This window comes from Calypte anna, chromosome 11 (genome assembly GCF_003957555.1).
Source record: "Calypte anna isolate BGI_N300 chromosome 11, bCalAnn1_v1.p, whole genome shotgun sequence".
In the NCBI taxonomy this organism is placed as follows: Eukaryota; Metazoa; Chordata; class Aves; order Apodiformes; family Trochilidae; genus Calypte; species Calypte anna.
In genome coordinates, this window is record NC_044257.1 from 2,607,014 (window position 1) to 2,667,961 (window position 60,948).

The 60,948-nt window shown below is 52.2% G+C and overlaps 4 protein-coding genes across 7 annotated transcripts; 2 read left to right on the forward strand and 2 right to left on the reverse strand.

Moving 5' to 3' along the window:
- Window positions 1-6,281: 6,281 nt before the first annotated feature.
- CNGB1 (cyclic nucleotide gated channel subunit beta 1) lies at window positions 6,282-31,535 on the reverse strand. Its single transcript, XM_030457994.1, has 34 exons — window positions 31,325-31,535; window positions 30,634-30,691; window positions 30,133-30,190; window positions 29,876-30,017; window positions 29,615-29,657; window positions 29,426-29,504; window positions 29,255-29,336; window positions 28,815-28,854; window positions 28,394-28,544; window positions 28,213-28,288; window positions 27,990-28,026; window positions 24,898-25,072; window positions 24,294-24,304; window positions 23,746-23,810; window positions 22,647-22,651; window positions 21,940-22,051; window positions 20,714-20,948; window positions 19,292-19,430; window positions 18,472-18,540; window positions 17,248-17,405; window positions 16,911-17,090; window positions 16,099-16,307; window positions 15,219-15,269; window positions 15,022-15,108; window positions 14,614-14,678; window positions 12,651-12,773; window positions 11,253-11,394; window positions 10,862-11,021; window positions 10,561-10,658; window positions 10,394-10,477; window positions 9,884-10,002; window positions 9,151-9,297; window positions 8,585-8,780; window positions 6,282-6,494 (listed from the first exon to the last, which is right to left on the reverse strand). Exons 1-34 carry the CDS (start codon window positions 31,421-31,423, stop codon window positions 6,282-6,284), a joined length of 3,708 nt encoding a protein of 1,235 aa, XP_030313854.1. The 5' UTR covers window positions 31,424-31,535.
- A 6,436-nt stretch (window positions 31,536-37,971) lies between these two features.
- Window positions 37,972-46,874, reverse strand: ZNF319 (zinc finger protein 319). 2 transcript variants are annotated; one of them, XM_030457705.1, is made up of 2 exons: window positions 46,663-46,874; window positions 37,972-45,234 (listed from the first exon to the last, which is right to left on the reverse strand). In XM_030457705.1, exon 2 carries the CDS (start codon window positions 44,864-44,866, stop codon window positions 43,208-43,210), a length of 1,659 nt encoding a protein of 552 aa, XP_030313565.1. In that variant the 5' UTR covers window positions 44,867-45,234; window positions 46,663-46,874; the 3' UTR covers window positions 37,972-43,207. The 2 variants fall into 2 exon arrangements, with proteins under 2 accessions (XP_030313565.1, XP_030313564.1); XM_030457704.1 differs by having other exon boundaries at window positions 46,653-46,874.
- Window positions 46,875-47,462: 588 nt separating this feature from the next.
- On the forward strand, window positions 47,463-51,696 carry USB1 (U6 snRNA biogenesis phosphodiesterase 1). 3 transcript variants are annotated; one of them, XM_030457605.1, is made up of 7 exons: window positions 47,463-47,584; window positions 47,676-47,830; window positions 47,966-48,149; window positions 48,601-48,654; window positions 49,671-49,776; window positions 50,639-50,722; window positions 51,004-51,694. In XM_030457605.1, exons 1-7 carry the CDS (start codon window positions 47,481-47,483, stop codon window positions 51,106-51,108), a joined length of 792 nt encoding a protein of 263 aa, XP_030313465.1. In that variant the 5' UTR covers window positions 47,463-47,480; the 3' UTR covers window positions 51,109-51,694. The 3 variants fall into 3 exon arrangements, with proteins under 3 accessions (XP_030313465.1, XP_030313466.1, XP_030313467.1); XM_030457606.1 differs by having other exon boundaries at window positions 47,679-47,830; XM_030457607.1 differs by lacking the exon at window positions 49,671-49,776 and having other exon boundaries at window positions 51,004-51,696.
- A 1,439-nt stretch (window positions 51,697-53,135) lies between these two features.
- MMP15 (matrix metallopeptidase 15) lies at window positions 53,136-58,057 on the forward strand. Its single transcript, XM_030457604.1, is given in 11 exon segments — window positions 53,136-53,298; window positions 54,207-54,355; window positions 54,580-54,702; window positions 54,816-55,062; window positions 55,064-55,124; window positions 55,333-55,494; window positions 55,616-55,839; window positions 55,973-56,111; window positions 56,332-56,482; window positions 56,601-56,716; window positions 56,941-58,057. Coding segments are annotated over 11 exon segments (1,938 nt in total). The 5' UTR covers window positions 53,136-53,172; the 3' UTR covers window positions 57,381-58,057.
- Window positions 58,058-60,948: the final 2,891 nt, after the last annotated feature.

A 60,948-nucleotide genomic window follows, 5' to 3' on the forward strand; every position in this document is an offset into this window, starting at 1 on the left:
TTCTTTCCTCTTAAATCTTAACACACAAACAGATGTGCAGCCACCACTAAACCTCAGGCTGCCTCAAAATTGAAGAGTAATTTCCTCTTGCCATGTGAGTGCTTTCCAGACACCCTTCTGCCTCAGTAACCTTTAGAACTGAACACTGAAAATAAAGGATTTGTCCTCAAAGGAGGTTTAACACCCAGCCAGGCTGGCGGAAGCTGCAGACACAATCAGAGAAAACGTGGAATTCCAGCTTCCTGCTAAGATTTCCCAAGACAGAGCAGTGTGACACTGGGCAAAGCTCTTCTGGCAAAGAAGTTTCTTAATCTGTGCTCAACTAACATTTAACAGCCACACACTCCAGCTCAGGCCCCTGAGCCTGGTGCTGTGTGAAGACATCCACATTTTTATAAATATGCCTTAGAGATGAGTGGGGAGTGAAGGGTGAACCTGAGTCCTCTATGCTGGGAGATCTCTTGAGCAATCCCTCAAAAGTGGAAAAACAAGGAGACAGTAAGGAAAACCTGGCAGTGCAGGCAGAAAGAGCAGGCAAGAGGCTTTATACAGGCATGGAGAAAATGCCAGCTTGCTGCTTTTTTTTGTGCAAACCTTCTGGAGCTTTCTGCTGTATTTGAGGATCCCTGAGAGGTGTTGGGTGGACAAATAAGGATGAAATGGAGCAAGAAATGGTATATGAGGTGGGATCAAGGCATGGCCAGGGGGCTCAGCATCCCAGATCTGGTGGGAGTGGAGATATTGGCTATCATCACTTTGAGCCCACCAGACAAAATAGTGATGCTTAATTAACCTCGATTACAGAGCCTATGTGCAAACAACTGGGCACATTTTGTGAAAATTACTCCAATATGGAGACATTTTGCTGTTTTTCCTGTTGAGCCTTGGGATGCAGCCACAGCTCCGCTCACCCCAACCCCCAACCCACCACTGACCTGCAGGCCTGACAAGGCCATCCCTGCTCCCAAGCATATTTTTTTGGCCTCCTCCTCTTCTACGTGTGAGTCTCCTCTGTGGAGTGCCTGTCTGTGGGCAGTGGTTCCCCCAGTGTGGCAGCAGTCACCTCCTTGTGGTGGGCAGGGATGCTCTGGACATCCTGCATCGCGCTCCTCTGATGGTTCCCCATGCTCCAGCCCTGCACCCACTGTCCTGCCAGCACCCACAGGGTGTTCATGGCCCAGGAAGGTGCTGAGCTCTGAGTACTGGGCTGGCAGAGCCGTGATGGCATGGCTGATGGTGGCAGTGGCACTTGGGATGCTTCACTGCACTCTTCCATGCATGCTGTCATTCAGCTGCCAGGCTGGCACCAGGAAATCTTTGCCTTCTTGTCAAGTCTGTCCCAACCTCAGGAGTCCCTGGATGAAGCCCCCCACCCCCCTCCAGCAGGCCTCCTCTTCCCTCATTAGGGACCAGTAAATGCTTTTGAGAGGTTGGTCTGTCACCAGCAGTTGATGTGGAGGAGGGTGACAGAACCCCCCAGAGATGCTCCACTTGCTGCCAGCCTCCCCCAGGAGCCAAGGAAGAGAATGGCTTCCCCCACCTAACATGCCCTTCAGTGATGAATTTCTCAGCCCACACAAACCTGTGATGGCTTTGCTGCCTCCATGACTGGCAATGGAAGGAGCAATGTCCTCTCCACTCCTGTCTGCCAGTGCATTAAGAAAATGAGAGCTGATTAAAGTACATCCCCTCCCAAGTGCCACTGGTCCCTGGCAAATTGCTGACAAAAACCTATTTAGTGCATCTGCAGATGGGTGGACCTTCCTCCCACTGTAGACACCCAAATTTAGATGGTTTTGGGGCCACTCATGTCTGCTGCTCTGCACATCAGCTGCAACCCAAAAAAGTGGGTTAATTGCACAGAATGAGGGTCTTGGTTGGATTTTTATTTTTTTCCTGACCAACTGATAAAAGGGCTCAGGTCCTTGCACCCTGCTCTGTCACTGCACCCCAGGAGAGGTTGCAGGATGGGAAAGAAGGGGGTGGGATAGAACATGCATTCCTGCTTGTTCCACTCCACTGACCTGTGTCAGCCCCATGGAACCAAAACCCCTCCTGTTTCTTGGGGGAGTTGACCTGAAAAGCCCCATTTTCCTCCCATTTACCTCCACCTGCTGTCAACACTTTCTAGAAGGCTGCCAAGAACAGTAAAACTGAGGAGATTTGCAAAATACACAGTGGTCAAACACCAAGGCCTCAGCACCTGCTCTGGAGGGCCTCTGCCAAGGCACACAGATAGTATCAGGCTAATTTACAAATGGAAAACCACCCTAATTAGTGTTCAGGAAAGCACTTTAATGAGAAGCACATTGGAATAAAAAGTGAGAGCTCCATGAGGTCAAGTCATTCCTAAATGCTGGAAAAACAGGGAACAGGGCAGAGCCAACCTCTGCCCACCCGGGCTGCAGCACTATTTCCTCACTTAAAAAAGTTTCAGGTTATTAGTGAGGAATTTCTAAATCCCAATGCCAGGGCAGAGCCCCTGCACACAGCAAGCACTCAGCATGGCAGTGCTGGTGGTTGCCAGCTCAGCCTGGGCAGCGTTCCCCAGCCCTGGAAGGCATCTCCCCTCCTTTTGGGGGGGTCAAACACCATTCCCTGGCTGGAGTTTCCCCTGGGCAGGGAGCACAGGAGCTGTGTCAATGCCAGCAGCTGTGGCAGTGGTGAGTAACCATGGCAGCAGGGAGATTTTCACGTGGTATTGGTATTTCTGCTGCACAAAAGAGCCTCTGATCTCGAATGAGTAACTTGTCTGACTGATCTTCATTCCTCCAGTTACTGCGCAGATAGAGAAGCATGGCCCATGTGATGGCCACCCTGGGGTGAATTAAGACCATCCATGGGGGCACACACAGGCCAGGTGGTTCCAGGATGCAAAAAGAATCTCGAAAAGATCTCTCTTAAAAAGGGAGATTAAAAGTGCAGCATGAGCATCTGCAAAAGGTGCACAGCACATTGGGCTGTGTCATTCCCTGGATGTCACAGCCCAGAGTTGGTGGGCATGTCCCCTGCCTACCCTGCAGCATCCCCACAATCTCTCTTACCTAACTTCTGCAATTGTTTATAGTTTTCCCCCAGATTCCTTCTAATGTGTTGAAGAAATCAGTTTTTGTTCTTTTAACTGTTTGACTTCCAGCTCTTCTCATGCATCAAGTGACTTATAAAAGCAGAAAAAAAATGCATGAAATACTGTAGGTTTCTAGGCTTTGCTTCTTCATATGACTCAGACCCAAGTGGCTGAATACTGCTCAGAGTGCCTGAGGCCATGAATCAAAGTTGGAAAGTTTCATCCTAAAATAAAAATGGGTAAATGAAGAAAGAATGAGATAAAGAAATTTTTCATTCATCCCAAGCTAAAGCAGTGCTGTTAATAACTGCTGATGGGGACACCTGTCAGCCTGTGTACCTCTGTGTCACCCTTTCCCAAACTGTGGTCAGTTTTGTTGGGTTTTTTAACTGATTGCTAACTCTAGCTGGACTACTACTGCCTATGTGCTCGGGGCAGAGACAACCAGGCTCATGTTAGCTCCATTTTAGAGGAAGATAAGAGGGGTACAGGGGGATTCAATTGCAACAACGACTCAAAGCAGATCTACACAATGGAAAAAAATACAGGCAGAAAAAGTGGTTTACAAACTGTTCCTGGAATTAGAAGCATGTTCTGCTCTTTGAGGTGTCCAGGTTTCAAGGTTAAAGTGCTTAATTATACTTCAAGTTTTCCAATTAAACACCATCTAACTTGGGTTTCCATTTATCCTGCAATTTCTTTCTAAACCTGACTCTAACCCCCAAACCTGCGTAATAGTTTTTACTTTTGTTATAACCTTATCAGCAATTAACCTGTGATTGCACTTTAGCTTTTTAATAGATCACTCTGACTATAAATACAAAGAAGCTTCCTGCCCTGTTTCCATCCAGAGGTAAACAACTTCCGTGACAGCCAGGTGTCTGTGTGGGCTATTTTATTCCTCTTATCAGTTGATTTTTTTAATTGAAGACATTTGCCCTTTCTAATTTCATAGAGAACATTAAATCAGTATCACTTTGGTGAAAGATGTAACCACACAGGCCACATATATCTCTCAATTAGGAAGTGTATATATATATATATGTATACAAAATATTAAGAGTATATAAAAAGCCTCTTGTAAAGATGCTGCTTGTGATAGTGAAGTAAAAATGTCTAACACAGTCATACAGCCCCACCAACAAGCAAGCTCTGCTGCTTCCTTCAGTTGTTTTCTATTCCACTTACTTCACTCAAAAGCAGCACCAATTAAAACACTTTTGTGAGCAAACCTGTTTACTGTGATGGCTCTAGACCTCTGGGAAATCTGTTAATCAGGAATACCAACCCCGAGGACTGCAGTGCAGAATTACCTGGGCTGGCAATAAGCAGCTGCCTGGGGAGATCCCCCCAGTACTGAATTAATGCTATTAGAGGGTTCTTATTGGATTGGTCTGACACTTAAGCACATCAAAGTGTAATGAGTGACAACTAATAAGCAATGCAGTGAAGGAATGTAGAGTGTCACCAAATCCATCAGGAACATCACAAGTGCTGGAGAAGGACAAGTGCTAAGTGCAGGCTGCAAGAGGTTTAACAGGACCTGAGGTCAAGGCCCCCAGTGCAAACACAACCAAACCAGTCCATGGATTCCAAAATTCAGCAGAAAGTCCATTTGTGGCAATGCCCCAAAAAAGAGGCACAAAATGAGATACCCAGATACCTCCAGAACCTGCCTATTATTTCACATAGGTGGGAGCTCAACTCCCCCAGGCCCCAGTGGTAGGCACAGCCCTACCTTGACCTGAATTGTGACCTGGAGAATAATCTCTCTGAGGAACTAAAGCTGTAAACAGATCAGTGAGGAGAAGAACTTCAAATTGCCAGTGGTTCCAGAAATAGGTTACCAGTTAGGGATCCACCACCAGCTATTGCTGCCTGTCGAAAGCAAAGATCTTCACTGAGTATTAGCCGTTTAAATAAAGCTTTTTTCCCTCCTCCCAGTGATTAAAAAATTACAACAATTCTGCTACTGGTATTAGGTGACCTCTGAGTCTCTAAAAAGCTTATTGGAAAATAAGCTGAACCTCACATGGGGGATTCTAACAGCTCCACTGGTGCAGCAGTGATAAAAAAAATGGAAAACAATTGGAATTTTAAAATAAATCCACAGCGAATGAACAGTGATCTATGAGGTGTTTATTGCAAATATAGGAAATTCTGAAAGCAGTTACAGTGCACTATTTCTTGAAATGCTTTTTTCTAAACTGTATCACATTGTAACAGTAAGTTAGAACCCCAGTTTGACTTTTGCACATTTTCTAGTTTGATTAGATAAATATTTATACAGTGAAAAAAAAACCCCAAAACTTCCATGCCCTGCAGAAACCTTCTACCCAGCAGACAACACTTGCATATGGCTGAATACAAGAAATATGCAGGGAGGTTTATGAGGGTCCAGGTTCTTCCCTGCAATGTTAAGGGCTGTGGTGGCTTCAGACTCTCCTGTGGTATATTTGATCTAATCCAATTTGTTTAAAAAAGGGCAAGACAGGAACATCTCACCCTGAACGATTCTCCATCCCTAGAAGCTGCAAAGCAAATCTCTCCATAGCAGCCCCCAATGATGGGGATACCAGGGATGGCCAGCTGGCAGGAACACCTATTCCTAGCAGCAAATGCAGGGTGGTCCTGACATCACCAAGGGACATCCAAGCATCTTGCAGTCCATGCACACCACCAGGGACCTTGGTCTTCTCAGGACAGTGTGAGACAAGTAAGCACAGTCTGTATCCTTTTTGCATGAATCACTCTTCAGCTGCCAGCAATCTTCAGTCCAACAGAAATACTTCATTTTTTTTTTCCCTCTGATTGTTTCTGGCCAAGCTGCCAGAGGTGAATGGCTCTTCACACTTTATCTGAACACACAGTAACCATCCAGACCCATCAAAAGGAATTCCTTCAGGGGTCCATCTCTGTACAGCTGTCTTTCAAAGCAAGAGCACTGGGTTGAGACATACTGGGAATATTTATAAAGATGCTCAATACAAACCAGACCCCCAGAGCATGGAAATCTTGTGTGGCTCTGGGTCATATGGCAGAAAGTTTTATCAGCAGTGGATAAAAGTCTAGGCAGAAAAGAAAGGCAGATCCTACCCACAGCACATAGCAAAGCTCTACAAATGCTGTGTGGAAATCACTAATGACAAAACCTGCCCTACGCATTTCCTACTCCTGCCCCAGGACCTGCTTTTTTTTTTTTTTTTTTTTTTTTTCATTTCTGTTCTTTTTCTTCTTCTTTCTCTGAAATCTCAGCAGCAAGGATTTCATCATCCTCTCGTGCTGTAGGAATCACATGAATGGTGATTAAACTATCTGAAGATTCTGAGAACATTTCTTCTCCCAGGGGGGTGTATGCTTTGTGGGAGGTGATGGGCAGTCGTGGGTGCACTGGTGATTGTGGTAGAATTGGACTGAAGCTGGAATCCTGCCATAAAAAAAAAAAAAAAAAAAAAACAAACCAAAACAAAAACCTTAGCACCTTAGCAGAACCTTGCCCTCTACTCCCAGGCAGGTGTTTGGTGGAGTTTCACCGGGTTGGCATGGTGCAAAGACACCCTGGTAAGGAGGGCAGCTGGGCAACACAAGCAAGGCGCCTTGGGATTACTGCAGCATTCAGCACCTCCTGCACTGCCTTGTATTTTGCTCCTGAAGCATCTGGAGAGGTTGATCTTGGCAAAAACTTGGCAGAACTGGTGGTGTGGAGGAGCAGCCTTGGACAGTCCTGTCCTAAAACCTTCCTTAGAGAGGAGCCTCAGAAATGTCACTCATGGATGTGCCATGGAGAGGGATGTCCTCCTAATGGCATCTTGCCCACCTGTGAGTGGGGTGAGCTCCCAATGCACCATCCAGGCCTTGCTGCTCTGGGACAGAGCACACAGTGCCACTGCTCACTGCCCCCTTTCACTGGTTATTTATTAGCTTCAGGCACCACACTCTGTGGAGCTTTGTTGTGCTTTGTGAATGGCTGCAGAGCTGCAGCTCTGCTCTGCCTCTCCCTGGATATTTACCCAGGCTCAAGGCCACTCAGCTCCCTATCAGCTCTTTCCCTCCCAGCAAAACTGCACACTGGGAAGAGTATCAACAAGGTCTGCATGGGGAAATTCCTTTTTTTACAACTTCAGCAGAGACACTTGGAAAGAAAAAAAAAAAGGAAAGCAGCACCATTTTCTTCCTAGGAGCAGCTCTGCTCTGGAGACAGGCCAAGAGAGTGAAGGTAGATGTGCATGGAGAAGGCTCTGGGGAGACCTCACAGCACCCTCATACATGAAGGGGATACAGGAAAGATGGGGAGGGATGTTTAAAAAGGCATGGAGTGACAGGACAAGGGAGGAATATTTTCAAACTGAAAGGAGGGAAGTTTAGGTTAGACATTAGGAAGAAATTCTTCTCTTTGAGGATGGAGAGACATTGCTCCAGGCTGCCCAGAGAAGTTGTGGCTGCCCCAAGCCTCAAACTGTTTGAGCCCAGGTTGGATGGGGCTTGGAGCAACCTGGTCTAGTGGGAGGCAGATGAGCTTTAAGGTTCCTTCCAAGCCAAACCAGTCTGTGATTCTTTTTCCATAACAAAAACCAAGGGTGATTTCCCTGCATCAGGCTGGCAGGATGTCATGCCTGCTGCTGGTGGCCTCAGCCAACCCCTCCAGTAAAGCTTTGCAGATACTGTCTGGGCTGTGGATGCTGGATGTCAGCATCAGCCTCTGACCTGCCAGCACATTGGTTATTCCCCAGTGACTCTGTGTCTGCATCATGGAAGAGATGTTTGTCTGTGGCTATGGTAGAAACCAGACTCAGGATTAGCACAGCTGTGCAAAAAGTCAATGTGTTTCCCTTTTGTGTTACACAAGTTGGCCCCACTGAGGCCACACCTTGAATCCTGGGGTCAATTTTCTGGTCCCTCACAACTAGAAAGACATTAAGGAGCTGGAGCGTGTCCAGAGAAGGGCAACAAACCTGGGGAAGGGTCTGGAGCACAAATCTTCCAAGGAGTGGCAGAGGGAATTGGGGGTGTGAACACCTGGAGAAAAGAAGGCTGAGGGGAGACCTTACTCTCTACAGCTACCTGAAAGGAGATTGGTATGAGGAGGGGTTGGTCTCTTCTCCCAAGGAACAAGTGACAGGACAAGAGGAAATAGCTCCAAGTTGCTCAGGGGAGGTTTATGTTGGATATTATGAACAATTTCTTCCTGTAAAGGAGTTTCAGGCCCTGGCACAGGCTGCCCAAGACACTGGTAGAGTCCCCATGCCTAGAGGTGTTTAAAAGATGTGTAGATGTGGTGCTGAGGGACATGGTTTAGCACCAGAATCAGTAGAGTTGGATTAATGATTGAACTCTATGATCTCAAAGGCCTTTTCCACCCAGAACAATTCTGTGATTGTGAAAACAAACTGCTGTGGAACAATGACATTCTGCCAAGGCCATATGGAAGATGTTGGACCACGTTACACCATACCCCAATGACCTGAGCTCACTCCTTCAAGGCACCCAAGGGGCTGCACGTGATTGTCCCAGGCTGACCTGCATTGCCTGTGTGGTCTTCAGCTCCTTCAGCCTCCAGTGGAGCTGGGACAGGGGACCTCTGCCCCCCACCCTCCCTGTGACAGCCAGGGCAGCCTGGAAGAGTTTTGGGGTGTCAGCTTTCAGGGGAATGATCAGCGTGTCTCCAGGTGCTGCCTTCTCCTCCTTGGGTTTATTGGTGGTTTTCAGCATTTTCCTACAGCAAAGAAAGGAGAGATGGCTTCAGTACAAGATATATTAGTTGGGTTTGCAGAAAAAACAGATGTTAAAAGGACAGGGTTTTATACCCTAGGAAGAATAAAACAGCAAATCTAAGTAATGCTAAAAACTACAGTAACTATCTCAGTAGATTTTTAAACTAATTCACTTCGTCCACCCCAAGTTGCACCCACTTTTACAGCAGCTCCACCCCAGCTCCCCCCCAGGGACATGTCCCCAATGCTCAGTGCCTTTGGACAGAGTTGTCCCAAGGCTTCACGCAGAGAGAAATCTCCTCTGCAACCTTGAAACCTCTGATTTCGTTTTTTTCAGCCCCGCAGGCTGGAAAGCAGCAGCCAGCCACCCACTTGGCTTTTTTACGCAGCAGGTTCTGAGACTCAGGATAATGCACCAAAATCTCGTTCAGGTCCTTCTTATCTAAAATGAAAAGGTTGGCAAAGCCCTGGGCAACGACGTTGGCTGTTCGGCGATTTCCTCCTCCTGCTGCCAGCAAGCTGAGAGAGACAGAGCCACATGTGAGCACCACAGTTAACACACTCTGCACAACATTTGCCACTTAAAATCTGCCCTTTTACATCACGTTGGGCTTCCAGGGGACTCAGAGTTTAATTTTCACCCCTTATGAAATTTTCCAAGCTGAACTTGTAAAGAACGCTGGGAAAGGTCGGCACCGAACGCTACCGAAGTAATTATTAGCCCGTTTGAAGGTTTAAATATTGCATTTGGCACCCCCTAGTGTCTGCTGAGCGCTGGAAGGCAAATTGTCACCAGGTCACAAATCAGTACAGGACTTCCCATGCACCTGAAACGGGTAGGTTAAAGACTGGGGGCTGTTGCAGTGACAGATGCTTTCTTATTCGTTTCTCTCCATATACTGCTGCTTACTGTCATCAGCTCCCCAGGCAGCAAGCACCACGGTGACAAAAAAAAGCTGAAGAGATCCACGAAAAAACCCAGCTGTAATCAATTTGTGTAGCCGACACTGCCAGGGTTTGCCCCTCGGTCACAAGGCTGACTCAGGGTGCTGGTCTCCTGCCCTCCTTGCCCAGAGCCCTCAGCTCTATTTCCTCAGTTCCTCACCTTATTTCTCCAAACACGGATCCAGGTTTCAGAGTCACCAGCACGGTTTTGCCATCGGGTCCCCCGAGCACCTGCACTTGTCCTGCCTGGATGATGTACATCTCACGGCCAATTTCTCCCTGCAGTGGAGATGGGGGCTACTGGCAGTGCCCAGAAACAAGGTGACCTTAGGGATGCCCTAACCTGCCTTCTGCTGGGACCCTCCCTGACCACAACACCCTCCGCAGCCCCTCCCAAAGCTTTGTCCTGGTGGTGCTCATTCTCCAGCACTCTCATCTAAGAATCCCAAAGTCTTCTCCAGCTCTCCAGGCTCTTCCTGTTCCTCCTGAGGTTGATGGCTGCATCAGGAGAGGTCAGTCTCTGAACAAGACCAGCTGACACCAAGAACGTTTTTGAGCTGATTTTGGTCCCTATAGAGCATCTGGATGCCCAGGTGACAGGCCAGGCCTGGCTCTCTGCACTGCCCAGCTGTGACACTGGGGACCAGAAGGAACCCAAGCATCTCCTTACCTTCTTACACACATAGTCATTTGGCAGGTAGACCACTGATTTCAGACGCTTCAGCATGTCAAAGATCATCTGCCTGTCACAGCCCTGAGCCAAAACAGAGGCAAGAGTGCTGTGAGTCCATGTCACATGCTGGGCCTCATGGTCCAGGCCCATGACACACAGGGTACCTGGAAGAGGGCCACTTTGCTCACGATGTTGTAGTTCACTTCAATGGCAATGTCCAGCCTCATTTTGTCTGGCAGCTGCACCAGCAGCTCTGACTCATCTGTGAGAGGAAGCAGAAAACTTTCAGCATTTGATGCAGGAGCACATCCTCAGCATGGTGGGGGGGGAAAGCAGCAATAAGACACGCCGGGCACCCCGCCCAAATCTGTAGTGCTCAGTGACAATAATGCTTCATGTCTGCAAGGCAGCTGCACTACAACACAGACGGTGCAAGCACTGATTCTTGGAGTGTTTGGATCTTACCTAGCATGCCTTGAGAATGCCATGTGTACTCATACCACATTTTCACCCGGTTCTGAACAGTTTTGGGGATTTTGTAGAAGTTCATGTATTTAATGGTACTGTCCATGCAGCTCCGGTAGTAGGTTTGCCCTGCTGTAGCAGCACCAACCACATCTCTCATCTGAAAGGGAGGAAGAGGTGGAAGAGGTATTTTAATTATCCATCATGCACATTAAGCATTCTAGAGCACACATGCTGAGTCCTAACAGCATCTGCCAATTCCTTTTTGTCTTTCACCAAGGCCAAGCAGGTCCTTGCGTGGGGAAACAGAGCTGGAGATACAAACCTGTGGGCCAGCCCCTCTGCAACCTCACCTGCCTGAGGCTGGGAGCTCCCCATGACTCCCACTCACCTGCCCTATCATGACAGAGAAAGCAAAGACACCCGTGAAGTAGTTCAGCAGCTGGAAGATGATCTCAAACAGGGTCTTGGGGTCTGGCAGGCCCCCAATGGTGATGAGGGTCTTGACTGCCCAGTAGTAGCAGCGAATGTAGCTGTGAGGAAAAGATGAGGCAACTTTGAAGATGTTTCTGGCCTGAAGGCCTATTTCTCCCTTTGGTATTGGGCTCATATCCTCTGGCCATGGCAAGCCAGAGCCTGCTGAGAGTAATTACAGGTGATGAAGGGGCAATAAAGGGGCTGCAGACTCCCCACCACACCTGCAGGTTCTACTGGAGATGCTACAGGAACAGGGGGATGTAGGGACCTGCCAGGAACCTCTGCAGGGGATGCTCAGCTGCTCTGGTTCCTCCAATTTTCTGCTTCCTTTCAGCCCCACTACTAGGAACTAGCCTCATATTTTCAGCAACATTTAAACTTTCAGAAATAATCAGGGGAAAAAAGGGATATACATGACTCAGGATATGTCAAAGAAATTCTTGAGTCATTGGTCTTGGGCACTACCTTGGATCTAATATTTCCACCGGGATATAGGGACAGACAGACGTGTACATCACACAAAGTAACTACAGAGCAGCAACATTAACGTGGGGAGCTGAGTGCTCAGAGGGAAGACAAAACCCCAGACTAGGGCTGCCTGGGTGACAGTCATTTGCCCCTGCCTACACCCATACCTCATGATAAAGCTCTAATGCCCCTGCCTAGTCCTTATGTAGGAAACTAATTTACTGCATGGAGCTAAGTTGCTCAGTATTTTATTTTGCCCACATTACCAAGGCAGTTTTCAAGCTTGCAAGCCAAGTGCTCTCCCTGTGGCACCCATCACCCACAGCACAATGAACATTTAACAAAGAGCGTTAATCCTGTAGGGGTGGCTGCTGTCTTTGGGAATGAGGGTTGCTGGGCTGCTCCAAGGACCTGATGCCCAGCACATAAAACCTCATTTTGTGATGCTACATTTTGCAACATACTTAGGCTCAAGGCAGAGCCCATCTCCAAGCACAGCTTCAAGCAGCAGGTCTTCCCACCCTGGCAGGAAGTCAACATGGACAGAACCAGGGGTCACCCCCCTATTTCACTCAGCTAGAGAGTGTTTCCTTGTTTCCCCACATGAGGCTCCCAAGTTTTCAGCCTCTTCAGTCAATGACAGTCCTCCCTTGCAGCCCAGCTGTGGCCTCCTTGTCTTGTGTCTTGTCTGCACATCCCATCCCTCCTGTCCCCACCATTCTCCCTGGCTCCTTATCACCTCCTGGCACTCCCACTTACTACACCCAGATGCATCCCCACCTCTCTTCTTGCTTGAACTCATCAGCAAGGCAAGCTACATGAGGACCAAAGCTCTGGCTTGTACCTGTTTCCTTCCCCATCGTAGACCCAGGCAGTAGACCCTAGTCCTTCGTAAGCTGATGCCCAGTAATAGAGGCAGGAGTTCACATGCAAGCTGTACAGCAAGTAGGCAGTGGTCCGAATCACTCTGAAAAAAAAAAAAAAAAAAAGAAGAAAAAAAAGAAAAGAAATCAGGAGGGGAGGTGATCATGGAGCAGATTCTCCTGAAGGCTCTGCTAAGGCAAGCAGATAACAAGGGGGTGATTGGTGACAGCCAACAGGGCTTCACTATGGGCATGTCCTGCCTGCCTGATTTGGTGGCCTTTTATGATGGGGTCACAGCCCTGGTGGACAAAGGCAAAGCAACAGACATCATCTACCTGGACCTATGCAAAGCATTCCACAGTGTTCCACACCACATTCTGATCTCTAAACTGGAACACTATGGACTCAATGGATGGATTACTTGTTGGGAAAGGAACTGGCTGTCTGGTCACACCCAAAGAGTTGTGATCAGTGGCTCAGTGTCCGAATGGAGATGTGTGAGGAGTGGTGACCTCAAGGGCTGTTTAACAGCTTTGTCAGGGACATGGACAGTGGAATCGAATGCACCCTCCATTAACTTCTGTCTCAAAGATAATTAGGAATGTAAGTCTTGTTCTTAAAACAAGGCACTGCCAAGGCCAACTACGCACCAAAAGAATGTGAATATCTGCAAAAGGAGAACATTAAGATACCACAGCCAACAGATAAGGGGAAAATTATGGTTATGATCTGATATCGCCCTGTAACAATATAATGAACCAAATGAACAACATAATGACACCAAAGTGTGTAGCAAAGTCACCAGGCTGGAGGGAAGGGATGGATCCAGAGGGACCTGGGCAGGCTGGAAAAATGGACTTGTGCAAACTGCATGAAGTTCAGCAAGGCCAAGTGAAAGGTTCTGTAGCTGGGCTGAGGCAATCCCATGCACAAATCCATCTTAGGAGGAGAAAGGCTTGAGGGCACCCTGAGGAGAAGGGCTTGGGGGGGGGGTGATGGAGCAGAAGCTCAACATGAGCTGTCAGTGTGTGCTCAGCCCAGAAACCAACCATGTCCTGGGGGCATCAACAGAAGCACAGAGAGTGGTCAGGGGAGGGGATTCTCCCCCACTGCTCTGCTCAGACCTCCCCCTTCAGTGCTGGGTCCAGTTCTGGAGTCCCCAAGAGCAGAAGGACACAGAGCTCCTGGAAGGTGTCCAGAGCAGAGGCACTGAAATGCTCAGAGGGCTGAGCACCTCCCTGGGAAGCCAGGCTGAGGGATTGGGGTTGTTCAGCCTGGAGAAGAGGAGGCTCCCAGGTGAGCTCAGAGCAACTTTCCAATATCAGAAGGGGCTACAAGAAAGCTGGGGGAGGGCTTTGGACACGGGGGGGTAGGGAGAGGACAAGGGAAATGGGTTAAAACTTGAAGAGGGGAGATTGAGGTTGGACATTACAAAGAAATTCTTTAATTTGAGGGTGCTGAGCCCCTGGCACAGGTTGCCCAAGGAAGTTGTAGCTGCCCCATCCCTGGCAGTGTCCAAGTCCAGGTTGGATGGGGCTTGGAGCAACCTGGGCTGGTGGGAGGTGTCCCTGCCCATGCAGGGGGCTGGAACTTGATGGTCTTTAGCGTCCCTTCCAACCCAAAGCATTCTGTGATGATTTTGTGAAGCAGTGAGCTGAGTGCTGACCATGCAGGAGCCACAAAGCATTCAATTCAGCTTCACAAGTGGCAGAAAAAGCAGCTCATCTGCTGGTGGCACCTCTTCACCACCAGCATCCATGTCCCCATGGAGTTGAGGAGAGATGACCCAACCCAACCCAAGCCAGCTCCAGGACCTCCAGGTCCTGCCTGCATCAGCCAACACCCATGTCAGCTGCTCTGGGGAAGATGGATCAGACCCCTGGAATGGGGGGACACCAAGTGAACCACAGGAGCAAGCAACTTACCCTCCCCTCCTCCCTTACCTGTAGACATAGGCCCTGCTCAGGATGGCCTCCAGGCGGCTGTTGAACTCGAAGAAGGCCATGTACTGTGAGGAGAAGGAAAGCAACGTGCTCCAGCTTCCCCTGGCCCTCTTCCAGAGGGTAATATCCCCCAAAACAAAACAACCTTGCCCTCTGTCTCCTTCCTGCAGCCACCCCCAGGTTTGGCTCCATCTCTATGTACTCCTCTATTCAGGTATGAGCGTGGTTTAGGGTTGAAATGCAGTGTCTGACACACAGAGCCCTTGGGACAAGACTTGCCTCTCATTTAACAGTCCTCTTGGCATCCCGGATGAGCCTAGCAAGTCATCACTCACCCAAACCAGTGCAGGGCTCCTTTCACCTCTGCTACAACTGGTGTTCTGCCTGACTGTATCAGCTCCAACTCACCTTCAGACAGCGAGGAAAGCGCAGGAGGGGGTTGACACCCACTTTGAAGTAGAAGAAATCCAGGGGCAGTAGGCAGAGCACATCCATCTGCAACCGGCACAAAGAGACCCTTGTGAGGACTTGGGGTGTGCTGAGGTGGAGCTGCAGGGCCCACTTCAGGTTCAACATCCAGATTAATAAACAAAATTATGCCAAACCTTAAAGCGCTGTGACTGCAGGTAGTGCTCTTTCATGGCCTTTTTATCAGACTGGTTGGGAATTGGAGAGAGAGAGAGAGAGGAAGATTGGTCATTGCTCACAGAGAGGGAAGTTGTGGCTGTCCTTCTCTGCACCATAACAAGGAAGATGCTCTGCTTGTGCCCAAGGAAGGGAGCAGAGCAGGAGCAGCAGCAGGCCTGGCCATTTGCCATCTTCCCATTCTATCTCAGCACATTGCATTTGAGGTTGCATCCCAGAGAAAGCATATTGCAATGCCAGCACCACAAAAATCAGAGATCACAGGAGAAACCTCCCAGTGGGAACATTTACATGGACCATGGGAAGGCTGTACCCTCAAGGTTTCATTTTTCACAGCTTATTTAATTGGATATGGAAACATAATCAAGGCCTTTCATTATCTCTGGTGCATGATCTATGCATACTGATGGCAACTGCTTTCATCGTATCACTAATGCATTCTGCTTAGTTATACTCCCAAAAACTAAACTCAGAGTGTATTTTACCACCTGCTTGTGGTTGGCTTGTGGTTTACCACCCATGGGGCTGGCTGGTATGCACTGCATGGCACTGCTGGCAGGAACTCCTGTGGAGCAGAATCCTCCCAGCATCCCTCCCTAGCTCTAGGAACCATCATGGATCACACACTTCCTGGATGGGCTGGTGTTGAGGGGAACAGTGTATGTCTGACAGACAGAATGACTGCCAGCTTATCCACTACATGGCAGGAGAGATGCCTCAGTTCTCCAAGAGCAGACTCAGCCCTGATGGGCCCAGACCTCGTGGGAGAGCTTGGAGGGCTCCATGCAGAGCTGAGTGACAGGTATCCCCAGGGGAGGGATACAGGGAAATGATACTCACTATTATGTCTCCCCCCTGGACAAACTGCAGCCGGGTCTGAAAGATGAGGATGTCCAGCAGGTAGATGAGGTCACAGATGTAGTCCATGAGCAGCCAGAAGTGGATGTTTGTTGGTGTCTGGTAGGGGAAAGCCCAGCGAACAGGAATCAACCAGCAGTTCCAGTTCCAGGCCAGGACAACGAAGAAGAGCCACAGCACGTACATCAGGTCTGGACACAGGGAACCATACCGTTAGCTGGACACACGTTCCTCATCTGTGTGAATCACAGAGGGGCTGAAAATTCCCTGCCCTGCCCACAGTCTGAGGACACCCACAGCAGGTCTTTCAGTGACAGCATTTAATGGCAGTTGCTTTGGCTTTGTTCCCACAGTAGCAACTTTCTTGCTTTGTTTTTTCCTCTGTGAGACTGTGTCAAGCCAGGTGCTTGTTGCCAGTCCTTGGGCCCTTTGGATAGCAAAGGGAGGAGTTGGGTTCCTGTGGGGCGTCCACTACACAGAGGATACTTCTTTTGTGATTTTATTGTAATTTGGGGTGACCACACTGCAGGGACAGTACTTGCCCATTAAAACGCCTGCAAAGCAGAAGGCAACTGCCCCTTCCCTGTGTGCTTGTGCTCCTGTCACCCACAGAATGTATTTAGGAAAGCCTATGCCTTCCAGGGGAATTCAAAACTATTTTTTTTAGTAAGCCAACTAGGTCCTTGTTTAGTTGTCCTCCCTTCTCTTATCTACCCCTCCTTGCCTGCTCCCCTCCTTACTCCTTCCCCCACCCATTGCCCTCAGCCCAGGTGCTGCTGGGCTCCATCACTCACTGGTGAGGGGGTCAATGCTGCTGGGGAACTCGTAGTTCTTCAGCCGGTCCAGCCAGGGCTGGTACTTGAACGTGCAGCACAGCATCTCACAGCAGTGCTCATCCTCTGACAACTTGTGGCCCTCCAGCTCCCCTCCTGGGGGTGGCACTGGTGCTGCTGCCGGCACGGGCTTGGCAGGGGCTGGGAGAGGCCACACAGATATTTTAAAGGGCAGAAAATAATCTTATGGCAATTTACTTGAGGGTCTTTACGTTGTTCATAAAGCAGCCTTCTCCTGAAAACAACATCATGTCCGGGGACCCATCAGTTACACACTCCCAGCCACGTTCAGACTCACATGCTGCGGGGCTCTCATCGTCCGAGGTGACATCAGGGTCAGTCAGCTTCTCCTTCACCTTCTCAGTCCTCTCTCTGAAAAGCTTCACCAGCTCCTGCAGCCGGGTGTTTATGATGTTGCTGCTCAGGCTCGTGGCTGACCCAATGCGCTCTGACAGGCTGCAAGGAGATCACCAGGAAGACCATGCGGGTAGGAAAGCCCAAGGGCAGGTCCATGACCCATTTTTAAACCCATAGGATCCTGAGTTAGTATTTACCTGAATTTATCTGACTACTGTGTAACCAGGGGTCTAAGATCTGAGCTGGGACAGGGTATATTTGGCAGCATCCCCTTGGCAGTGGTCAGATGGTGGTGACCAGTTGTCCCTGTCCCATAACCAGAAGGCCACGTGTGAAGGTGGTTTCAGTAAAACCCCATCAAGCAGCACCAGCCTGAGCCTCACCCTTGCTCTGGGGAGTGCCAAGATCTCAGATTGGATTTCACTTGTTTGTGAGAAGATTTTGGAAGAACTGTGAGGTCAAAATGTGCACCAAGACCCTGAATTTAAAAACTATATAGTCTCTTTTCAGCCTCTTTATCAGAACCTTTATCAGAAAGGTTGGATTCAGACCAGGATGCTTTACCTAGTGTGACTGAGAAGCATCACTTTGAGGGAGGACAAAACCAAGCTCATTTACTGTAGCTCCTGGCTTGTTCATTGTGATAATTGATGTACTGATTTCTGTCCAGGGAGAAGGCAAAATCCTGCACTACGTGGAGGTGCAGACTCTCCCTAAGACTTTGCTTTCCAAGGCTGCACTCCAGGACTGCAGGGAAGCCAGGCCCTGGTGTGTTTGTTTGCTCTTTTCATGGAAAAAAGGTAACTTCTTCATAATGAGTAAAGAGAAGGTGCTACAGTTTAGGTAGATCAAAGGTACATCTTGTCTGTGCTTAAACCCAGTCTTAAGGAGACTGTTTCTGCCTGGATACACAAAAAAAGAGAGCAGCTTCTGCTCCAGGAAGCATCATGAGAATTCTTTTGGCGAGGGGTTTCATTACTTAGTACAGAGATAGACCCAGCTAGATGGGGACCCTATGGCTCCTCTCCCTTTCAGAACCCAGTATTTCCAGGATTGTTGCTTTTCCCACATGAACCATGGGCTCTGAAGCCCTAGAAGCTTGACAGATCTGGAGCCCGTGGCTCACACCACACACTTTTTCCTCTGGTCTCCATCCCAGCCCTGCAGCTCTTGGGGTTGGTCCTGGCTGCCTGTTCCTTCCTCCAGACCATCCACTGGGGCCAGCAGTTTCCTCCTGGCATGAACACAGCAGCCAAGGCTCAGCTTGTCCCTAACCCTCAACCAGCATATTTTCCTCCTCTTCTTCCTCCCAAGTTTCATGTTTCAACTTTCCTTCCTCCTACCAGAGTCAGTTTTATCCTAATTTTTTGCATAGCCTGAAATCAACAGGAGCAAACCACCCTGCTCCTTTGCTGCCAAAGCTCTACTCCTTCTGGGGCCTCTCTGGACCCATTTTGTTACCAATTTTGGGCACCTGGAAAGATGCAAAAAGGGTGGGTACTACTCTCTGTTCATTTCTAGGGCTGCATTGCCATAGATTTGCACTTTGAGGGACAGGATAGGAAAATGCAGTGCCAGGAAGGTAGCACAAGAAAGTGAAATGTGGAAAAGAAGGGCAGGTCCTGGGGACATGGCCTGGCTCTGAGATGACTCCATTGCACCATCAACCCCTGAGTCAAAGAGTGAATTGCAGAGCAGTGGATACCTAACATGGACCCTCCAGTGGCTGCTGGTACCTGTAAAGCCAAGAGCAAAGGGCAACAGCTGAGAGCAGTTCCAGGCTCCAGAGGAACACTGCAAGCACTGTCCTGGCAATGCCAAGGGCACTTCCTGTCCTGGGGGTGACATTGATGGCATCACCCCTGCTCACTGTTCAAACCCACCAGAAACGGGTGGCTCCATCTGGATGTGTAAATTTCCCTGTACTGGCACTGCCAGGGGGTGAGCCCCCTGGGAGCTGGGGCTGTTCCTGGGCAGAGCTGTACCTGGGGGATGCTGGCACTGAGCCAGGCACCACCCATCTGGAGGGAGCACCAGCGCTGGGCACGGGTAAGTGGGCACTGTCAATCTCCACAGCATCACCACTGCTCTCCTCAGCCTTGACGTCCTTGGTGAGGTAATGACCTGGCCAGTGGAGAAGAAAAATAACTGCAGGTGAGAGAGCTGCAAGGTGGGTGGACCCCAGACCCCATCACCCCAGCAGAGCTGCTCCCAAACACCATGCTCAAGTATTTGCCTTTTCTCTCCATTCCTTTCTCACCTTTTTCTCACAACTGTTTGAAGCACTGCTTTCTCTCTCTCTCTCTCTCTCTCTTTTTTCTTTTTTTTTTTACCCTATTTTTAACACTCTCAGAAGTGCCACCTGCTTCCCTTCTGTTACCCCAGCTTGCAAGGACTCCCCGTGAGCATTGGGTCCCTGTGGTTCAGGAGATGATGAGGATTACAAGCTGCAGGGACTTGGGATTTCCAGCTTCAAGACTGCCTCTCATAGTGTAGAAAACCTCCTTGGTCTTCTGAACATAAACATATGGATTGTGCAAGTTCCAAATGACAGCAATGTTTGCTTTTCATGTAGAATAAGGCATTATTTTAAAAAAGACTTAGGGCCTTTCTCCTTTGCAGAGATAATAACTGCTTCCAGCCATAAGCAGGAAGGTTGGATAAGGGTAAGGAGGAATGTCAGTTAAAGGGATGCCAATTGCCCAAGGGAAAAGCAGCCCTTGGGCTTCTCTTGGCTGGACCCCACGGCCCAGGGGGTGGGGAAGCATCATCCTGTCCATAGCTGTATTAACAAAACATGATGAGTTCTTGCAATATTTCTTCTAAGGGAGGTTTTCATTCATCCAAAAGACCCCACACATCCCCTCCTATCCTACACTGATGTGGGACTGGTGGGTTGATCAAATCACTGGGAAAAGGCCAGTTTGGATTGCAAAGATAAATTCACAATTGTGTGTAAGGAAAAGCAGCAGGATTTGGCTCGCTGGTTAATACCAAAGCAAAGCCACTGAACCATAATTTTTACTTCTGGGTTAAAAGGCAGAAAACCACGAACAGCAAAGCTCCATCTTACTGTCCTCCCAGTAAAAGTGGGTTGCAGGAACACCAAGGAGAAAGCTGCGTGGGGTGGGTAATGAACTTGCCCACAAGTCCTTCAGGAGAGGTTTTGTCCCAGCAGGTGAACACACACAGTGTGTCATTTACAGCTACTGCAAACACTCTCCTGTGGATAGCTAGGAAGGCACAAAGCAATGGGGCCAAGGCAGAAAAACATGAGTTTTGGTACACTGTGGTGCAATATGAAGCTTTTTTTCCTCCAAAAGGCAACAAAAAGCAACTACTGCAGTAACAACCCCTTGCCTCTTCAAGCTGTGCAAGCCCAGGATCTCAGCCACTCTCTCTAATACCTAGGGGAGATTGCTCCTCTGTGCAAAAACTAGGGTTGGAAACTCCCGGGTTTGTCTGGCTGGTGAGAGGGACAGGCATGCAGGAGGCAGCAGTGACTTGGCAGCTGGAGAGCCTGGGGAGGTGCTGGGATGTGCCATGGCCCGTAGGGAAGGTGGCCCCTCCATCCATCAGCTCCTCCTTCACCAGCCGCTCTGCCTCCGCGTCTCGGGTTTGCTTGGCCATGCTGCTAGGTGCCTACTTGCTTCAAGCAAAGGACAAGGCATCTGAAGCTGCAATAAAACAGAAGGATTTGAGAAGGGATGGTTGTGTCAGCTCAGAGCAATGCACAGGGCTGATGGCTGCCATCACTCACAGCTGGTGCTGGACAATCTAGCAGGTCTGGACAATCAGCTCTTGTGCAGCTCCTTGATATTGGGAGGGGGGTTGTGTCATTGACCACCTGCCTTTCCCTACCAACCCATTACCTCCTGAAAGGTTATCTTAAAATACACTTTACACCAATGGTCACGTCCCAAATTGAGCAGAGTGGTAAAGAAAATCCTTTTTATCCCCCCTACGTTATTCAGCTGAAGGAGACACCCCTCACATTTGTTGCTTGTTACTTTCACATCTTGTTGCTTAATCACAAGACCAAGGACTGGGTAAGGCATAGCCTTCCAGTGTGGGCTCCAGCTACTGACATTTTTTGTCCTGTTCTTACAGGATGCTGTAAGCCAGCTTTCTATGGAAACATTGGAAACAGCTCCAACTGCTACAGCCAGCCCAGGTTGCAGATGTTGTGTTTCTGGTCCTGGACCATTGCATCCCCTGCTTGGTTCACCCCAATGTCACATTACATGGCTGTATGTTCTACCTTCAGCATGGATTTCAGCAGCTTCAGATGTCTCCTCTTCCACCTTCAAATGAAAAAAAAGCCATTTTAAGGAGAAAATTCCCAGCTACAACAGAGAAAGAGCAGGCTAGCAGCTGGATGACCACAGTTTGGGTGGCCAATGTCCCATAACCACCTGCCAGCCTCTAGGATTGTAGTTCAGGGCCAGTATTTGAGGGTGAAAACATCCCTTCTGCCATGTACAGCTGGACTCTCAGGCTCAGAGGCAGAGACATCTCAGTGGGCTACATTTCCAGTGCCCGTCCTGGTTGCTGTGTACCCTCAGACTGTTCTGAAACCCCAGAGTGTCCTGCACAGTGCAGACCTGAGCTCAGGTAGGGAGTGATGCTGTACCTGGAAAAAAGCACCTTCAAAGTCACTTATCTTATCTTCTTCCAGCTGCTCAAACCTGGGAGCCTCCTCTGCAAAGTGGGCCTCATCCCCAGCCTCAGTGATGAGGTAAGGCCTGCAGGCACAGAAAAAACAGACATGCACCTGATTTTGCCCTCTAAGGTTGGGCACATTGGGGACATCACATCAAGTATACTTCTCCTGCATAACAATTGTTTGCATAATTAAAATTTACCTGAAGATAAAAAATGCAGAGCCTGCTTTTGCAGGTTCTCAAGCAGCCACCATCTCAGCCCCCATTTGCCTCTGCAAGAAACTCCCAGGACACATAATCCTTTACAACCCAAAAATAAAAATGCCTCAAAATGTTCTGTGCACTCATATCCTGGTTTTCTCCTTCCCAGTGAGCGATGCAAAGTGGGTACTGGGGATAATGAAAAATTCTAAGATGGCAAAATGCATGAAAATTGAAAAAACATCTTTCTGCACCTCTGGTGGGACCATACAGACATACACACATCAGATCTATGCAACAAGCAGTGACCAGTCCTTCTCTTTTTTTCCCCCATGTCTTGAAAATCTGTAATTTTCTGAGCTTTCCTTTTAATTATTTGTAATAATTTCTTCCCTCATTACCATTTTTTTAAGTCAGATTCCCTTCCAATGCAGCTGCAAGGCTTTTCATCCTGATCTCCAGCAGCCACTAGTACCTCTCCTTTTCCACAAACAGAAACACACTGAAGGGTGAAGCAGCACATCCTGCACCCAACAACTGAAGCTCAAGTTTCTTTAGTGGAGCTCCAGGAACAGATTTTGAAGAAATAAAAATATCTGAGTTTAACACTGAACAATGCTGAGTTTTCAGCATCTTCCTGAAAATTCAGCTACTTCACAGGAATTCACAGAGATTAAGCCTGTAGCACTAGGTAATAAATCTGTTACTGTTGATCTCACCTGAAATCAGAGCAAAGCACTAAACTAAGTGGAAAGATTTTTCTAAATACCATCTAGACCAACATCCCTACCTGCAACAGCTGACAGCAACTGGGCTATTTCCCACAACAAGAAAAAATGTAAAATTGTACCTACTTGTATTAAGTAGCATTTGAAGGTACAGCTCATAATTCTGTCTTTACATTCATCTCTGTAATGCTCCATATAATTCTGACTGCCCTGAATTAATTAATATGATTTTTAAATAATAGGGACCTTCTCCATGAGCTTGGTGCTTCTGCTTGGCTGAGCCATCAGACCATGCAGGAGGGGGTTGGCCAAGGGCTGCGATTGCTACTGGCAGCAGTGGTGGAGACGGAGCCTCTGTCACCAGGAGACACTCCCCTGTCACCGAGTGCTGCGTCAGCAGCAAGCCCTGGCGTGAGCCGGTTTGTGAACGCATCCCCCCCGACAGCATCCACCTCCTGACAGCATCCCCCTCCTGACTGCTTCCCCCTCCCGACAGCATCCTCCTCCCGACAGCATCCCTTTCCCGACAGCATCCCCTTCCTGACTGCTTTCCTCTCCCGAAAGCATCCTCCTCCCTGACTGCTTTCCTCTCCCGACAGCATCCTCCTCCCGACAGCATCCCTCTCCCGACAGCATCCCCCTCCCCACTGCTTCCCCCTCCCGACAGCATCCCCCTCCCCACTGCTTCCCCCTCCCTACTGCTGCCCTCCTCAGCCACCCACTCCACCAGGAGCAGCTGCTCCCCTGCAGCTGTTTCAGCCTCTGCAGGGTGTGATCACAGCTAACACAACAGCCACCTTCATGCTCATTTCCAACAAAGCCATAAAAGCAACAGGAAGAGCTCACCCCAGACTCCTCCACCTTTTCCTCCTCCTCCCTTTTCTCCTCCTCCCCTTTCTCCTCCTCCTTGCCTGCGCTCAGGCAGTGCAAACAGCCTGGTGCTCATTAGGTGACACCCAGAAAGCCTGCCTGAGTCTCATTGCCCATCTCCACAACCTTCTGGCCAGAGATTCTCTCCCTGCATCCCTCAGCCAACATCTCTGAGGCACAGCAGGAGCACTGATTCACAGCACACTAAAACCTGTGGCCCCAGGTGGGTAAGAGAAAGAATGGGAAAAGGTCTAGGAATACAAAATCAGACTCTTTGAGCCTTCAGATTCTTCTTTCCCCTTGTGGCACAGGAAGAACATGTGCTTAGGGGGTTACTTGTTGCTGATTTTGACCCAAAATCAGCCCCCCAGCCCTGGGCCCCCTGTTAATGAATCCACCCTCCAGGCCAGGCTGTGCATGCTGCCCACAGCTTCTCATGCCCATACACTAAAGAAAAATACTTGGAAAATACTTTTGTAGCATATCCAGTGTTTTCTGGCTGATCAGAAGAGAGTTCTGCTCACCTAGCAGGGCTCTGAGCATAGAACAGTTAAGCATAGCCCAAGCTGGAGACAGGGATGGCTGCACTCACTCCCCTGCACAGGGCACAGGGAGAGTTTTGGGGTGGCTCCCAAACCCTTTGGCTATGTTCAGGAACACTTCCAACCCCTGTGCTGCAAGATAGCCCATTTTCAGTTCTGAAGGTATTGCCCAGTCCTCAGGAGGACTTCATCAGGGTCTTCTTTTGCAAGACCACCATTTCCTAACGTCATGGCAGCTGGATGAGCACTTGATGGGAATGGGGTCCAAACCCTTTTGCCTTAGGGCCAAAATCTACTTATGGGAAGCCTAAAGCAGAGCATGAAGCCTTCAGCAGGGCAGTGGGAAGCACTGTGCTCGTGGCTCTACCACTCAGCACCAGAAGGAAAGACCATTTGCTCAAACATGTTTTGGGTCCTTTTGGTGCCCCTCTCTTTGGAAACTGTCATCTCAGCTGCCCAGTGCCAGCTCCACCATCAGTGCTGGCAGTGAGGGATGCCCAGGGACATCATCTGCTACACGTGGCCACCTTGCTGGTGGCTGGAGAGTGTGTTGAGCTGCTCATCAACAGCACCTCCCTTCTCCTACCTGTTTTCTTCTTCTTCCTGAGGCTCCTCTTTTATGGGGGGAAGGGGATGAGCATCTGCCACCAGGTCAGCCATATGTCCCCAGGCCACCACCTTGCATGTGGCTTCATTAGCCCAGTCATGGATCTCTTCCAGGATGAGGGTGGTCTCCTTGGGCTCCCCAGGGACAACACGAACTGAAAGAGGAATGGGAGGTGGTGAAGTTCTCAGCCCATTTGCAGTAGGCTGGGGTAGGGCTGGGGCAGATCCCATAGAAGTGCTGCCCTGTGTGTGGCCCAAAGCACCTCTCAGCTTGCACAGACCTGTGTGGCCCCACTCCCCCAACTTGTGCTAGGTGCTTGCCTAGTACACTTTTGCTGAAAGGAAGAAGAAAATTCACCATTTTGTGTTAAGACTTATGAAAACTCTAAGCCTTTGCATACAGGTGCCTCTTGGCTTCTCTGTGAGCACAACTGACAACTCTGCCTGTCCCCAAGCCCCATTTTGCCTCTCCTTCAGGAAGAAGAACCCTAAAGCCTTTCCTCTAGCAAAACCTGAGAGAAACCTGGTGCTTGCCCAGCCCCAGGGCCCTGGTTTTGCAGCTTGAGACTCAAGTCAAACCCCAGGTTGCAGCACCCTGGGCTCCTGGTTGCCTTCACTCCTTGTACTCCCCCAGGCACAGCATGGGAAGCTTCCTGCATGCCTCCCAGTTTCCCAGCATCACCGGAGGGACTGGGGAGTCTGTCAGACCATCTGCAAAGCAAAGCAAAGCAAAGCACATGGGTCTGGCTACCACAGCCCTCTCTGTGTCCCAGGGGTACCCATCCTACCACAGCAGGTACGTGCCAGAGAAACAGGAGGAGGAAGCACATCCACATATTGTAAAACCAGTTTATTTTGAGACATGTCTGACAACAAAACTCAACGAAGTCCACATTCAGCTCCAGAAAGGCAGGAAACAAACCCACATGTGGCTCTGTGTCATATTTACACACCTCACAGTGCCTGTGCTGCCTTTAGCTTCCCCTGAGATCTCCATTAATTAAAATGTAAGACACTATTAAGAGAGATGGCTTTTAAAACACACTGTGACTTCTGGATACATTATAGGAAAAGGGGGCAAATACACTGTAGCCTGGTACCAGTGGAATTCCATATGAACACAGGAAGGGATCTCCAGTTGCTTGGCTCATGACGTATCATTATGTCTGCCCAGACAGCCCTGAGAGATGCAGTGAGGCAGTGGGAGACCTTGTCATGGCCTTTCAGTATCCAGTGGCTTTATACAAAAGATGGAGAAAGACATTTTACCAAGGATTGCAGTGACAGACCAAAGGGCAGTAGTTTTAAAGTGAACAAAGATAGATTTATATTGGCATAAGGAAGAAAGGTTGCATGGTAAGAGTGGTGAAACAGTGGACCAGGGAAATTGTAGCTGCCCTGTCAGTGAAGTGTTGAAGGCCTGGGTTGGATGGGGCTTTGAGCAACCTGAACAGGGAGATGTTCCTACCAATGGCAGTGGGGTTTAATCACATCAGCTTTGAAGGTGCCCCCAGCCCATTCCCTCACTCCAGGATCTGTAACAACAACCTGGCATGCAGGCACCTGCCTTGGCTCTGATCTGGGGTCAGCCAGAGATCCTTTCCCTGCCAGGACTCTCCGGCCACTGCCACCAGTGCTGCACCTGAAGAGCATCAGGACAGAGCAGCCACAGCTGTGGAGGAGGCTTTCTGCCTCTGAGGTGTCCTGAGAAATGTTTTCTCTACCCTCCTATAAATGGTGGCTCCCATCTCATGAACACCATTCTGCACAACCAATAGCTCCGATTCACAGAACCAAGAGGGAGCCAGGATGGGACAGCCCTGGGACTGGGGACACACAGCCAGCATTGGGTCCCTCTCTGCCCTGGCTGGGAAGGAGCTAGAGACCATTTTAAGATTCCCCTTTGCTTTTCCTCCCCAGCTGTGCTTTCTCTTTGGGCTGGTCTCATCTGCTTGCGGGAAGGGCTGGCCTGCCACTGTCTTCATTTTCCATTTGTTTCAGAAGCACTAAGCCCCTTTGCCCCCTGAAACAAAAGGAGAAGGAAAACATTAATAAGTGTGCTGGCAGTTTGGTGCCGGGGCAGATCTCTTGCTTGGATCTATGACTCTCTTTCTTAGGCAGATTGGTCCTTGAGATGCCTCAAGGCACCAAAGAGAGCTGCAGCACAGTCCACCCTATGCAACTGCCTGGCTTTGCCTCCTTCCAAGGTCCATGGGAGCACTCAGGTTTCCACCTTGTACAAATAAGCTGAGAAACTGCTTAGTCCCTGCAGGATTTCCCACTCTGAGATCCCACCAAGTGGCTGCTGGCTTAGCAGGAGTAACCTCCCCCTGGAAGGATGCACAGCTCCAGGTGCAGCTGCAGGTCCTTGCTGCCATCAGAGGCTCCTGTGGCCTGACCAGCCTCTCCATCCTAGGCCTGGAACCTGCCCAGGGCTGTGTGACACCTCCCCTGCCTGGTCCATCTCTAGAGGTGGCTGTGGCTCTCTGTCAGGCTGTTTTGCTTGGTACCCTGCAATATAGCTGGCAGGGGGAGCCGAGCCTGGCTGCCCTGTTGCCCTCTCATGTGCAGGCAGTGAGAGACCCTCCATTTTCCCCCAGAGACTCACATCTCACACCTCTGACTCCAGGATTGTTTTCCTTAAGTACTTCCCTAGGCATCTCACACCAGCCTCAGCAAATGCTCTCCAGCTTGGCAGCAAACATGCCAAACAAAGTGATGAAGGCAGTGGTTTGAATTCCTTCACAAGCCTTTGATCAAACCCTACCAGCTTGGCAAACCTCTTCTGGCACAGCTCAAGGACAGACCTTGACGTCTGCATGGACCTCCAAACCCAGGCCCAGGATGTGGGAATAATGCACACAGGGACCCCCAGGGCCTGAGTTTCACCAAGCCTGTGCCATAGCCCCAAACCTGCTATTGCTTCTCACACAGAAACAGTTTCTGGTGGCTTTCCTGGGGGTTTTCAGGGGCTCCCCCACTGGTGCCCAGCAGACCAGTGGCCCCTCTCCGCAGTGACCAGTTCCTGGCCTTGGCAAGCCACTGGCATGCTGAGAAGGAACAGTCACTTACTTTGTCCCATGGGACTTGATGCTGCTGCAGCCGCTCCCTGCCAGGAGGAAAAGGGAGCAGTGAGACACTGAACATTTTCAGAAAGCTTACATTTTTACCCTAACCGTGCCCAAACCATAGCAGATGCTGGCACTGAGATGGTGGCATCCATATGGCAGGGGACACCCTCCTTGCTGAGGGCGTGATGTTCACACACCCCTCACTTTTCCAGTCCACAGCATACCTGTGCATCCTGTTTCTCCTTGGTCACTGGCTGTGGCATCACCTTTTCCAGCCCCTGAATCAACCAGGCAAACATCCTGATAAGCAAAAGTGCCCGTTAGACCCCTCTGCTGGAGCCTTTGCTCTCACAGCAACCATCCCACTGGCTACCACTCCTATGCAGAAGATGTTGTCACAGTTACCTGCTGCCGTCCACAGCCAGGGACCGAGGAGTGACAGCAGCCACTGGCTCCGGTGGCTCCTCGGCTGCTGCTGGGTTCACTGTTCCCGAGATGCTCTGGTCAGCTGAAGTGCTGTTTTTTGCCTTTTCCTGGGTTTTAAACACTTTTGTGCCTGCTCAGGTTTATTGAGAAGGAGGGGGATAGACAATGCAATGGTCATCTTATAAATCATTGGGGAAGGGGAGCAAGAAAGGGAAGGTCAGTTCCCACAGAGGGACAGACTTAGGGGACCTCTCTGGCATCTTGTTCCCTGGGGACCCCGCCTGGGACAAGACACAGGTGAGGAGGACAGTGGGGCAGTGTTATGATGCCAGAACATAGTCAGCTTGGTACAGCAGACTGTCCCTTCTGGAAGGGCCACCAGGGAAGGGGGACAGCTCACCTCCCAATGTGGCTTCACAGTTCTCCTCCTCTGGCTCTGGCTGCAGAGGGATAAAGAGATGAATGGACATGGCAAAGCAGTGACAGCAGCCCTGTGCCAGCCCAGGTAGGCATGTCCACCAGCCTCAGGGGACCCAACGGCACAGACCCACACACCTTCTGCTGTGGTTTCAGCCCCATTTCCCTGACAAGAGCAATTAAAGCAGCCCCTAGCATTGCTGGCACCAGCACGCCCCTTGTTGAGGGTTCCTCCAGCACGTGGGCAGACCAGGGAGCATCATGATGGCTCCCCAGTCTATCTCCTTTGTTCCACTGAGTTTTCCCTGAGTTTTACTCCCCAGAGTCACAGATACACACAGATGTGCAGAGGGATGAAGACTGGAAACCTGCTGTGCTGTCACTTCAGCTCAGCAGCATCCTGCCCCCTCTTTCTGTGCTCACCTGTGGATTTTTCAACACCTCTGGCTGTGGCAGCATCCTCTCGAAGCCCTGCACCATCCAGCCAAGCACCCATGTTCCTCCCCTGCAGGGAGAGGTGGCCGTGATTGGGGAGGTCAGTCTGTGCCTCCCTGCCCTCCTGCATCTCCCCACTCAGCCTTCCCATGCACCCACCACTTTTCTTTGCCCATGTTTGAGACTGCCTCATGCTCACAGTCATCCAGTTCATCCTCCTGGTCGAAGGGGGTTATTTCTGCAAGGAGAGCACTGTCAGGGGAATGGGGACCTGCACTGCTCCAGGGTTCCCATCAGCCAGATCACGGGACAACAGCACCAGCATCACTGGTAATACCCAGAACATACCCAGAACATCCTCTTCCTCTTCCTCAACCACCTGGACCTCTGTCTGAAAAGGCAAACAGACTGTCACCTGCCTGGCAGCCAAGGGGCTCATCCTGCCAGGCATGGAGGGCACACTGCCCAGGGATGGATGGGACAGAAGTCCACACAGGGCAAGGTTACTGCTCCCACTTAGCTCAGGGAGAGTGAGAGAAAGGAAAAGAAAAGAACAGAAGAAAAGATAAGGCCCAAATCCTCAGATTGTTGCCCAGATCTCTCACATACCTGATCAGAAACATCTGTGCCTGACTCGAAACTCCTTCCAAGTGACTGCAGCATCTCTGGGGCTGGGGCCAGGGCTGGGACAGCCTGAGGCATCACCTTCTCCAGCCCTTGGGAGAGCCAGGACAGAACACTGCTCCCCACACTGCCAGGGAAGGGGGGGAGTCAGTCTGGGACCCCCCATCAAGGTATCCAGACCTCATCTGAATGCAAAATCCTACGCAAACTGCATTGCATGCTGAAGGATGCAAGAATAATACCTCTCAAACACAGAGCCTGGGTCCTCGGGGATCACAAATCCCACTTTCTTTTCCACTTCTTCAGTGGCAGCAGGGAAAAAAAGAAAAAAGGAAAGGGAAAGGGAAAGGGAAAGGGAAAGGGAAAGGGAAAGGGAAAGGGAAAGGGGAAGGGAAGGGAAAGGGAAAGGAAAGGAAAGGAAAAGGGAAAGGAAAGGAAAGGAAAAGGAAAAGGAAAGGAAAAGGAAAAGGAAAGGAAAAGGAAAAGGAAAGGAAAAGGAAAAGGAAAAGGAAAAGGAAAAGGAAAAGGAAAAGGAAAAGGAAAAGGAAAAGGAAAAGGAAAAGGAAAAGGAAAAGGAAAAGGAAAAGGAAAAGGAAAAGGAAAAGGAAAAGGAAAAGGAAAAGTCTCATCACTACTCTTGTCCAGGCCCCAGGCTGTGCCAGGCAGGTTTATCAGCCAGGAAGGGATTTCTGCTCTGCTGCAGAGCCAGGTGTTCCCCTGTTGGGGGGTCCTTACCCACTTACCCACGGTCTGTTTGCTGCCAGCAGCATCCCCGGGGCCACGGGCCTGTCCCATTGGTGCCTTCAGGGTAAAAGGCAAAGTGAGGTCAGAATGAGGTTCAGGGGACTGTTACATTCCTGCTTAAATCATCGAATTACAGAGTGGTTTGTGTTGGAAAGCACATTAAAGCTCATCCAGTCCCACCCCACACTATGGGCAGGGACACCTCCCACTAGACCAAGTTGCTCCAAGCCCTGTCCTGACCTTTTAGCACTTTTAGCCCCAGCCTCCCTGAGAAACCTGGGCCAGTGTCTCACCACCCCCATAAGGAAGAATTTCTTCCTAATATCTCATCTCAGTCTCCCCTTTTACAGCTTAAAACCAATCTCCCTTGTCTTATCACTCCATGCCTTTATAAAAAGTCCCTCTCCATCTTTCCTGTGGTCCCTGTATTGGAAGGTTTCCTGAGGTCTCCCCGAAGCCTTCTCTTCTTCAGACTGAACAACCCCAGCTTTCTCAGCCTGTCTCAGAGGTACTCGAATGCTCAGATCACCTTGGTGTCTTCCTCTGGAAAAAAGGTGCCTACAAATCCCCAGGAACTCCCCACCCTTCCTGCTGCCTCCCTGCAGCTCAGAGAGATGATGCATCAGTGCAGGGCATCTCTGGACTGCATTTGTGGAGCCCCCAGTATCCCAAAAATGCCTCCCTGCTCACCTTAGCCAGCTGTTGGTTCTGTCCAGAGGCCAGGGGTGTCTCCTCTGTCAGATGTGGCATGGGGGGTTGGGGAACCACCCGTTCGATCCAGCTCAGCATCCCAGTGCCTGTAGGTAGCAAGGAGGGGTCTCCAGCAGGCCAGGGACCAGCAGCTCCCTGGGTGACACCAGCTGCTCACGCTGTCTCTGAAGCAGCCCAAAAAGGGCCTCGTGGTCCTTTTGTTCCCACAGTCTGCTTGGGAAACACAGAACTACAGCACAACCAGACCCAACCCAACCCCTCACCATTATTATGAGCAAACTACACCCTCTGTTCTGAGCTGGCAAGCTCAGTTAAAGTAGCTTTTCCTAACTACAATTGGCCATTCAGAGGGGTTTCACATGACCCTCCAGGACTGGGGTCAAGTAAGAAGTTGGGAAGCTGTAGTAGATAGATCATAGAAACTGCAATGCTCTGCTCAGGCTTCTCCACCCTCCCCCTCAATTTTTATTTCAAAGATGAAAAACAAGAGTAATTTGAACAGAATTTGTTTATAAGCAAGTCTAGGTCCCAACAGGCATAACAACTCATGCTGTCCTGAGGACACAGCTCTGTTCCATCACCTTGCAGCCACAGCCCAGGATTATGGTGGTTCCTGGGGCAGGGTCCTGCCTGATCCCCTCAGGAGTGCAGCAAAGGAAGGCTTCCAGTGCTGATGTGCTGTGGCTGCTGAGATGGTGATGGGTTAGGTAAAAATAAGGCGCAGCAAAGCAGGGATTCAATTGTTCAAGCTCTGTTTGCTCAGCCTTTTTGAGTCATCCCCACCTCTTTCCTGATATGGCTCTAGGCTGAGATGCCACACCAGTGAGCCCAGCAATGCTGCACATTCCCATACTGGGGGGAGGACAGAGGCTGTGGGCTCTTGCCCAGCTCAAACTGGGGACATCTTCTGTTGCTGTGCCTCCAAAGAGCCCTGCTCTGCCCAAAAGACCCCTCCAAAGTCATTTCACTCTGCTCAGTGAAGGGCTCAGGAGCACTGCTGGCAGGAGATGCCAACAAAGGGCAAGTAAAAGCAGATCCCTGAGCTCCATCCATCCCAGCCAGGAGACAACATCAGAGTTTTAATCCTAGTCCTGGGCCAACAGAGCAGTAGGTTATAGGCTGGAGGTCACTCAGCACCCAGACTCCTTGCATTAACCCCTCACTGGGCTTTTGGGCATGCAGAACATCTTCAGATCCCCCATAGTGGTTCATCAGAGGCTGCCCAAAGACTGGCATCTTAATCTTAATGAGCTGAGGTTCCTGGACACTGGGACAGGCATTCTTGGCTCTTCCCCTGTGTGAGCCCAGGGAGTGGATTTCGATGTGGCTGAATCACCACCCCACATGGCACCTTGAGCCCCCAGCACAGGCAGACTCAGCTCTCCCGGAGATAACCCCTCATCCCCAAAGTGAGATGAGGCAGATGTAAAAAACCTCCCAAGAGGCCAAATGACCAGAAATCAATTCAGTAATTGCTTTTCATTCACCACTGGGAATAAGAGATTAAGGAGCTGCGAATGCTCCAGGAACAGCAGAGAAAACCAGTCTGCATTGTGCAGCACAGCATCATCCCCACACATGCTTTGGAACCTTCCTAAATCCTAAAGAAGCCCAGGGTCAAGATACCCTGCTGAGCCCAGACAAGGCCAAAGAAGTGCCCCCTGGAGCTGGGACAAGCACCTTATGTCAGCCAAGGTATCGTCCTCCCTCAATAAAGCTGTAAAAATCTAGGGCTTAAGCCTGTCCTTGGCCTTGGAAGAAAAGTGGAGGGCTGGGGCCATTCCTCAGGCACATCTGAACAGATGGACAGAAACGTTTGTGAGTCCCCAAAACAACTAGTTGCTGGAATATATAGGAATGAGGAGTCAGGATGCGGCTGTGATAGCACCCATGGCATTGGCTGGTGTTGCAGGCACAGGCAGACTGTGCCCATCATCCCACCTCACCTCTGGGGGGCTCAAGCCAGTGGGAAGGCTCCCAGTCTGCCAGAGCAAGAATTGGAACCCAGACTGCTATCCTCATTTTTAGCAGGGAGCACTGTGGCCTTTCCCTCCTCTCAAGCATGAGATCAAAACACTCCACATTACCCAGCTCCACCACCCTGGTATTGTCGTGCCCCATGGACCTGATCCATTGCTCCCCCCACCATGGACCTGCCTCCCTGCTGCAGCTCATCCTCCAGCTCTGCTTAAGAGCACCAAATCCTCCCCCAATGTGCAAAAGTGGCCCTGCAGAAACCCTGGCTGCCTCCCCCACCTCCGTTGCTGCCACTTACCCTGCTCACTCACTGCCGCCTCCTCACCAAGGTACCCCCAGGGATGTGTGGGCTCCCTTGGCCACCACAGCTCACACTGACCCCTCATACCCACCCCAATCTGCTCAGGGCTCAGCAGGGATTAGCTCAGAACTGCTTGCAAATGGGATTACCAGCACGCAGCTGTCCTGAATGCCCCAGCTCCCGTCAGCCAGCCTGGTTTTCATGTGGTATAGCAGCAAGAAAACCCAAAATTTAAGTATCTTTGAGCATCCTCAAAATCCTTGGAGCCACCAACACTCCAGCAAGCACTCACCAATCGGAGCCCAGGGAAATCTCCTGTGTCACACAGGCATGGGCAGGATGCAGAGAGGAGCAGCAACCAGGCTGCTAAAACCCTGTGAGGTGATGCAAAGATGATGTGTCGAGGGTGATGTCCAAGGGTGCTCCTCTCACAGTTCTGCACCTGCAGCTGTGCCACAGACCCTGGAGGATCTGGAACAGGAGGCAGCAGATCTGTGCTGGGCTGAGCTAAGCCTCCTCTTGCTGACCTGCCAATTGCTGCCTGATCCGTTTATGTCTGGCCCTGCATGAGTTCCAGCCTTTTCCACCTCTCCTAATCTCAGCTCTGCTCAGAATCCTGGTACAGGCACAGCTTCACTACTCTATGTCCAGACCCAGCTCCTGTATTTGGCCAAAACTGGAGCAATGCCAGAGCTTGACTCATCTGTCCCTGGCCCCAAGCAACAAGTACCCAACCTGCCTGGTCCCAGCCCAACACCTCTGCATCTTTCCTTCACAACTAGGGAAGCTGAGGCACAGAGCAGCAGTCTCCCAAATCCCATCCTGTTCCATACCTGCTGGGCCTAAGGAAGCCAAGGGAAAGGCATTCCTGTATTTCTGAGCTACCATTCACAGTGGAACTATGACTGCTTTCAGCTCAGCATTTGCCACTGATCTTAATGGCAGAAATACGAACCAAAGGCACTTGCTACACTCTCCCAGTCCTCATGGCTACCAAAGTCATCACCCAGCCTCAGTTCTCCTCTCTTTACTCCCAATGATTTCAGCCAGTAGAGCTATCCCTGTCCCAGCAGGAAACAATAGCAAGGTATCTCAGAGGAGCTCAGAGGAGCCCAGGCTGGGCAGCCCTGACTCTTCTGGTTTCCTCCTCCTAAGGATGGGCTCAAACCCTCAGCCCACAGCTAACACAGCACCCACTGGCACACTGGGACCAGGGTGGGCCTGTCCATCCCTTTGTCTCCTCAGCCACTCATGTTACCTCCAGCCCCAGTTGTTCCAAGTGGCGAGTGAGACAAGCAGCATTCATGGATGTGCCAAAGCCCTGCATGCATGTGCCGTGATCAGACAGAACATTATCATACAGCCATTGCCACTGCTCTGCTGGCCCAGCCTGCTCTGGGGAGCAGGATGAGCCCAGAGATGACCACCACCAGGATATTGTCTCTTTATCCCCTGGCTGTGGGGGCCAAGGCTTTGAATGCCAGGCAAGAGATGATCCGGCACCCCTCCCACCACCCACCAAAAAAAAAAAAAAAAACCAACTCAGATTAATCTGTGTGAGGATCCAGTCAGTGAAATTGTCTTTTGCCACAAACAACAACTGGCAAGTGGAATGTTGGACTGAACATTGAGACCTGATAAGAACAGAGGCTGGAATGTCAGGTGAGGGGTCTCACCCAGCAGTGAGGGTCTCCCAAAGAGAGCCTGGAATGCTGGCCAGGTAACAGCTATCCCAGAACAAAAGTGTCAAACGGGGGGAGAGTGAGGGAAGAAATGTTGAAGAAGCAACATTCCTGAAGTTTAAATCTACAAGAGGTATGGTGGGGTGCATTTAAAGAGCACCTAAATTACATCTCCCACAGAGTGGATTGTGACAATCTCTCAGCACACTCAGCTGCTCTGCAGGAAGGAGCTCTGCTCCCTGCTGTGGGACATGCTGGCCCCTGCACCAGAACCAGCACCTCGGCTCAGGAAGCAATGCAGGGAGCTGCTGTGCAATGCTTTGGAAACCCTGCATCACCAGAAAAAAACACCTCTGCAAAGTGATCAAGCTGTGGTGGCTCCAACAGCCTTGCACACAAGCCCATGAGCTTGCCTGTGGCTCCCAGAGAGGCTCAGTGTGACACTGCCTGCCCCTGCAGCAGAATGAGCCAGGGAAGGCCAAATCCTGCACCTCTCAGGGCCCAGCCTGGCCGTGGCTCAGGCTCATGAAATCCTGAAGCAAGGAGTTAAAAAAAAGCAGCACCTGCTGATGGCTAAACCCACATCTCACAGAATCACAGAATTGTCAGAGCTGGAAGGCACCTCCAGAGATCATCCAGTCCATCTCTCCCACTAAAGCAGGATCACCTGCACCCAGATGAGTCTTGAATATCTCCAGAGAAGGGGAATCCACACTCCCTGTGAGCACTTTGTTCCAGTGCCTTGTCACCCTCACAGTAAAGTTTTTTTTCCTATATTTAAATGGAACTTGCTGTGTTCCAGCTTGTGCCCATTGCCTCATCCTGTCATTGGGAACTTCTGAGAAGAGTCTGGCTCCATCTTCCTTGCAGCTACCTGTTAGATACCTGTAAACATTAATAAAGTCTCCCTTGAGCATTCTCCAGTCTCAGCTCTCTCAGCCTTTCCTTGTAAGAGATGCTTCAATTCCCCAGTCATCTTTGTCGCCCTCCTCTGGACTCTCTCCAGCAGTTCCCTGTCTCTCTTGAAGTGGGAAGCCAAGAACTGGATGCAGTATTCCAGCTGTGACCTTTCCAGGGCAGAGTAGAGGGGAAGAATGACCTCCCTGTTCCTCCTGGCCATACTCTTTTATGCAGCCCAGGATTCTGTTGGACTTCTTGGCAATAAGGGCACCCTGCTGGCTTATGGATAATTTATTTTCTATCAGGACTACCGGATCCTTCTCCTCAGGGCTGCTTTCCAGCAGATCCACCCCTAACCTATACTGGTGCTTGAGGTTCTTCCTCCCCAGGTGCAGGACCCTACACTTGCTGGCTGAACCTCATCAGGTTCTTCTCTGCCCAGCTCTCCAGCCTGTCCAGGTCATGCTCGGTGGTAGCACAGTCTATCTCTTCCTGTGACATACTGGAGACACCTCATCTTTGAGCCAGACCTCTCTACAAAGGTCTTCGACTTACGGGGTAAAAGGCAGGAAGGTTTGGCAGTGATACCTGCACAGGGAACAGCTGCCAAGTAGGTAGGGTCTTCTGGAGAGCAACCAAACCTTAAGGGAGCTCCTTAGTAAGATGCTGAAAGGATTTGCTCCCACCAACCACTCCTGGTCCTTTTCTGGATAGAGCCTGGGGGACTGCATAAATTGCACAGATTTGCTGTGATTTAGGGAAATCAAATAAAAGAAAGCAAAAAATGGTGCAAAGCATTGGTGCTGCTGATGCAGTTTACTTGGAGTATTTCCTCAAACCACAAAGTTCAAACAGGGGCACAGTTTAAGACTATCAACTGTGGAAAACCACACATCTGGGAGTAAGAAATTAGAGCAGGAGGGAAAGATACTGCCCCTCTGCCACCAGACACACTCCTGCTCAGTTGGCACTAATGCCCTTCTGGAGCCCAGCACAACTGCCCCTGAGGGACTGGTGACCCCATCCCTTCTCCAAGACACAGACAAACCTCCTCCTCCTGAGCACTTCTCCACTGTAATTTAAGGTGCTCTAAATGAAGCAGACAGCCACGAAGGGATATTGAGGCATCTCCCAGCCACAGGATCCCAGGATGACTGCTCTCACCCCTCTTGCCTCAGTTTCCCATGCCATCCCCTTCTCAAGCCTTCAGGCAGAAGTATTGTCTCATTGATCCAGGGACAAACAGACATCTCAGTGTCCTGGGTGTGGGATAGATAAAGTCAAGTCATCTGCAGGTAGCAGGCTCCTCACTTGCTATCTCAGGATGGGGTGGGGGAGGATGCACAAAAACCCTCTAAGGAAGCTGAATCCGTCATGTGTGGGCCTTGGGTCATCCAAGCACAACATGCACCAGCTTCTGTCTGCTAAACAGTTGTTCCTTCCTAGCAGGCAGAGAATCCTTGACTCCTGCTGCCCTGAAACCCCAGTGAGCTTTGACATGGGGAAGGGACAGCCTACCTCTAGTAAGAGACAAAACCACACTGCAGACTCATCTTGCTTTTGCTCTTGGCCTCTGGGAGCCTGCCCAAACCCTGCATCATGACTTTTGGTGACCAAGTAGATCGTTTCTCCATCAAAAAAGTTCAGAGGAAATAAAGAAAACAGGAAAAAAAATATCAAGCAGAGCCAGAGCACAAAGACAGACAGGAGAGGTGGTGCCTGGCACACTACCTCCACTCCAGAAATTCTACACATCCACAGAAAGGTATAAATAACTATAAATTTATTAGTAAAGCAAAACCATTTGACACACAGAACAGTGAGATGTGTTAATACAATATTATATACACACATACATGGAGTATCACCTTTGAAACACATGGAGAGCAGCGTTAAAGGCACTGCAAGCCACACAAACCTCATCATCCTTGGCTGCAACATCCCACAGCCTTGGGAACATTGCTGGAGGCACAAGCATAGGAAGAGCCTGAGAACCCTACTGGCCATGAAATCCCTCGAATCCATGGCTGAGGCACATGGACACAAGCTCATGGACCTGCAGTCCTGCCCTCCCTGCTGAGCATCCTGAGCACACTGCAAGAGTAGCATCTTCACATCCAGAATGTGGATGTGGGAGATGCTGCTGGGAGATGCTGAAGCAGGAGCCCAGCATCAGAGAAGCTGTGCCCCAGGTCCCAAGGGAGCTGCTGGCCCCAGGCTGTGCCACCCTGCCCATATTGCACCTCAGTGTTACACCTGTGTGCACAGTGAGCTTCCCCACGGATGAACTTGCCACCCAGTGGCAGAAGAGCCAAACTGCAGAACAAGGTGGGGTTTCCTTCTTATTAGTGGCCAGGCTTCAGCAGCAGCCTGGGCTTGATGGTAAAAACCCAAGAGAATTGCCAAAGTGCTCTCCTCCCTACTAGCAGTGCAAGGTCAGGCTTCAACACCCAGACACAGTCCCAAATCACTGTCAGAGGATGCCTTCCACCTTGACCCCCACTCCAGCATGTGCTCCAAGATCAGAGTGTGCACATTGTCCTGCCCTGATGGCTGGGGTGGCATCTGCTCCCCAGATTGCTGGCAGGGCTGCCTGGGCATACCCACAGTTCCACGTGTCCATGCCACAGCTGGCTTGGCTCAGGCTGACACGCACACAGCTGCTCCAGAGGCATTCCCAGGGGGACTGAGCAGTCTGACTCACAGCTTCACCCCACAAACAGCCCTTCAATGACTTAACCTCCAGACTTGGAGATGTGGCAGAGGGAAATGGCTGCTCTCACCCCAGTGCCCATTTTCTAGAGCCCTGCTCTGGGCCCCTGGTCCCCAGTCAGACTTGCTCACCAGAGCCAGATGCACCACAGACAAAACCCTGTCAGGCACAGAAATCACCCATGCCCAGTGGGGCAGGCCACCTCAGGGGGTAGGACCAGAAGCACCCACTGGGTTCCAGCAAGTCCCAGACACCTGAGCACATTGTCAGTGTTTTGGTATTACCTAAATCCAGCCAGAGTGAGGAATTTGGGACAGGGGTGGAGGCAGGGAAGAAATGACACAATCAAAAGAGAAAAAGGGATGAAAACCAAAGCACTGCTTGCTAATAAAAGAATTGAGCAAAGGTCAGAGAAGCCTAGGTCTTATGAAAGTGTAAGCAAAATAGCTGTGGAGCAGATGGGACTGAGACACAGCTGAAGGCATCCTGTAGGTAGGATTAAGGGAAGATGGGAAAAAAGCCCAGGTAACAGACTACCTTTCTCCTAGACTTTGTAAGCAAAATCAGCAGAGCATCAGCCCTAAAGAGCAGGATTTATCTCCTGAACAACACCCATGCCACTTTCAGCCAGTCTAGCTCTCCCTGATGTCTCTTCAACAGCATCCTATGCCCATGCTGCCTGCTGAAGAGAATGACCCTTTGGGAGGGACCAAGACCTACTCCAGCCCTCAGAGGATCCTGAGGTGGGCTAGCAGGTCTTGAAGACACATGCAAGCATATGCCATGGGGCTCACAAAACACCACCTCCAGCATGGCAACCCTCTGGGGTGATGAATGAGAGGCCAAGCAGAGGCAGCATGAAGAAGCCTGAAGTCTCCTGAAATAAATGTCAGAAGTGAAGTGCAACACAGATGCAACGGAGAAATGTTTTACTTCCAAGATGTTTTGGCCACAACTGCTCTTTGGTTTGAAAAGGAAACACCAACAGTTAGCAGAGGGCCCTTCATGGTGTGATGCCCAGGGGACATCAGGCCCCTGGGCAAGCCCCTGCCACCCGACCCTGACCAAGCCCCAGCACCACACTCCTGACACTCATGTGCCTCCTGCCAATTCCATCCCCTCTCATCTCACAATACAAAACCTGACCCAAAAGCATAGCAACAGAGCTGGCCATGCCCCCCTCAGCTATCCTGACTGCAACACTGCACAATCTCCCTATAAATTATACCCAAGGCCCTGGGGAACTGCTCAGCCACCCATTCTGCACAGTTCCACCCACACCGAGCTCTTGCACCAGAAGCCACCATGGGCTTCTTCTGGATTTGGGCTGCTGCAGGGCAGCAAAGGAGACCAATACAGCACAGGGCCACACTTCATGGCTCTCATGCCACACAGAGATATTTCCTTACTTGGAGGCACCCACTGACAGGCACTGGCTGGCAACCTGAACTTGTCTTGTCCCTACTGAGCTCTGCAAAGCATTCCCTCCCCCAGGCACAGGGCTCTGAGTGCACAGCCCTGACCATGCTCTCTCTGCCCAGGCTGCTGCTTGGTTGTTTCCATGTCCCAAGTGGAGCACAAGCTCCTTACTGAGACACTGAGGACTTTCCCAATTGCTCAGCATGAGGGAAATGCTCCTCAACAGACCCTGTACCAAGGGGACAGGACTCAGTGACTAGCACATGGTGAAGAGCTGTGTCCAGAGCCCACCACTATCCTCTGCCACAATCACCCAGGCTGGTGATCCAGCCACCCCAGCCCTGGGGAGGGAAGGGAGCAGGGTGCAGCCATTCTGGAGACACCCTAACAATTTCTCCAAACCCCTCCTCTTGCCAGCAGCTGCCTTACAAATACACCAGCCACAAAAGCCTTCAGAGGTTCCAGCAACCTCTGTTTCTGACTGACTCTTACTTAAAAGGAGTCTATTTGCAAGCTCCCACCTGTGGCACTGGTCCTGGCTATTGGAGCTGTCCTCAAGTGGAGAGGGAGAGCACTACACCCTGAGCTCTGTGGGACCTGTGGCAGCTGCACCAGGCTAGGACAGAGCTGGGCACAGCCTGAGGCAGGAAGAGAGTGTTCAGGTGGGCACTGCACTCCCTGGCTGCCCCGAGTCCCATACTTGCAGCCCAAGCCAATACCAAGCCCTTCTGTAAAGACAGGATTAGCCTTCCTAGGTTTGAACTCATTTTTACTCCTACAGTAAAGCAGACACTTAACTTACTACATATTAAACAGCAAAAAGAGCTACCTAGAACAAAAGAGCCCTTTAAAAATCCAAAATATCACACCTTTCTTTTAAAGATCCAGTATTACATCAAGTTAAACTATGCAGTATTTTGTAATTAAAAAAAAAAAAAAAAAAAAAAAAAAAAGGAAAAGAAATATGGACAGATAACTTGGTAGAAAGTTCTACATCTCTGAGGCAGCATGAAGTAAGGTAACTATTGCTCCCTCTTCCTTGGGCAGCAGCGTAAGGAGTACTCCAACCTCCTTAAAGCTGCACATGAAGACTCAGCCCCAGGGTCAGACCCATCTCTGAATCGTTCCAGGTCCCAAAAAAGCACCCCGTTCCCCTTCACCATGCTGGAAATGGAAACAAAAGCCTTCCTCTACCTTTTAGATTAACATCCTCTACCAGCAAAGCCAGCACAGCCCAACTCTCTGCACGGTCAGTCTGCCCATGCTTGCTGTGGAGAACATTTGTTAAACTTGTCCTAATCACTTACGCAGCACATGGGCAACTCACTGGCTGCTGTTCACTTATTACAGCTGCTCACAATGCTCCTCCTTCATATGAGCCTCATATGGCCAGGCTGACAAGATCACAGAGGAGCTGAGACTGGCAAAGACCTCTTGATGACCTAGTCCAACCTTCTGCTCACACGAGGTCTCGTACTGGTCAGGACCACACCAAGTCAAGGATCTAACACCTCCAAAGATGGATATTTAACAACTTAGTACTTTCAAAGATGGAGAGGGGAAGGCTGATGAGCAACCTAGCAGGCATGCCTTCAACCTCCAAGGTTTCTGACTGACATGTAACAGGTCTCTTGGACATGAGAAGCCAGCAAAATCCTGCAGAGGAAAACACCTGAGGCTGCATTGACCTTGCTAGGGGAAATTTATTTTTAAGTGATGTTTACAAGAACTGTGCAAAATTTGAAAGATACAGAAGAGGTAAAGAAAGAGTAAAGGGGTAAAACAGGACTCCTTTAAGAGGGGAAAATAATACACTCCTCCTTTACCCAGGATTATCCTGGTTTACTTTGGTTCCCCTCAGCAAATCAGACACCAAGCCCCCGGCATGGGTTATCATTGGTGATGGTCACAGCTCTGAAGTTACAGGTTATTATTAGTGTTTCTCACCCTTTAATGTTGGAACTGCTAGGATGGGCCTTTCCCTGACTCCCCAGAGGTACACTAAAGGCCCAAGTGCTGCAGAAAGGGAAGGAGCCTGGAGCCTGAAGGTCTTAGCAGGAGAGCCATGTCCCTCAGGAAGCAGCTCTTGGCCAGGACCAGGGAAGAGGTCGCCATGCTCTCCAGTATCAGCACTACAGTTGCCATTCTTCCCTGTGCTGCTGGCAGAGATGAGGAGGGGGGCAGGCTCACTCAGAACACTTGCAGTGTGACAGCCAGCAACTGCAAAAGCAGCAATGCCAAAGTGCTTTTAAGGAGCTGGGTAGCCCCGTGACTTTTCCCTTTCTACACTCTAGAAAGCGGGAGAACAGGGGACACTGGGGAAGTCAATCAACACTAACAGTCTGAAATGGTCCTCTCAGCTGAGCTCAGATCAAGAAAGCTGGAAGATCCCCACAGCAGAAGCCTGCTGCTTCCTTGCCAAGCAGCACGCTCCAGGAGAAGGGATGGTTAGCTCTGCCCTGCTCCCAGGGACTCTCCAGGAGGAGTTACCCAGCCCTCCCTGCTGGGCTGGGCAGGAGCACGAGGCACCGACTGGTGCCCACAGTGGGCAGCTGAACTCCCAGTACTGGAACTGCAGGTCAAGCCTGAGCTTCAGTCCAGGGGACACCAGGCAACTACAGGCATCGTTTCCACTCTTCATTTCTCTCCTTTCCTCTCCCTCACTTCAAGCTTCTCACGATGTCCATCACCCCTGTGATACAGGTGGCATATCAACCAGAGTGGCCAGAGGAAAGCTTACCTACCCGCCCACCATACCTTCCCTTTCCCCCAGACTCCCTGCAGGCTGTCTACAACTGAGGAGAGGAAAAGGGGAAGCCAAGGCTCAGTAGTGTCACACACAAGCCAAAGGCTTCCGAGGGACTGGAGGCTCATGGCAAGCAGGCAGCCACCTGGTAGGTGCCCTCAGCTGTGTGCTGGACACTGTGCTCCTGCAGCAGGCCCAAGTCCAGGAACCTTTCCCCGCACCACATGCACTTGTACTGCTGCTCACGGGCATGCACGCTGTGGTGCTTGTTGAGGTGCTCACGCTGCTTGAAGGCCTTCTCACAAGAGGAGCACTTGTAGGGCTTCTCACCCGTGTGGACGCGCCGGTGGCGCTGCAGGTCCGAGGCATACTTGAACCGCTTTTCACAGTCAGGGCACTTGAGGGGCTTCTCACGGGCTGGGTCGCAGCGGTGCTGCACAAACTCAGAGGAGGAGAAGAAACGTCTCTCGCAGAGTGTGCACTTGAGGGGCTTCTCAGTGCAGTGGGCCAGCTGGTGCTTTTGCAGGGCTGAGGCCCGCTTGTAGGACTTGTTGCACACCGTGCACTTGAAGGGTCGCTCCGCGTTCTGCACACACTTGTGCCGCAGCAGCTCTGAGGACTGGTTGAAGCCTTTCTGGCACACATTGCACTTGAAGAGGTTTTCTATGCCGTGCACGTGCTGGTGATACACCAAGTGCGAGGGCTGCACAAAGCCCTTCTCACACAGGTTGCACTTGAAGGGCTCCTCGGCCTTGTGTGTGCGGCGGTGACGCATGAGCGCGTACTGCTGCTTGAAGCTCATCTGGCAGAGGTCACACTTGAAGGGCCGTTCCTCACTGTGTGTCCGCTCGTGCTGCCGCAGGTCCGAGGGACGCTTGAAGGCTTTCTGGCACTCGCCACAGCGGAAGGGCCGCTCCCCACTGGGTGTGCAGGGGTGCTGCAGCAGCTCTGACGACTCCTTGAAATGTAACTCACAGACATTGCACTTGAAGAGGTGCTCCCCTGAGTGCGCGTACATGTGGCGCACCAGGTGGGAGCGGTGCTTGAAGGTCTTCTCGCACACCGTGCACTTGTAGGGCCGCTCCGAGCTGTGCGTCCGTTTGTGGTGCACCAGGTGGGACGACTGGCTGAAGCTCTTGTCACACAGCGTGCACTTGTACGGCTTCTCACCCGTGTGGATGCGCTCATGCCGAGACAACTCTGAGAGGTGCTTGAAGGTTTTCTGACACATGGAGCAGCTGTAGGGCTTTTCTGAGGGGTCAAGAGGCTGCGAATGCTCTGCCTCAGGGGGCTTGTAGGTCTTCTCACAGATAGAGCACTTCATGGCATTGCCACTGTGGACATTGTGGTGCTGCGCCAGCGAGGTCAGGAGGGAGAAGCCCATCTTGCAGACGCCACACACAAAAGGCTTCTGCTCCACTTGGATGCACTGGTGTTCAAGGAGATCAGTGGCCTGATGGAAGATCTTCAGGCACTGGGTACACTGGAAAGAGCGGTCGTGGCCTGGCAAGCACTGGTGCTCATGGGGGTTGGAGAGATGAGCAAGGTCATGGCCACATACACCACATTTGTGAGTCAGATCTCCAGCCTGAAGCGGCGCATGCTGGTGGTGCTGCAGGACAGGATCTGGCTGGAGCAGGATGCCGTAGACAGCACAGCCCAAGGGGTTGTCAGTAGTGCTGGGTGGAATGGAGTGCTCTGGGAGGGCAGATGCCCCAGAGTGATGTTGCTGGGGCGGCAACTGCTGCTGTGGTTGCTGCTGCTGCTGCCAGCTTTCTGACATGCTTGGGGAAAAAAAACCCAGGATTTTAGCAGTGACAGCTTCAGCTTCTCAGATGAAAGGGTTCAATTAAGAACAAAAATCCTGATGCCCCGTAACTGACCCCCTGAAGTAGAGGACACAAAAATCCAGGCCACAGCCAGGATCTTAGGAAGCAAAGAGGTGACTGAGACTCCACAGCCTCCTCCTTTGATCAGCATAAGTTCTTTGTGGACTGGTTTGCCTTTTTCTTTTTTGAAAAAAAAAAACAAACAAACAACAACAACCAAGAAACGGAAGGCAGAAGTGAGTAGCTTGAAGACGAGGAGGCCTTTCTCCGTCCTGTCTGCAATGTGCTCACATTTGAAGGAGTCAGACTAGGAAACTGCTCTCTGCAAGGAAAAAGACAGCTCATGTCAGGTGTTGAGGAAAGATGGACAACTAATCAACCTCCTCTCACAGCTTACTTTGTAAAGTCTCCTGTGTGTCTGCAAAGCTACCGGTAAGCCAGCGTGGGAGAGCTAACCAGAACCAGATACCTCCCTTGCTGCTATGCCAAGGGACCAGGACAAGGTGTGCTCAGCTCAGACAGGGTCAGCTGCAGCATTCCCAGCTGCAGCCACACATGCACTCGGGTGCTGTGCTTTCACAAGCACAACTGCACAGGGCCCCATCATCTCAGCTGTGGCTGGATCTTCCTCGACCTCTCTGCACACCAAATCAAGAAGCTATTGGGTTAGATTTTACAGATATCAAGACAGATACCAATCTGATCCCGCCCAAGCTGAAACACCTCTGTGAAGCAATTCTGCTCCTCTGCAGCTCAAGTATTTGACACATTACCCAAGAGATGTGTGTAAGCAATTTATCTCTCTCTGAACAGCACTTGTAAACAAGAAATAGCCAGAGAGCTCAGAGGAAGGTTTGCCCTCAACTTTATCCTATTCGCAGACCGAAGACAGAACCCATAGGTATTGCACACAGCACTCTGTGAAGATAAAAGAACATTTAAGTAATGGTTCATCTGAACTTCATACCAAACCATGAAATACAAGGACACTGGAGCCTAACAATCTACACCAGAGCTGCTGCCTGGCCCTACTATAGAGCATGACAGGTGATTTGCTCACTGAGAAGTTCCGGTCTTTCTAGAGACTTCCAGTAAAACCTGCTGTCAACTTAGAAAAGAGTAAAACCAGTGAATAGCACAGAGTACCAATATCAGTGAACTTCAAAGAGAGGAAGTGTCCAGGTCTTCCTGAGAAGCTGCAGCTAGTGTCCCTGGGCCACAAGCCCCTAACCCCCATTTCTGTTATTAAACCACCTGCCCTCACTCAGGGTAAAGAAAACCTTCATCTTTCAGGAAGGCATTTGTTTTATTTAAAACTAAGTGATAAGGAGCATCAGAGAAACCCACTTCACAGCATCCCCACCTTCTCCAATGCTCATCTGAGACAAGACTGTGCCTCACAACCTGGGCAGCGCTGGACCACACTCCTGCCCATGGAGACACTGAATTACTTCATCTGCTGTCACAGTTTTACTGCTGGCAGTAAAGCGCCCATGGCAGCCCTGCAGGTACGCAAGATCTCCTCCATAGCTCACCTTGGCTGCTGACATGATGGGAGGGCTCACAGTTAACAATACCTAGCACCCAAGCTGGATGGAATAAAGAACTTCAGTACAACACAGCCGCCACCTTGCCCTGTAGGCAACGTTAATTACGGCAGGAGAAATCCAACCTCAACGGCACCCCAGACCATCCGGCCTAACGGGGACGGGAAACTTGGGAAGAATAAGAAACACCAACCTTGGCTTACCGAGGGCTCTGCACGGGTACCTTGAGCCGATGCCAGCTCCCAGCCTAACTCATCTCTCCGTGGGAGGTGGGAAGCGACGACCATGTAAGGAGAGCCGACGGTAAAGAAGAGGTACTTTCAAACTGGAGAAGCGGCCCGGCACAGGGCCCGCTCCGGCATGATCGACTCTGGCTCCCGCCTCCCCTGGCTCCCCGGCCTCCGGGCCTCCCGCGGCCGGGCCGAGGCCGCCTCAGGGAGCACCGCGACGGGGCGGCGGGGCGCGGGGGCGGCCGAAGAGCTCGCAGGCCATCCGCCGCCGCCGCAGCCCGCGGCCAGGCCCGTCCCACCGCTCCCCTCTCCCCATGGGACGGGTCCTCCGGTACCGCCGGCCTGTGGACAAATGCGGCAGCAGCGCTCCGAGGCCTTCACCGCCGCCGCGCCGAGAGGCCCTACGGTAGGCTAGGGGGTGCCTGCCCGGCCAAGGCCGCCCCCCGCCCCGGCGAGGCCCACACAAAGGCCGGCGGCAGCCGGGCCCCTCACCTGCGGCGGGAGGCCCCTGTCAGCCCGCTCGCCGCCGGCGGGGCTGCGGCCTGCGCGCTCCGCCCGAACCCCGTGCTGGCCCGGCAGCGGGAGCCGGTAAGATGGGAAGTAAGGAAAGAAGTAAGGAAGGGAAAAAGGTAGAGATGGAGAGAAGGAAGGGGGCACCGGTGCCGGAGGCAGGCGGGCTGCAGCCACGGGGTGCTGGCGGGTGGGAGCGGGCCGGGCCGGCCGGGGCGGAGGCGGGGCGGGCGGCGGAGGCTGCCCCCTGCTGGGCCGCGCCGACAACAGCGACCACCGGCATGGCGGCGAGGGGACCGGCGGCCATCAGGCCCGCGTTGGTGGGGTACAGCAGCTCGGAGGACGAGGAGGAGGAAGAGGGGCGCCGAGGCGCCGGCGAGCAGAGGTAACCCCGAGATAAGTGAGTATGGCGGGAGCGAGGGAGCCGGCTGAGGAACGCTCGGCGTTCCTCCTCATTATCCTCCTCACGGTCCCAGCAGCGCCTGCCGACCTCGCCTGCCCGTACCCGCCGACCTGCCGGGCGATCCGGAGCCTGAGGAGACCTTTCGCGACGATAGCTCCCGGCACGGCGGACGCGTCCGTGGCTTCCCCCACGAGCGGGGCAACTGGGCCACACTTGTCTACCTGCCCTGTAGGTAACAGTGGCCCGGGACGGGAGGGGGCGAGGGGCGGCAGCGCGGGGGCAGCGGCTCCCCCAGGGTCAGCCAGGGCGGGGACTGGAGCTCTGCCCCAGCGGGGATCCGGCTCTGACGGCGCTTCCGCGCAGTCACGGTCCAGGAGGAATTCCTGGAGCTGTTGGAGCTCCTGCTCTCCCGCGCTCGCACCTACGTCTCCTCGCTGGCTGCCATGGAGGAGTTTCACCTCAGCCTCTCGCAGTGCGTGGTGCTGCGCTACCACTGGATCCAGCCCTTCGTCCGCTCCCTCAGGGAGCACCTTGCCTCCTTTCACAGGTAGGGACGACGAGGCCTCGGGAGAATCTTCTCATACATTCATTCCCTCCGCCTCAGGGTCTGTGTTTCACCAGCATCTGTTCTCTCGGTTGTCTCTGGCAGTTGGTGCTGCACAAGCTAAGCCCCGGGGAGCTTTTCTCCCTGTCTAGAGATCTGGCACCAGACCGGTCAGGTCTCGATTTTTCAAGTCCTGAGCTGTGCTGTGCTTATATCTAACTCGTGTGCCTACTGTGCATCAGCTGCTTCAGGGCTTCAGAGGACTGGAAGCTCAAGGGGGATGTGGATTGATGTGAGCTCAGAAAGGCTCTGGTTGCACTCCTCCCGTCCAGTTGTGGCATGCATTTGCCTTTATCTTTCTGCTACTCAGTAGAAATCCTGTCTCCTCACCATCTTCTCTTTTTTTCCTTTATTTTTTCTCCCACCAGCTGAAATAGGCTCTTTCTTATTTCAGGTTCTTCTCTGTGGCTGATCAAGTGAAGGTTTACACCAACCAGAACAAAACCAGGTGAGCAAGCAGTGGGTCAGCCTGGGGACAAGACTGGGTGAGGTGCTGTGTGGGTGGGAAGTGTCACCCAGTCTGTTCTATGGTGACTGCATTGAGCCCTGTGACAGTTAATGCACCATCATCTTGTGTCCAGAGGTTTCACACCTTTCCCCAGACACTTGAACAAATGAAAGCTTCAGTGCTAATTCTCTGCGAGCTGATAGTCTCATTAGCAGCAGCTGTGTTCACTGCCATCTTCCATCTGGTTTGTTCTGTGGTTTCATGAACCAGTGTGAGCAGCTTGGGAGAAGCAGAGCCAGGGGCAGCAGTGCCTGTCATGAAATTGCTGTGCAGGTCTTCAGGAGCTGGAGAAAAATAGTTAGAAATAGTTAGACAGTGTTGATTCTCTTGCAGGTGTCAGCTCAGAAGTCTGATTCTAACTGAAAGCAATTAAGTAGTATAAATGTAAAAAGCAAAGGTGATTAAAACTGAAAAGTTGCTGAATCTAGAGGAGATGACAGCCCACAATTGTCAAATACTCATGGGTGGGCTGAGGTGGATCCTGTATAAGCCTTAGTCTTCCCCTCCTGGAGTCTAGAAAGCGTCATCCAGACAGTCTGTGAGGAGGTGCCTCTGTCATGTCTCTCCAGCTTGGTACTTCCTCTCCCCCCTAAAAGCCCTTCAGACACATATTTTTTGAATGCAGCTCCTGCACAGCATGGTGCTCCACTGAGATACTCATCAAGTGCATCCTTTGCCTGGAAAATGAGTTTTCATTTCCCAAAAGGTTACAAATTAATCCAGTAAATCTACATGGTGTATTATCCAGTCCTGCTTCTTTCTGCTACAATGTCTTATTTCCGTTTTTCTTCAGAATACCCTCAGCATCCTTGAATGCTTAAACCTGACATTCCTCAAATTATCTTTTGTTAGGGGATAGGGAATTTTCCCAGTAGGAATGCAGAGCTGAGTGTGCTTATGGTTTTGCTTTCTGCAGCATGGAAGTTTGCTTGCTGTCTCTCCTTGTCTTTCTTTAGGACTTTTATTGGCTTGGAGGTCTCCACTGGGCATTTCCAGCTGCTGGAGTTGGTCTCAGAGGTGGACAGAGTTCTGGAGGAATTTGACCTTCCCACATTCTACAAGGTCACCCACTTAATTCCCTGTCAGTCTGTACATGCCAGCTCGTTCCCTGCGAGAAGTCCATTAAATGTTTGCTCCAAATAAACGGGAGCAGGGGGTTTAGACTCAGAAAGGGTCTCCCCTGGCCAGTCAGTGATGTTCATGCTCAACATCCTGAACATGATCTTGCTGAGGACTAGTGCAAATCTGTGGCTTCTCTGTTGCATCTGGTGTGGAAAGCTAATGATGTTAACTGTCTGGTGGCCTCTGGAGAGTCATGTTTCTGGGGCAAAGGGGTAGAGCATATGTCACAGTCACTGTCCTGTTCTGTGTGAAGCAGGGTCGTCCTGGAATTGAATGGGCTTAGGGTGAGTACTGTGGGACTGAGGGTAATGCTTGTGTCTCCTCCTTGTGCAGTTTCCTGGGGCATTCATCCAGCCTCTTTTCTTGGTGCTAGCTCTGGGGACTTGTTTTGGATTTTGAAGGGCCAAACCTTATTTCTCTGTCTTCAGAGCGAGCAGGCGAGCCGCCTGTGGGTTATTCAGAAATGATCCACCCACCCCCTTCAAGACTGTCTGTCTGTAAGAGGTTCTTTGTGCAGTTGGAAAAGCTTCTGCAGAGCTGTCCACAGAGTGGCTGGGAACCAGGCACCCTTTCCCAGTGTCCAAAAAGGTTGGAGTACAAAGCCTAGGACACATCTTGGCTCCAGCACTGTCCATATCAGTTCTGCAACTGTTGAGCTGGCAGAGGGGGCTCCCAGGTTCAGGATCCTCCTACATCTGTGGTTCCAAGCTGGGCAGTGTCCCACCAGATCTCGCAGTGTGGCTGCGTGTGTTGAGCAGAGGCTTCTTTAGCCCTCCCCATCTGATGGCTGTTTTGTTTTCAGGACCCATCATTCCATATCAGCTTGGCCTGGTGCATCGGGGACCTGTCTGGCAGGCTGGAAGGGCAGTGTCTGCAGGAGCTGCAGGTGTGTCCTCATGCAGTGTGGAGAGCAGGGGAAGAACAGCTACTTCTCCCTGACAAGGGCAGGGAGCAGAAAATTCTCTTCACCGAGGAAGACCAAACTGCACTGGGTTGAAAGAGGAGAAGCTTTTTGCAGGAGCATGAGTTAAATCACTCTCCAGTGGGAAGTGTGGAGCTTCCAGCTGCAAGCAGCCTTGTCTCTGACTTGGTTCTGTGAGGGAGATACTGTCTTTGTTCTCGGGCAGGTTCACCCTCCTGGTATTGACTCCTGCTTCTGTTTTCTAGGACATCGTGGACAGATTTGAGGACTCAGCGCACTTGCTGCGTGTCCACTGGGAGCAAATCCGCTGCAAGTCAGGGAACAAGTACTTCTCCTTCCCCCTGAGGTAGGGGCCCGTGAAGCTCTAAAACCTCAAAGACCCCCAAGTTCAACCAAGGACTGTTCTTCAGTGCAGCTCTGAGCGCTGTGGGCTGTTAAGCGCACCCCGTGCTCTTCTTCCTTGCTCAGAATCTGTGGGGTGTTTGTTAAGTCAGACTACTTCCAAGTTTGAGTTGGTGGCTGAAGAAATGAGTGTTTGTAGCAGATTTTGTTCTTGCTTCTGTATGTGCTGCAGTCAGCACTGGTGGTTCAGTCCATCCCACGGTCACTGATTTTGATGATTTTTTTTTTTTTAAAGAAAAATAAATCTTTTATAGCCATGGATGCCTTATGAGATGAAAGAAGAATGTAGCATGGAAAGCTGTTGCTAAAGTGAGAGTGTCTCCCACGGCTGAAAACAGAACTTCCTGGTTGTCAGGAGGCTCTGAGCATGCCATGAGTAGCAAGAGGCAAGAACGTGGGGCTGAAGTCTGTCGCCAGAGTGTCTCCAAGTCAGACCAGGTCCTGGATCCTGTTCTCTGTCCCACTGACACTGCTGCTGCCTCTATAGAGAAATGTCAGTTTTTGATCCTTTTGGCATATAGCAAATGATGAAATCTGGAGGGGAGAGGTTTTTCAGTGCTCCAGGCTGGGTCTAATATAAGAGCTTTGGTTTAAAACTAGGCATGCCATAAATCCAGGACTTATTTGGTGGGCTGCTTCTACCAGAAAGCTCAGTGCTGTGTGTGGGTAAGCCAGCTTGCACTTGCACTGGAAAGGCAGTGCCCACCGGTGAGTCAGGGAGTGGCAGTTTCTGCCCAGGCTTCGTGCTTTTTTCACTGTAGGAACAGCTCCCCCGATGGATCCATCCTGTGGATGGAATTTGAGAGAAGCTGCATTTTATTTTAATCCTATGGGGAGGTTGGCAGAAGCCTCGTGGTTATTCAGAGCAGGAGGCCGATGTGCTGCCCAAAATCATTCATTCCATGTCTGTCTCATGAGAGACTCCTGGGCATCTTAGCAGTGAAAATCTGTCTCCTTGTGTCATAAAATTGTTTCTGTGGTGTATTTCAGCTGTTCCCTCTCAGACATGCTCAGGTCCCGCAGATTTCAGATGAGGTGATGCCAGCAAGTGCTTTATGGACTTGTTGTCTGTCCTTGCCCATGGGAGAGGCTGGGGGCTGTGTGGCTGTGGGAGCATCTCAGCATGGTGGTGTCTGCCAGCACCTGTGCCATGGCTGGTCTTCAGAATCCATAATAAAACCATGTTGTTAGTTTCTGAGATGGGGAGCTGGGTGGGAAGGTGGTGTGATTACATCCTGAGTTTTCTAGTGGGGAAGGGAAGACAAATAAAGATCTATTTAGGTCCTGGGAACTTCCAGCGAAACTGGCCCCATCACGACCTGTTTGAGTCCCGCAGTGCCGGGTTAATGCTCACCCAGCGGCCCCGGGCTGGGCACATCACCCGCCGTTGTTTAACTCCCGCGGGTGCCAGGGACGGGGAGCGGGGAAGGAGCCGGGCTCGGCGGCCGGGCCGTGAGGAAAAAGTCCGGAGATGGACGACCTGAAATGGCGTGCGTGAGGGGGCAGGTGTGGCGGGCAGGGGCTGGGCTGCGTCTGACAGGCCGCGGCTGCCCACGCGTACCCATGTAAAGGGTGGGGGCGGCCCACGGGAGCCCGGCTGCCCACCCGCGGGGGGGTCGGTGTGAGGGTGCGTGCGGCTCCGCCCCCTCCGTCGGCCCCGCCCTCTTCCCCGCCCGCTGCCCGCCGCCCCGCGCTGCTGCCGCCGCTCCCGCTCCCCACCGCCCCACTCCGGGCCGCTTCGCTGCTTCCGGCGGGCAGGGCAGAGGAGCCGCGCCGCGCCGTGGTGGCCGCCCATGTGCCGTGCGCCGCCGGCCTGATCCCGTACACAAAGGCGGGACGGGAGGCGACGGGCCGCGCCTGGCAGCGCCGCCCATGCATCGTGCGCAGGCCCCCGCGGCGGCCCGACCCCGGGCCATGAGGGCGGCGTAGTTCCGACACCGCCGCGCTCGGCACGGCCTGGCGCGGCCCGGGGACGGCCGTAAACCGGAGGCGACAGCGCGGCCCGGGCGGCTATGGCAGGAGGTGGCAGTGCCCCCTGCTGGGCGGGCGTGGCGCTGCGGGCATGCGGCCGCTCTCCGCCCTTACTGGTGCTACTGGTGCTGCTGGCGGGGGCGGCGGGCGAGGAGATCAATGCAGAGGTGAGCGGGAGTGCTGGGGGGGCTCCCCAGGACACCCTGCCCCGCGCTGCCTGCACCTGCGGCCGCCGGCGCTATCCGCAGGTGCAGGGAGGGCGGGGGTGGGAGGATTCGGGCAGCGTCAGGGGTCGGGGGGGGTGGGGTGGGAGCACTTTGCGCCCTTGCGGGGCCGCGGCGGGGGTCTTTGTGAAAGGGCCTTTGATAAAGTCTCTGCTCCGGCTCCTTGCCTGGGGCGGGGTGGTAGTGGTAAAGAAATTAATAAAATTTGTTAAAAAATAATGGAAACTAAAACACAAAAACGTTTTGTAAAAATACGAAAAAAAGAGGAAAATGAATACGTGGTAAAATGAAAACATTAAAATTTACCTAGAAAAAAGAAAAAGTTCTAAAGATAAAAAGGAAAACATAAATTAGGAAATTATCATGAAAATAAAATGTAATTGTTTTATATATAAATTACAGAAGTTATAATAAAAAGATTTTTTTTTTTTACGTAATTAAAAAAGACAAGAGGAGGCAGGGGCTGGTGCAGGAAGGAAGGGACCCGGCACCCCCCCGGCCTGGCAGACCCCTTCCGCCCCGGGGGGCTGCCGGCCCCGCGGGACAGAAGCCTCTTTGTGGATGGAGGCCAGTGCGGGGGGAGGGCTGGGAGAGCCCTCAGGCAGGCTGCCCCCCATCAGCCGCCCCCTCGCAGGGATCCCCACACGTTGCACGGCAGGGCGGGGGCTCTGTGGCTGCACCCAGGCCCCAGACTCCGGCTCTCCTGTGCTGTCTGCCCAGGTGCAGCAGTCCCCTCTGGCACTGGCCCAGCTGCCCCCAGCGGGGGGATGGGGCTGCGTGAGCGGTGGGCCAGGGTCCCGAGTGGCTGTGTCTGCCCCCGTGCTGGACTCACGCCTAGCTCCCCGGTACAGGCCTGGCTGCGGCTCTATGGCTACCTGCCGCAGCCCAGCCGCCAGCTCTCCACCATGCGCTCGGCACAGACCTTTGCCACCGCCCTCGCCGAGATGCAGAAGTTTTATGGCATTCCAGTCACTGGGGTCCTGGATGAGGAGACCAAGGCGTGAGTTTCTTCCCTGTCCTCCCTCTGTAGCAGCTTCCAAGCCCTTGGGCTTTGCTGCCAGCCACAGAGCTCTGCCAGCACCTGGGCGTATGGGTGCTGCGTCTCCCCTTGGGGGCTGCACCCCTGCAGCCAGGACTCCTCCCTTGCTGTCCATGGCTGCTGTAGCCCCCCTCGGGGACCTCGGTAGCAGTGGGCTGAGCCCTGGCTCAATGTGCTCCTGCCAGGTGGATGAAACGTCCCCGCTGTGGGGTCCCAGACCAGTTTGGGGCACGTATGAAGTCCAACATGCGTCGGAAGCGGTATGCACTGACAGGGCGGCGCTGGAGCCAGAGCCATCTCACCTTCAGGTACCTGACACCTCCATGGTTTCCCTCCCCCCAGCCCATGGAGAGCTGTGGATCCCCTCGGGGAGTGAGTGCTGTCCTGGGCCACTTCCAGCGAGCTCTGTACGTACCCCCAGCATCCAAAACTACACAGAGAAGCTGGGGAGATACCACTCGTACGAGGCTGTCCGCCGAGCTTTCCGGGTATGGGAGCAAGCCACACCACTTGTTTTCCGGGAGGTTCCCTACGAAGACATCCGGCAGAAACGGAAGAAAGAAGCTGACATAATGGTGCTCTTCGCCTCAAGCTTCCATGGAGACAGTTCCCCCTTCGATGGTGTTGGGGGATTTTTGGCTCATGCCTACTTTCCTGGTCCTGGCATGGGGGGGGGACACACATTTCGACTCAGATGAACCCTGGACCCTGGAGAACGCAGATGTGTCTGGTGAGCTGGAGGCCAAGGAGGTGATGATGGCAACCAGAGCAGCCTGGTGGCCCTCTGGGTGTGAGGGCAGGGGGATGTACTGGAGTGGGCAGGAGTGGCACAGAGAGCAGTTCCACCGTGGGTGATGCAGGTAGCTCCCACCAAAACACCCTCATTACAGGGTGTTGGGACTAAGGACCCATACTGATGACAGTGCCTTTCCCTGCAGGGAACAACCTTTTTTTGGTGGCTGTGCATGAGCTGGGGCACTCACTGGGCTTGGAGCACTCCAGCAACCCCAGTGCTATCATGGCCCCCTTCTATCAGTGGATGGACACAGAGAACTTCCAGCTGCCTGAGGATGACCTTAGGGGCATCCAGCAGCTGTACGGTAAGGAGCTGGATGGGAGATCAGCCCAGAGGGGGATGCTGGGCAACGTGCATGGAGAAACTGAGAAATGGGTGCCACTGGTCTGTGTCAACCATTCCTTTTTCTCACCTGTGCAATCCAGGTACTGCAGACAGGCACCCTCAGCCCACCAAGCCTTTACCCACCGTGACACCTCGGAGACCTGGCAGGCCAGACCAGAGACACCCTAAATCTCCCCCCCCGGGGAAACCGGAGCGACCCCCAAAACCGGGCAGCCCAGACCAACCCGACCAGTATGGCCCCAACATCTGCGATGGGAACTTCGACACCGTAGCAGTGCTGCGTGGGGAGATGTTTGTGTTCAAGGTACTTGGCTGGTAGCCCTCCTTCCTCTTCCCTGGGGATGTGGTGGGTCCCTGGGTGGAAGGACCCCCCATTGAGATGCCTGGAGCTGGGGCTGTGTCCCCCCACCCTGACCCAACATCCCATTTCCCACTAGGGCCGGTGGTTCTGGAGGGTCCGGCACAACCGGGTGCTGGACAACTACCCTATGCCCATTGGGCACTTCTGGCGGGGCCTCCCTGGGGACATTGATGCTGCCTACGAGAGGCACGACGGGAGGTTTGTCTTCTTTAAAGGTGAGTGGGGAAGCTGAGTGAGAGGGCTGAGCTGGAGGGAAGATGCCAGTGTCCCCAGGCTGCCTGGGTTCATCCCATCTGGATCCCCCCTCCTTACCTGGAGCCACTGCCTGATCCCAAAGGGTGGCTGCTTGCATTGTACCCCTGTCCCTAGCTACATGTGTCCCTGCCACAGCTGCTAGGCATCGCCACTTCACCCCCTTCTCTGTCTCCTGTCCAGGTGACCAGTACTGGCTCTTCCGAGAAGCCAACCTGGAGCCTGGGTACCCACAGCCCCTGGTCACCTACGGGCAGGGCATCCCCTATGACAGCATTGATACAGCTGTCTGGTGGGAACCCACAGGCCACACCTTCTTCTTCCGTGGGGACAGGTGAGCAGCTCTGGGATCCTTTTCCCTGCTCTGTTGACTCCTGGCCCCTGGCAGGGGTGGCCATGGTGGGCAGCTGAGACCTCTGTGCTCCATGCCTGCTCACCAATCCCTTCTCCAGATACTGGCGCTTTAATGAAGACACCCGTTCAGTGGACCCTGGGTACCCGAAGCCCATCTCTGTTTGGGTGGGCATCCCTCCCTCTCCCAAGGGTGCCTTCCTCAGTGCGGATGCCTGTAAGTAGAGGAGGAGAAGAGGGCTGGGGAACCAGAGGGGATAGGTTCACTGCTCTGGTGGCCTGGCCCTACACAGGATGGAGGCTGGAAGGGTGCCCAGGAACCAGTAGTGAAGTCCCCTTCTGAAGTGGTTCTGGAGCAAAGCCTGCTGTGCAGGGGTGCCCAGGCTGTGGGTTGCCCTGCATCTTGCCCACTTACCCTCTCCTCTATCTTTCCCTCCCCAGCCTCTACCTATTTCTACAGAGGCACAAAGTACTGGAAATTTGACAACGAGCGGCTCAAGACGGAGCCAGGTTATCCCAAATCCATCTTGCGGGACTTCATGGGCTGTCACGTAGAGCTGGTCCCAGACCCCCATCCCCGCTGGCCCAATGGGGACCGACCCCCCTTCAACCCTGATGGGGATGGGCGGGCTGAAGGCGAGGAAGAGGAGGAGGAGGAGGAAGAGGATTATAGTGAGGGCGGGCGCCAGCCAGGTGGAGATGTGGACGTGGTGGTGCAGATTGACGAGTACACACGTACCATGAGTGTTGTCATGGTGCTGGTGCTGCTGGTGCTGCTGCTCTGCATCCTCGGCCTCATCTACGTCATTGTCCAGATGCAGAGGAAGGGTGCACCCAGAATGCTTTTGTACTGCAAGCGCTCCTTGCAGGAGTGGGTCTGACTGACTTCCCCTCAACCCCAACCCCCCACCACCATGGTGCTAACAATGGACCTGACCTCCCTTTCCCCTCCCCCTCCCCATTGCCTTGTCCTCTTTTGCCCCACTGTTGCTTGATGGCTTCAGCCTCAGAAAATGGGGGAATGCCCACCCCCGTCGCCTCTCTGAGGCAGCTGGGCTGGGACTGGGAGATAGTCATAGGGGGGCTGGAGGGCACCCAGGTTCTGCCTCATGCTCCTTGGCTCCTGCCTCCCACCTTCATCCTCAGGTTGCCACCTATCATGTTGCACCCACTTCTGCCACAGGAACTCAGCAAGTTCATGGGGCACTTGGAACACTTCCATGTGAACTGGCTAGGCTGTCCCTGTGCCGTGTGGAGTGGTGAGTGGGTGGTAAGTCATAAGTGCTATGAGCTGGCAGGTGTCAGCTGCTATCACCTGCAGTGGCAAGGAAACGTGAGGGGAAGGGAGAGCTGAGCTCCTGGCCCTGTTCTGAGTTGAACCACAGGGATCAAGGAATGTGGTGCCTAAAGAGACTGCCAGGAGGGAGGTGCCACCTTTGCAACTGCTGATGGCCTCAGCTCAGCCTGGGCCCTGCCACTGCCAAGGGGACACCGTCCTGCGTGCAGAGCGGCAGAGATGGCCACCTTGTACACATATTAAAGGGGTCAGGTGTGTGGAGAGCCGTGTTGTGTCCTTTCTGTTGGGGGATGCAGGCAGCAGCCTGTCAGGTTTGGCATGTTTTGTGGTAATGGGGCTGTGCTTGGGGATGCCACCTCACCTGGCATCCCTGGCCATGCCAGAGGATGTAGGGAAGGGACTGGTATGGGTGACCACATCCTCGCAGCAACCTCTGCCTTGAGGCTACCATTTTCAGGAGGTGGTCAGAGAGAGCAGGGCCCCCCAGCAGCAAACAGCTATGTCACACCAGCTCCTATGGCCATGGCAACGGCCTGGCTGGGTCTCAGCAGAAGAAAGTGGGAGGAGTTGGGACCACTGTGGAGATCAGGGAAATTGTGGAAGTGGGAAAGATTACAGCCAGAGAGGTGTGAGAAGTTGCCTTTATCCAGGGGAAAATGTTACTCAGCTTTTAAATGGGAAGGAAAACCAAGGCACAGTGGGTGGCAGAAGTAGCTTGTGGTGGTGGTGGAGATGATGGCAGCTCCCTGCAGCTGCTGTTGATGCTCACCAGAGGTGTGAGCCAGGGCCAGGTCTACTTTGTAGCAGCAGGTACAGCCTGGGCGACCAGGGGGTGGGTGGCAGAGGCCTGGCACAGTTAATACACTGGTGGGTTGGCAGGCCACAGCAGGGGAGGGTGTGAGTCTGTCCCATCCCTGTGGGAATGACCCCATAGTGGGGGGAATTCTCAGTATGGGACTGGACCCAGGGGACCCATGACCTGTTCCCTCCTACACACAGACCCTGAGGCTGCACCTTGCCCCAATCCCCACCCTGCCATCTTCCCTTCACAAATAGGGATGAAGCCTTTTTGTCACTACCTTCCTTCCTTCACCTTCAAATTCTCTCCAGGACCCAGAGCTACTGGCTCAGGTCTGGACACTTCGGGCACAAAATCACCCTGAGCTACTCCATCATTTGTCAGCCACTAAGGACTTTCAAAGGGAAGGCCCCTGTGCTGGCTCTGGCCCTGTATTCTGGGGGCTCCTCAAACGGGGCACTGACCCCTATAGCCTGAGCCACCTATCCGCTGCCCTGGCCTCCATCCCTGTCAACCCTGGGCAGTGATTCCCAGTTGTTACTGGCTCAGACCTAGCATCACTGCAGCTGAGAAGCCAAAATCAGGGACAGGAAAACTCAGAAGACTCAGGGTGGGGGGGAGGTCTCCCAAGTGGCTCTGGGCCATTATATTCCATCAGCAAAGCTCTGCTGGGTCACATTCCTTGGCTTTTGGCATTTCTATTAATTTTTTACTGGTTTGCCCAGGTTTGTACCTGTTGGAACTCCTGGGAGCTGTGCCATGGGGCAGGCTGGCACCCCAACCTTCCCCCAGAGTCAAGATGGCAGCAGGAGTGACTGAAAGGCATGAACATGGCCAAGAGGCAAGGCAGGAGGAAAGAAGGGCTGGGATTTGCTGCTCCCCCCATACACAAAGGCAGCTTCAGAGACGGGTGCAGATGAATTTCCCACACCAGATGCATTTCCGACACAAGGTTTGTTTCCCACGGCAGCTGTGTTTCCCCGCTCTCCCGGGGGTGCTGAGGGATTAGCAGGACATAGGGTTGAGGACCCTGAAGCCTGATCCCAGGGAAAGCCAGCTGAGCTGGCTGAGGATGCCCAGGACCAGCCCCCAGCAGCATCCTCTGCCTGAGACTGTGGCAGGGGAGGGTCTCCTTGCTGAGTCAGGGAGGTCAGGATCTGGAAGCTGTTCCTCCCGGGAATCAGGGGCGCTGGGAGCAGAGGCCCAGGCTGCCTGGGTTCCTTGAGCAGAGCCATCCCACTCATGCCTGGATGCTGCAGTGGAGCTGGTGCCAGGACTGGGGGCCATCTGGAGGCATTTCATGGACAGCAATGAGGTACCCAGCCAGAGACAAAGCCCAGCATTTCAGCAGGGCCCTGGCTCTTCTCCCGAGATTCCTGCTCTGCCCTGTGTGCCTGCAGTGGGGTCAGCTTGCCACCAGCCATCCTGGGAAGGACAGCCGTGCTGCAAGGGAAAGGGATTTTGGTGGCTCAGGATAGCGCAAGTCCCCCTGAGCCTGGCCCTGGCAGGCACCAGGCAGCTCTGCCAGGATCCACCCCCAGCAGGCAGGCCCCAGCTTCCCAAAAATAGGCTGGAGAAGTGCAACCCAGAAAACACCCCAGGAGCTCTGCATCCTGCAGGCCCTCCTGTGCTGGGATGGTGCTGTCCGCTGGGGGACAGAGTTCCATGGGTAGGGGTGATGGTGTGACCAGGGGCTCAGCCTGCTTGGAACCATCACAGGATAACCCACACTTCCTTTGGCCTTCTCCTCTTCCTCTGCAAACTGGGGCACAATCCCTCTTAAGCTGCTGAGGAGAGCACCCGGAAAGACACAGGAAGATGGGCTGGGCATGGAAGAACAACTGGGGCCAGGACACACCAAGAAGAAATGGGCAGGCCTCAAGGCTAGAGGAAATTATGCTGAGGATGGAGGGAAGCATGGCAGGGCTCTGGGAGGGGTTAAACTTGCTGCCTGTGCTTGATGCAGGCAGGACTGAAGCTCAGGGTGCTGCTGGAGCAGGGATCAGCGCCAGCACAGCCCTGCTGGGGACAGAGTGTATGTGACAGTGAAGCAGCCGGGCTGCAGGTCTGCTTCAGCACAACTTAGCATCCATCATCTTCTCACACCTCCCAGGCTTTCCCCATCACAACCCAGAGTAGCTCTCAAGCACACACAGTCACTCCTTCATCCAACTAAAATCTTGCTTGGGTGAGGCCCCCCCCCCCCCTTGCAGCATACAGGAGAAGCCCTCAACCATCTCCCACAGGTAGCAGCAGGGCAGGATAGTAAGCTCTCCCTGCATGCTGAAGTGGCAAAAGTCCCAAGTACTTCTATTCAGTAGCCAATAGAAAAATTCAAACATTTCTGTCACCT

Bases quoted from the DNA above. Each gene is read 5' to 3' on its own strand.
- CNGB1 (XM_030457994.1), bottom strand. From the start codon at position 31,423: ATGCTGAGCTGGATCGAACGGGTGGTTCCCCAACCCCCCATGCCACAT. The intron at 18,541-19,291 runs GTACAGCTCTGC...TGTTCATGCCAG, and splicing joins TCAGTGCCAGCATCCCCCAG to GAGGAAACTGCTGGCCCCAG. The intron at 15,109-15,218 runs GTTTGGCATAAT...TGCCGGTTGCAG, and splicing joins TGCAGTCACAGCGCTTTAAG to ATGGATGTGCTCTGCCTACT.
- USB1 (XM_030457605.1), top strand. From the start codon at position 47,481: ATGGCGGCGAGGGGACCGGCGGCCATCAGGCCCGCGTTGGTGGGGTAC. The intron at 47,585-47,675 runs GTAACCCCGAGA...TCACGGTCCCAG, and splicing joins CGAGGCGCCGGCGAGCAGAG to CAGCGCCTGCCGACCTCGCC. The intron at 48,655-49,670 runs GTGAGCAAGCAG...GTCTTTCTTTAG, and splicing joins ACCAACCAGAACAAAACCAG to GACTTTTATTGGCTTGGAGG.
- ZNF319 (XM_030457705.1), bottom strand. From the start codon at position 44,866: ATGTCAGAAAGCTGGCAGCAGCAGCAGCAACCACAGCAGCAGTTGCCG.